At 34.9% G+C, this 72,089-nt stretch overlaps 5 protein-coding genes, 1 long non-coding RNA gene and 1 pseudogene across 9 annotated transcripts in view; 5 read left to right on the top strand and 2 right to left on the bottom strand.

Annotated features, from left to right (window-relative positions):
• The window catches only part of LOC105976377 (sister chromatid cohesion protein PDS5 homolog D), a 10,532-nt gene extending 7,340 nt beyond the window's left edge, over positions 1 to 3,192 (top strand). For 3 of the 4 annotated variants that reach the window (XM_088826957.1, XM_088826961.1, XM_088826963.1), the window contains exons 10-16: positions 608 to 693; positions 766 to 817; positions 1,032 to 1,118; positions 1,208 to 1,248; positions 2,130 to 2,181; positions 2,779 to 2,860; positions 2,927 to 3,192. In XM_088826957.1, coding sequence (XP_088683083.1) covers positions 608 to 693; positions 766 to 817; positions 1,032 to 1,118; positions 1,208 to 1,248; positions 2,130 to 2,181; positions 2,779 to 2,793 — 333 coding nt within the window. In that variant the 3' untranslated portion in view covers positions 2,794 to 2,860; positions 2,927 to 3,192. The remainder of the gene's footprint in view (positions 1 to 607; positions 694 to 765; positions 818 to 1,031; positions 1,119 to 1,207; positions 1,249 to 2,129; positions 2,182 to 2,778; positions 2,861 to 2,926) is intronic. The other variant, XM_088826965.1, reaches the window with a different exon arrangement.
• Positions 3,193 to 5,828: 2,636 nt separating this feature from the next.
• LOC148772280 (uncharacterized) lies at positions 5,829 to 6,983 on the top strand. The gene is made up of 3 exons (XR_016034963.1): positions 5,829 to 5,933; positions 6,032 to 6,405; positions 6,516 to 6,983. It is a non-coding gene; the product is annotated as an uncharacterized LOC148772280 (long non-coding RNA).
• A 5,054-nt stretch (positions 6,984 to 12,037) lies between these two features.
• LOC105976383 (DUF1995 domain protein, putative (DUF1995)) lies at positions 12,038 to 15,865 on the top strand. Its single transcript, XM_013001661.2, has 9 exons — positions 12,038 to 12,382; positions 12,454 to 12,541; positions 12,644 to 12,757; positions 12,882 to 12,964; positions 13,728 to 13,842; positions 14,733 to 14,824; positions 14,969 to 15,034; positions 15,356 to 15,449; positions 15,567 to 15,865. Exons 1-9 carry the CDS (start codon positions 12,126 to 12,128, stop codon positions 15,672 to 15,674), a joined length of 1,017 nt encoding a protein of 338 aa, XP_012857115.2. The 5' UTR covers positions 12,038 to 12,125; the 3' UTR covers positions 15,675 to 15,865.
• A 1,531-nt stretch (positions 15,866 to 17,396) lies between these two features.
• LOC105976386 (Chaperone DnaJ-domain superfamily protein) lies at positions 17,397 to 21,085 on the bottom strand. Its single transcript, XM_013001664.2, has 7 exons — positions 20,585 to 21,085; positions 20,400 to 20,483; positions 20,290 to 20,327; positions 19,025 to 19,104; positions 17,928 to 18,011; positions 17,736 to 17,844; positions 17,397 to 17,654 (listed from the first exon to the last, which is right to left on the bottom strand). Exons 1-7 carry the CDS (start codon positions 20,921 to 20,923, stop codon positions 17,540 to 17,542), a joined length of 849 nt encoding a protein of 282 aa, XP_012857118.2. The 5' UTR covers positions 20,924 to 21,085; the 3' UTR covers positions 17,397 to 17,539.
• Positions 21,086 to 29,063: 7,978 nt separating this feature from the next.
• Positions 29,064 to 34,600, bottom strand: LOC105976346 (mannosylglycoprotein endo-beta-mannosidase). Its single transcript, XM_013001614.2, has 11 exons — positions 33,823 to 34,600; positions 33,048 to 33,186; positions 32,593 to 32,820; positions 32,421 to 32,479; positions 32,232 to 32,280; positions 31,914 to 32,144; positions 31,609 to 31,778; positions 31,317 to 31,521; positions 30,567 to 31,226; positions 30,257 to 30,484; positions 29,064 to 29,858 (listed from the first exon to the last, which is right to left on the bottom strand). The coding sequence occupies exons 1-11, from the start codon at positions 33,972 to 33,974 to the stop codon at positions 29,124 to 29,126; spliced, it is 2,856 nt and encodes a 951-aa protein (XP_012857068.2). The 5' UTR covers positions 33,975 to 34,600; the 3' UTR covers positions 29,064 to 29,123.
• A 7,722-nt stretch (positions 34,601 to 42,322) lies between these two features.
• LOC148772279 (Tudor/PWWP/MBT superfamily protein) lies at positions 42,323 to 48,293 on the top strand. The gene is given in 4 exon segments (XM_088826930.1): positions 42,323 to 42,580; positions 43,754 to 44,786; positions 46,995 to 47,987; positions 47,990 to 48,293. Coding segments are annotated over 3 exon segments (1,182 nt in total). The 5' UTR covers positions 42,323 to 42,580; positions 43,754 to 44,647; the 3' UTR covers positions 48,040 to 48,293.
• Positions 48,294 to 50,100: 1,807 nt separating this feature from the next.
• On the top strand, positions 50,101 to 54,910 carry LOC105976390 (uncharacterized; annotated as a pseudogene).
• Positions 54,911 to 72,089: the final 17,179 nt, after the last annotated feature.

The following is a 72,089-nucleotide window of genomic DNA, read 5'->3' as shown; positions in this document are numbered from 1 at the left end:
GGACTCGCCCCTGAAAATAACTAAGATGTTGCAAATTATTTTGGCATTCCCATAAAATTCACACCCAATCTTTTAGTATTGGCAACCTTTTGTATTGAATTGACTTGTATATAATCACACCTCCGGAAATAAAGTGCGCAAACAGGTTTACGCATATCTATTCTATGCTATGTGCAAGCATACATTGCTAACCTTCTACAATGTCGTGGTAAGTTTAAACTGTTCTCGGTACAAATTTAGGGAAAGAAGTAGTTTCGAAAATGCCAAAAGAGAATACGCAGTCCCACTATAAAGGGAATTATGTTCTTAGTTCTTTGATTACGTTTTTCTTTTCAAATATGGGGTATATTTCGATATTTACACGTGTCAAAAGGAATTATGCTTATGGCATCTATTAAGGGAAGTTCAAATAAATGAAATCCGCCATGCAGAATAATTCTCCGGGGCTGTGATTCTCTTGTTTGTTTTAAGGCGACATTTTAATGTGTCACATTTTGGATAATTCCCACGCACTAATAATGCATGTTTGTGTATATATTTTATGTGTATTCCATATTTCATTTGCGTATCTATTAAATCATATTAAGCTTTAACTCGTATTATTTAGGGTTCCGAGGTAAAGGATGCAAGCAATTGTGTTGGTGAAGAGGTGGTTGGCCGCAGGATAAAGGTTTTGTGGCCACTGGATCAGATGTAAGTATTCCTGATTATAACCATCTGATGCAAGGAACTAACTGATACCACACTGACATCACTCTTTTGTAGATTTTACGAAGGGAAAATTACATCTTTCGACAATTCGAATAAAACACACCAGGTAAAATTTCAAACTTCTATATATATGAAGTTTGTTAGCTATAACAACTTTGTTTGATGGATCATTCTTCGTATTCACAAATGCAGTTGCCCTTTATTAATAGCAATAACTGGATCTTTAATTTGAATATGTATATTTTACATTTTCGGATTGCACGTGCGTTGTGAATCAGTTCTTCAAATTCTTATTGTTACTGTACCATTACATCATTTAGGTTGACTACGATGACCCTGACCATGAAAAATTAGACCTTAGTAAGGAATGCTGGCTACTGATAGGTGACAACGGTTTGTCCACTCAGGTCGGAGTTGCATTATTATCAATATTTTTATAATTTTTAGGATTGGTTGAAATATTTAACGGGTCTATTTGTGTTTCCGTATTTAATAGGATCAGAAGATTGATGCAACTCCAGGTTCCTCAGCAGAGATGTAAGCTTCTCTTTGGGCTTTATTATTTCGTGTACACAATCTTCTTCTGTTTATTATCGTAACGGTCGTAATCACATGTTTAGTTCTTCAGTTTAAACTTGTAATCCAGCTACGATATGCTTTGTTCATTATTTAATTTATATCGAAACGATTTTGGGATGATAGAAAAAAATAATTTTTTATTCTGAGATACGGTCATTGTAACCACATCATTTCTTTAATGTTCTAGTTTTTGTTGTACTTGTTAATCTAATATCCCTAGGGTAAATTACGGTTACCCCCGGGGGTATGTTAAAATTACGAAAAAACTCTTTCTGTTTGAGTAATTACAACCGCCCCTCAACTATGAATCTTCTTACACGTCCACCCTTATGGTGTCGAATTCGACATAATATTCTAGATTCCGCAAAATATTCTCTAGTTTGTACTCGTTTTGTGCAAAAATGCAGTTTCTGATGCACCACTATCCGATATTTACAAGCCAAGAGGCACATCGTATGGCCATCTTGTTTCAAACCGTGGAGCTCAAATGGGATAAAACGGTTACAAACTGGACAATATTCCATATAATTTAGAAGATTCCACTAAATTTGACAATCTAAGGGTGGACGTGTAAGAAGATTCATACTTGAGGGGTAATTGTAATTAGCCAAACATGAGGTTTTTTTTTGTAAATTAACCATACCTCAGGGAGGTGGTCGTAATTTATCCAATATCCCTATGGTAGTATTAAGTTGCCACTTCGGTTGTGCTTTTTGTATCTTAATCCTGCTTTATTCTGACTTGTTGTGTTATTACGTTGCCCCAAAAGTATGTATGTTGCAATCGTGTTTAATTTAGTGATGCTAAAGCTTAAATTATACTATATTATGCACATGCAGATTGACTGATCATGGAACAAAGTCTTCTCGTATATCGAAAGGGAAAGAGAAGGTGAGTTCCTATTGTAAATAGTTTGATTGTAAATTCGATAATTCAAATTGTTTGCTTGGCTTTTTTATATGGAACAAGAACAACTGCGATGATATGGAGTTTTCTTGAAAGACCATATCGTCCTTTTGATTTGTAGCCATGTGGCAGAAGTTTTGTTCCTTTGAGTAGAAAAATCATGAACTTGAAAACGAAAAGATAGATATAAGTATGGGGAAATTACAGTTTTCATCCTTCAAGTTTGTACCGATTTCACATTTAGTCCCTCGTGTTCACAAAAAACACATCTGGTCCCTTATGTTCCAATGATTTAACACTTTTGATCATTTCCGATAATTTACTGTTAGTCCGCTAGTTAAGGCAGTGATGGACATACGCTTGATTCCGTTAGTTTTAATGGAAATGACTAAAAGTGTTGAATTTTTGAAACATAAGGGACCAAATGTGTTTTTTGTGAACATGGGGACCAAATGTGAAATCGGTGCAAACTTGAGGGATGAAATCGGTGCAAGTCTTTGATGAGACAAAGTATTTATAATTCACAATGGGAAACTAAATTGTGCTTACTGCTATTCGAATAATGTTGTACCATTGTATCAGGAAATTTGGATCTGAGATTCTGGACGGATTCTTTGGCTTTCATGCTAACCTAAAGAAGCAACTCTACACGTTTCGAGTAAAGGTGATTTTAACATATTCTTTGGGTTTCATTCTGGTATTCTTCTTAATTGGTATGTTTTTATTGCAGGTTTCTGGTGGACGAAAGAGATAATATTTGATGCTGCTATGTTAAGAGCTTAATCGATTTCTTCGTTTGCTAATCACAATTAAGGACTTGTCCGGATTTTCTTAAATAGGGGTGGAAACGAATCGGGTCGAACCGAACATATGTTTGAATGTTTATCAAGCTTTCACAGTTGTGTTTACGCTTGGCTCCATAGAGAAATTCAGCCGAGCTCGAACGAGCTTTAATCTTACAATAAATTAATCTTTTAATTATTCGTGATACCAAAACCATCCGACTCGATTATATTACCAAATTCATGAGATTTGAGATGGAATAGAAAGTTTTCGTATTCAAAATGAGATAATTTCGTATCAAAAAATAAATTCAATCAATGAATGCCACTCGTAGACTCGTGATTCGTTCATTTCGCATCATCGATATGCCAGCAAGATGCCTAGTCATGAGATAAACTCGTTTTCGAAATGATCCAATCACATCGTGCCACGTATTTAGAGGGATGCCACTTGTCGTCCACCTAGTGCAATCTTTCATTCCTCTATAAAAAAACTCTTCATTTCCCCATTGTAGTATCCATTGTTTTCCTTCAACTTCTTTATTTTACAAAGAAATGTTTGTTTCCAGTTCTTAAGAGAGAAATTCTGAGGGTACATGAGGTAATTAGCCCCTCTTCGGCCTTTCAGTTTGAGTGCTGTATATTTGTAAATTCTTGTTTTAGAGTTCGTGATATAAATATTTACGGGATCATTTAGATTGATTCTCGTGATTTTCGAGACATTTGTGATTATTTTTTACTGTTTAGAGTCTATGCCCAAAATGTAATACACGATACGATGAATGCTATATTAGATAAACTATTGGTTACTGTTAAACCATACGCTGGTTTATCAGTAACTCCGCCTGGTTTAACAGTAACTATTGATTTATCTAATTTAAAAGAAGGAAACAAGTCCGAGAATCTCAAAACTGATGGCAAGTCAAATGAAAATCAAACGACAACATCACAATGTGGCGATGAACGTGCAAAATTTAGGCAGCGCAAGATTTTGCAGGACGTTGAACGTATTGGAGTAGATGCCACGTGTCAGGTGGAAGGTGGTTTAGCAGTAACTCCACCTGACTTAACAGTATTATCTAATGAAAATCAAACGACAACATCGGATGATTTTCCTATTCGGAAAAAAAAGGAGTCGGAAACCGAACTCCTTACTGAAACCAGAGGAGGGCTAGGATCCTTTGTGGATATTGTTGGCTGAATCGCGAAACAATATCTGAAAAAGCAACGATCCTCGATCGGGATATCTCTTGAAGATAAAAGTAGAGACAAGACTCTTGTTTCTGAGAAACTTAGAGAAGATTAATTTAGGGAATCATGACCGTTTAAATTGTTGTTATATGTTGAAATTCTGTAAAAATGGTTCTTTCCTTTAGCTTTTTCTTTTTCTTTTCTTTGGTTTTTTTTTCTTTTTTTTTTTTAATTTTTAATTGTATATTTTATTATATCTCAGATGCTTCTCATAGTCTCATAACTTGAAAAAATAAAGTAAAATAATCTTTTGGTTAGCTAAATTTTTAAATTTTAATGACTGCATAAAAAAATCCTACTCGAAGCAATCAATTTAGAAAAATAAATATATTAATATTCTAGATTATAGAGGAACAAATACAAATTAAGGCTATATAACGAGTGTTTGATAACATCCTAGGTCATTTTCGTTTCGTCATTTGGCTTATGTTCTTCATGTAGCATTCAAACCAAGTGACTTTATGAAATTACATCGATACTTTCACATATTATGTGTAACCTAGGAGACAACTCTATTTTTCCCCAGGGGAATCTTTAGAATATTCGATGTCTTGGAAGATATGATTTATCTTCAAAGACAAGTTCTCGTGATTGCTTTGACCATAAAAGTATATTTTCCATCTGCCCGGAAAATAGACAAACAAAGATGAAAAGATTAACCATTATTAGCCGTTTTCCAATTCAATCTACAAAAACTATGAACAAGAGTTAAATCAGTGTTTAAATTAACAATTACTTCTAGTTGATTCAAGTCGAGTCGAGCCGACCACGTATTTGTACAAGTTTGTTTGAACGTTTTATCAAGCTTTGACAGTTGTGTTTAACAAACCGGGCTCTTAGGTTTCTAGTCAATTCTCTTGAACTCCTTGGTCTATAATGATGCTATAATTTGATCACCTTAAATAAATGAGGTAAGATGAGCTAGGAGAGCAAAGTGGATCACTGGCTCACGAGTTAGATGGTCCTGAGATACCTGCGAACAGAGAACACGTGAACTAGGCCGGGGTTGATCCGGCGGAAACCCCTCCGACGTTCAAGTCAGACGTGCGGATATTGAAGTAGTTGAGAGAATACGAATTGTAGTATTACTCAGATAATAGGGCGTACCTTTATTGAATGAATTAAATCGTTATTTATACCTTGTCGATTGAGCTGAGATTATTTTGTTGGGCCCAAACCTTATTTGAAGGTAATTGGGCTTTCACATTAGTGTTCTTCTAAATCGCGATCGTGGCCCAGGGAGATTGTAAGCTGGCCCGATTAGACATATCAGTCTACATTATTTATTCGAAATATGCGACATGAGAAAAAAAGGCCGAGTTATCTTTTAATTATCCCTGATACCAAAATCATCCAACTCGATTGTGTTACCATATTCATGAGATTCGTGTTAAAAAAAATCATTCAATGATTGCCACGCGTAGACTTGTGATTCGTTCACTTCGCGTCATCCATATGCCAGCAAGACGCCTAGTCATGAGATAAACTCGTTTTCAAAACGATCCAATCACATCGTGCCACGTATTAAGTGGCGGGCACTTGTCGTCCACCTAGCGCAAATCTACGTCACAACTATCTTTCATTCCTCTATAAAAAACTCTTCATTTCTCTATTGTAGTATGCATTGTTTTCCTTCAACTTCTTTCTTTTACAAGGAAATGTTTATTTCAAGTTCTTAAGAGAGAACTTCTAAGGGCAAATGAGGTAATTAGGACCTCTTATACTTTGTATATTACAATCTTCAAATTTCATTACAAGGGTTGTTTTTTATTTAAAATGTTTGAACTCTTCTCTTTGAGCAGGGAAAATAAGCAATCAAGGACTCTTCAGAAGATCGATTCCAAAAATATGTTTGTCCAATCATTACCTTGATCGTTGATATCTTTCATAAGATCCTCGAGAAATAATAGTCTTGCTTCAACATTTTTCATCAAGAAGTCTCTTGACTGAGGATTCTTGTCTTTTAACATACCGTTTCTTGATCCTATTCGCTTTTCCATAAACGGGGGCGACCGATGGTCCCCCTGCATGCCTGGACGACACACGTGAATCCTTCGGGATCTCAGTTTTTAACCAATAACCATTTCTCTTCCTCTAATTTATTTTTTCCTAAATTAGATTATTTCATTGATTCTCAATTAAATTACCCAACATAAATCCATAATTAAAGAAAAAAGTAAGTCTTTCCTTTTTACCCTTTATACTACTAGTACATATTCTGTCTTGAATTAAGAAAGGTTTCTTCTAATGTTTTTGTAATTAACATAGTTTTTTTGTGGCTTTCAGGAAAAGAGAAGCTTTTTACATCTTTGTTGAGGCGGTAAATCTGAAAAATTGATTGAAATTTTAATCGTAACCAATCGAAGACATTAAATTTCCCCGAAACAATGGTGGACAGCTGGAAATCAACGAATTAATCCGAATACGGAAAAGTTAAGAAGAAGAAAAATGGTTGTTTGATTAAAAAAAATGGTCTTGAAGGAATCACGTGTGTCGTGCAGGGTTGCAGGGGGAATCATCCGGCGCCCCCGTTTATGAAGAAGCTATATAGGAACAAGAAAGAGTATGTAAAAAGACAAGGATTCTCAATCAAGACACTTCTTGAAGTAAAATGTAGAGGCAACACATTTTTTTTAGAGAGATCATATCAATGTCGATTTAATAATGCAAAAAACTTTATGTAATAATACTAAGTCAAAATCTTTTTCTATAATGAGAAAAAAAAAAGTAGAGGGTCTTTGAGAGTTATTTGAATTACAATTGGCATTAGAAATCAAATTCTAGTGTTAACTTTGGACTCCAAAAAGCCGATGATTTGAAATTAAGTGGATTAATACTTCACCTTATACGTCTTTTTTCTCTTTTGGCGGGGGCGAACGTAAGCAAAGATCAAGCCAATTGTCACTAATTGAATAGTTAAATCGTAAGATTTGTACATATTTGAACCGATGATCGTATAAATGGAACAGTAAATCATACAATGGGAATGTACATGAGTGTATAATTCGAATCATACGTCTAAATGCCTATCTCTATACCAAATCCAAAAAACAGTTATATATTTATAAACGATGTTAAGTTCTTGAAAATATTTTACATAAGAGATTGGTCGAAATTTCTCACCGATAAATCGAGCTAATAATTAAATAAATCATCCAAATCGAAACTTGAGCAAGAAGTCATCGCTCCTAACAACGCCTCAAGATCATCAGTAGCAAATTGACTTATGGTTTTAATTTGGATGTTTTAAATTGAATTAGGGTAATAAAACAAAATTCAAACCTCCACCTCAGCATTTGGAGACGGAACATTAACGAAGAGGTACAAGTTGTCCTTGTTTGAAATTGAGGGAGCATTTAAGGTCGGACCCTATAGTCCAGAGGGGTTAACTTTACTTACCCCTTAATAATATTATGAAACACAAAATTGAAACATATTTAATTTTGGGACAAAATGCATTTCACCACTATATAACCAAATTTGCACTTTTTCCCCTAAAAACTGAAAAAAAGAGGCGACCCCCGAAAACCATGTTCGATGTAATTTCCACCGACATTTACATTTTTCCATCACTTCTAGGGCATATGCGTCATTTTAGGAATTTATGAATAATTTTCCTGAGCTTAATTAATTATTTAACTGAAATGCTATTCATAGTGCAGCTTTTACCGCCTTGCAGTGCACTTTAGATTCATTTGTAACTTTTCATCAAAAAATTCAAAATCCTCTCAAACGCTCTCCAAGGCCCTTCGAATTCCCGCGGATTAAACGAACAATCCCACAACGATTTAAGGTAAAACTGAAACTCAAAATCGTTAATCCAATGTTTTATAGTAGTATATTAACAAATTTCGTCGAAAATCTGTACGTTTTCAGTACTTCGAAACTCTTCGAAACTTTTCGAAAAAAAAAAAAGCGTTTCGTGCAAAAAATCACGAAATTAAAGGGCTAATTTTGTGATTTTTTACACGAAATTACTAGAATTTTTTGTTTCTTTTACGTTTCGTGCAAACACTTATGAAACGAAAGCTTTAATTTCGTTAGAAAACGTACGAAATGTAAGCTTTTATTTTGTAGGTACTATGCACGAAAACTGTGGGTTTCTGGCATTATGCAATAATTTCGTGGAAAAAAATACGAAATTAATGCTTGTATTTCGTGAAAATAAAAACACGAAATGTAAGAATTAATTTCGTATATTTTTCCACGAAATTATGCAAAATTTCACTTTTTTTTAAGATTTGTTTATTTATTATTATTTAGACTGACGTTAATAGTGTCTTATTTAACAGATGGCAGACAAAGGCAAATCAAAGGCAATTATGCGAGCAGTTCGTGATGAGGCCGAGCATCAAGAGCGCGAGCGCATGACTATGTCTACACGACGTAGGCGAGAGGCCGAGAGAGCTGGTGAAGCCAGATCATCAGTTGCACATCCCGATGTCGAGTCTTCCCATTCTATGGAGGAGGAGGAGGATGCGGTGGACCCCGTTCACGAGACAGAGGTTGTAGCTCGTGGAGGTCGCGGAGGCTGAGCACGGGGCCGTGGAGCTCGTGGTGGTCGAAGTCATACTCGAGTTAATCCGTATGTGCTAGATGGTCCATTTCCCGGTGGCCCGCGGGATCTGTCTTTGATTCCGAGTTTCAAGTCGCACGTAGCGGCATATATTTGGAGGGGAGAAGTAAGTTAATTACTTGTTTTAATTTTAATATTATAATTTTTGTATCTTATAGTAAAATATTTTAATAGTTGATTAACTAATATGTTTTCTAAATAAATGATTGCAGGAACGTCCGGTTGGACGAGTGGAGTCCCATATCAACTCCCTGAACCATTTCAACTACGAGAAGATAGGAGATGCCCTGGCCCAGTTAGACATAGATGTCACTGCAGACAAGCATTTTCTGCGGATGACCGGTTTGTATCCCCTAGCCAGCTATTTTTTACCGGGCATAGATGGTCCGCTGTTGTTTGCATTCGTGGAGCGGTGGCAGCCGGAGACGAACACCTTCCATATGCCGTGGGAGAGATGACTATCACTCTCCAAGATGTCCAGATGATTCTAGGTGTCAATGTGGAGCGACGGGTGGTCGCACATAGGTACGACGAGGCCATCGAGCGGACAAATTGCGTGTATTTACTGTCCGAGATATTAAACCTCGATTTTGAGGAGATTGACGAGTCATGGAAGCATGGGGGCCCCACATGGAGGATGATACAGGGACAACTGTTGATGCCCGACCCGCCCATGAGACGCCGAGTTCAGATATATTTGGTGTTTCTCCTCGGATTGATTTTATTCCCCGACAAGACATGTGATCGGGTGAAGCCGTGGTATATGCACGTGCTCGAGGATTCAGTACTTGATCAGGTCGGCACGTATTCGTGGGGTTCGGTCTGTTTGGCCAATCTATATAGGGAGCTGGGTATATGCATTCGAGCACAGTCGAGGAGCTTGGCGGGTTGCACCACCCTTCTTCAGGTAAATTTTAATATATTTTTTGTACTTATTTTTTTCATAATGTTTTTAAATTTATCTATTCTCTATTGTTAATTTCACTAAATATATTTAAATAAAATATTGCAGTGCTGGATATACGAGTATTTCCCGAGATTCCAGCCGCCAGAGGAGAGCGAGCGGTACCGCGAGTTTCAGCCTCGATGCAAGAGGTGGAACGCGTCGCCAAAAGCGGGCACACTCGAGCATATTCGATGTTTACTCGACAATATGCACGGCGGATGATATAAGTTTTTTATATTTTTTTTGAATATGAATTTTTCGATTTATGTGTTTATATTTTTTTTAAATATGAATTTTTCGATTTATGTGTTTATATTTATTTTTTTAAATATGGAATTTTTCGATTTTATGTAATTGTAGTTTTTTTAAATATGAATTTTTTGATTTATGTATTTATATTTTTTTTCTGTTTAGGTCGAGTGGCTACCTTATGGTCAGGACATACACGAGAATATCCATCGTACGTTGCATCATGGCACGATCCAGTATATGTGGGTCGTAGAGCCGTATATGTCTGATCGTTGCATCCGACAGTTCGGGTGGGTTCAGGATATTCCGCGCGGCTTGATTCCATCGATGGAGCCATGTTTACGCGGTCCCAAAGGAGGTGCATCGTACAAAGTCAACTACCCATTTCCAGGTGGTATGTGGGACATGGTCCAGGCTCATTCCATTCGTGCCAACGTATACAAGACGGCACGACAACGGGGGGAAGTCGACGAGCACTACATGAATTGGTACACCGATCGGACTCATCCGAAGATCACCAACCCCGACGTAGGCCCGACTCAAATGCATCGAGAGAATGTGAGGCGGCTTATTACCAGATAGTACGTGCATTGTACCCGATCACCAGGACCACTGGACAGGACTAGATGCAGCAGTTTGCCGATCTACGTGCCGACCTTGGAGATATCATGGAGCCCGCCGCCCGATATATTGGCATCGATCATGACAACGATCATGAGGTGCAGCCGCCGAGTAGAGCGAGGCGGTAATTTATAGTTTTTTTTGCTAGTTATGTATTTTTATGAACTATTTAATTTTAAAGTTTTTTTTTTTTATTATTATTAGGACTATGCATTTTTATTATTGTTAGGAACTATTTAATTTAATAATTTGTTTTTATTATTATTAGGAACTAATTATTTTACTAATTTTGTTTATTATTATTACGAACTATTTAATTTACTAGTTTGTTTTGTATTTTAATTTACTAGTTTTATGATTTGAATTTAGAAACTACGTACAAATGAAGCAATTAAAGTACACATTTAAACATTCCAAAACAATCTTACAAACACCCTTACAAACAACCTTACAAATTCAATCATTCCAAAAACATAGGTTAAACATAAAAATGCAAAACACAACACTACAAATTTAAATATTCCAAAACATAAATTAAACATTAAAATGCAAAATTAAAAAAAAAATACAAATTTAAACATAAGTTAAACTTTCAAATACACGGCAGATGGTTATGATTACCATTACTCACACTCAATCGCCATAATCCATCCTCCGTTGATTTTTTGCCAATTAACCTGAATGGACAAGAACATTTCCTCAATAGTACGTGTCGTCCAGATTGATATCTTGCACATGTTAAAACTGTTTTACAATGATTACTCATTCGATGATTATGACTAATTGCTGTATCTTTTGCCCACATAATTAACGCTTCTCTACTATCACACACAATACCACGTTCAAAGAAGTGACTATGACTGTGAGATTGTTCTCTTAGTTCCTGCATAAATATTTGAAATTAAAAGACAATATTTAAGGAATTTCGTATGAAACAACACGACATGTAAGCTACAATTTCGTGTAAAAACATACGAAATAAGAGCTTTAATTTCGTAGGTTTTACTACGAAATTATCATAAAACGTAATTAAATGTAACATTTCGTACCAAAACCTACGAAACAAACAGCAAAACGATTTTAAGACATATTTCGTATAGTATTACACAAAATGGAAGAATAGATTTCGTGTGAAATAACACGAAATGTCTAAAAATGTTGGAAATGAACAAAAAACGTGTATTTTCACCTCAAAATCGAAGCCGTTGTCATCCATGTTGATGATACTTGTGCTCAAACTGATATTGGTCGAAAAATTATTGGATTTGAAGAATTTCAAAAATTAAAGATTGAGAGTGTTTGAGATGGTTGGATAATATTTGGAAAAGAAAAAAAAAAGAATTATTTTGCACTGCGGGTGGGTAAAAACCGCACTGATAATAGCAAGCCCAGGTAAAATTGAGGAGAAAAAGTAATAAATTGGAGTAAATAGGTGGACAAGGATGATTGGCGGGTAAGGTGGTGCCTCTAAAGTCTCTAATTCTATCCTTGGTGTTGCAGAAGAATGCGGATGGAGATGGCTGCTTATTCAAGCATGAGTAGTAGTTGTTACATGACCGCTTCAATTCCCAAACTACCCTCCACCCCTTCCCTATTTCTTCATCCCTCCTCCCACACTTGTTGTTCTTCTAGGTTCAATCGAATTTCCAAGTCGAGTAGAATATATGCAAAGTTCGACAAATTCGAAAACCTTGAAGAAAATGAAGATGACAATGATCAACAACTTGATGAACAAGTTGAAGAAATTGAAGAGGGCGACAGGTGCTGCGAATTCAATCCAATATTTATTTACTAGTTGATATAAATAAATAATTAAAAAAATGGTGTTTCAGCTGCTTGCCTTCTGATTTGGAGGGTGCTGTTCGTCAATCAGGCCAAGCAACTGCAGAGTTTGTTTCTTCTGGAGGAATGAGAGCCATAGTATGTATATTATATATTTATTATAAGGAATAATGGTTTTGTAATTGTAATTACACTAACCAGTAATTAGGGATTGTTTAATTTATTTTTATTGGGTTTTAGGTGGAGCTATTAATTCCACAGTTGCAGTTTCTTGACGATGAAGGGGCACAAGCTGAGCTTTGGGAGCTTTCTAAGATCTTTTTGGACACTCTTATTCAACAAACAGGAGGCCAGGTTTGTTTGCTTAAGCAATTTTATATAGTCAAACAGTGCATCTTTTATTACTTCCTTGCTTGCATCAACTTATTTCTTGAGATAATTTCACAAACATTGAAATGTGAAAGTTTTTTCGTTACAGAGAGTTAAAGCCGTATTTCCGGATGCTGGTGCTGCTGCACTATTAAAGTATCAGTGGAAAGATGCTGCATTTGGTTTCTCCAGGTAAATTTTTCATAATGGTTCTTATTATTGGGGGAGATACAGTAGTAGTCTTAGGTTGTTTAACATACCTTCCAAGCAAACTATCAAGTTGGTTCTTGTTCCTTGTTTAACTCAATTGTTAAATCATGAGTAGCAATTACAATTTAACTATGAATATCCATTTAGTTCTTGAATCAATTTTATTTGCAACTACTTACTCATTATTAGCCGTAAAAGAGATTGATAACAGTATTGGTATTGGTACTTTCTGTATTTTTTGTTTAATTGCAGATACACTTTAATACATCTTTATATGCAATTTAGTCATCTGATTCGGTGTTAATTTCAAAATAATATGTTTTTAGTTAACATGGTTAAATGTAAAAAAATGTCAAATTTATGCTGCACTGCTTCTATATTGGAAATATAGGGTGCCATCCTCCTTTATTTATTATTTTTGAAATGGGCTTTGTTATACCTTCGATGGAATTCAACAGATTCTGTAGTATACCATGACTTTCTAGTATTTACATCACATGTAAATGTATTTTTTCTCTGAAGAAGATGTTGCAACAAAAAGTTGTTAATTCTGAATGCATTTTCACCTTATGAAATATTCACGTGTTCAGTCGGGTCATCAGTCTGTTTATATGTAGAAAGAGATGATGGCAGTGGTACATGTCAAATTATACAGTACAATATGTAGAAGTATTTCTCTTCTACTTTTTGAAATACGTTTAGGTTTATTACGATATTGTGATATTAGCCGATCATATTTATCCAGTCTAGGTGATCGAAAGCCTGTGACTAGTGAAGACGAGATTATTGTGATGGTGGTTCCTGATTATCAGATGTTGAAATTTGTTCAAAAAATTGCATCTGAGCTCTTAGACGACCCGGTACTACTCATTCATCCTCATTTTTCATCTCGATTTTTGCATATCATTAACGTACACTTTCGTGAAAGGATGGTTTTTTTTTTCTTCTTTCTTGAGTGGGGGGTTTATCAAGGCGGCAAGTCGAAAAATATAATTGAATATCACAGATAACCTTCACTTACTGTCTGAGCGGTTTTTTTCTAAATAAACTCCTAAGAGATGATAGACATGCTAAGACACGTTGCTCCATCACGACCCCTGGTTTCACTTTTTGATTGTATTCTTTTAACAATAAGAATTGTGACAATGCGTATGTTTTGTATTGAATGAGTGCGAGCAGAGATGCTTTTTCTTTCTAGCCATTGAAAACTCGTACTATCCGAAATTCATTTAACACCCATACATCACTTTTATGTTTCGAGTTATGATCTCATCCAACCTTCGGCAAATATCCTTCTTTCTATTTTGGTAAAAGTTATTAAGACTATTGGATATTAGATTTTATCAAGGAAACTAGTTTTATGCAGTCAAATTTAAAATAAATCATTCAGATAAATACCTGGACTCTTTATGTTGACTTGAGTTTCCATCTCCTCTATTAGTTATTTTCTTCTATCAGCACTCAACTGCTTCGTTCTAATCATCTTCGAATAATTCTACTACATACTACCGATTTTCCTAAAAGTTATAATTGTAAGACTTTTGGATTTTTTAAAAGTTAAACTTACTCAAAGTCAAAGTCCAAATAATTTAGTCCTAGCAATTCTACATGCAATAGTTACTCTAATATTCAAAAGCATTCGAATCTGTCAAAACATTCATTCTATTTAACAACTTTTGTGCATGCTAGCAGAATTATAGTGAGCTAAGACCATTCATTGAAATAAGTTTGTTTTACGTAATTATGTTAGCCTAGACCTCTTATCATGTGGAACCCGCGGCTTATTAGTGCGGATGTTGGAGTTGGTATCAACGTTCGCCAGTTAAGACGTGATTTTTTAAGGTACTTTATTACCTTCTTTCTGATTGTTTCAATACATATATTTGTGTTTATGATATAATGTGATGCTTGTATGTTAGACTCATAATCTTTTTTAACGTAAGATAACTTGTTTAAAGTGTGTTATCATAAATTATTTGTGTGCAGCAAATTTACGGTTGTATACTCGATGAAGCCTCTTCCAACCGGTGCTGTTTTTAGGTGTTACCCAGGGTAAGTACTTATTTAATTATTTGATAATAATTATTTTATGTAAGACTCTACGGCGCCGTTTGGTTGCCAAGATAAGCCATGATTAACTAAATAGTTGGACTTAATTTGATGTTTGGTATCCTCAATAAATTGCCGGGTCGACCCGCCAAAATTATATATTCATGGCTTATCTTGCCTTCTAATGAGTTTTTTTGTTGGACGTTTCAAGTTCCAATAAAATAATTGGGTCTCATTAGATTATTTAATCATATCTTGGCTAATCTTATCTTGCCAACCAAACGGGGGGTAAGTGAATATGATAATATTTGTGGAATGTGACAGATTGTGGAAAGTATTTTACGATGATAAGGAGAGGCTGAATAGGTATTTGCTTGCCAAGGAAATGATACGACGCCCTGATACAGAAGAACTCGAGGTTACTTTAACTCATCTTTCGCCATTTCACAATATATGAAACCTCTAATTCAAATGCTGTGCACGGAATATTGCGGTTGAGATTTGACGTCATTTTAAATTTCTTTTTTCTTGGCAGATGATATTTGGTGGGCAAGATGATCCGGAGAAGGGAACGTCTTTGTTTGATCAAGCGGCAGGCATCTTCTCCTCGTTTAATCGTTTCATGAAAGTCATTTCCAGATAATTCTTTTGTTTTTTTCCGTTTAAAAATCATGCACGAATATCAATCAGACACACCTATCTGTATTGTTTACTACCATGTAAATTCCTTTATTCTTCTGTATCTATCTATTTATCAGCTCATCATAGTCACATAAAATACAGAACAAGTTGGCATTGCATGTCTATGAGATTTACCCTTTGTCCTCGCCAAAATCATACCGTTAATTCGGAAAAAAAAAAAATCCCCAAACCACATTTAGACTTATGGTTCAGTCCCCACTGAAGAATATTATCTACAACTTACCCAAAATCGTACTTCTGAAAATGTCGAACAAATAGTTCGTTAAAGACTGAAGATTGACATTTTCTATGTAATGTGTGGTTAATTAGTCCTAATTTTTACAACTTGTATTAGTTTCTAAAACTCTTTTACAAGTGGATTATACAAATTAATGTCACCATAACAAAAGGGTTCGCTAAGTGATGCTTCTATCATATGTGTTGTGAGCAAAACTCCATGTAGTCAAATATGGAAAGAGGAGAAGCAGATGCCAACCAGAAGACCCTTTTTATTTCCATAGGTCTAAATTACTAAGTACCGATTAAAGTTGCATCTACCATTTAGCATTTTATGTGTTTAATTAATCAATAAAAGCATTTGAGTTCGAAAACGTTGTTGCGCTTTTGTATTACTTTAGTGTTTATTTCTAGCTTTTGATATAAATAAAGAAATATCCGTTGTGAGAATATAGTTGATTTGTGTTAGGTTATTCTTCTTGTTCGTTGAGTCTCTAGTGTGTTTGGAACTTAACTTTCAAATATCTTTCACTGTTAGAGTTTCCCAGGTGGTTGTGTAATTTTAATCTTGTTCTTTAGCAATTGAATTTTGTTCTTTTTCGTTCACTCTCTATATACTAGACAGGTGCACGTTACATGTGTCCAGTGGCGAAGCCAAAATTTCATCATCGAGGGGCCGAATACACATAAAAATATAAATAAAAAAAAATGTCAAGAAATTAATGACAGCAACGACTGTTTTAAGAGTGACGAGTTTAGTATATTGTTATAGATGGGCATAAATTTTTGGGGTTTCGGGGCAGCGCCCTTAAATAAAAAATGGTATTTTTTTTCTTTGTTCATAAGAAAACCAGAAGATAGGAAAAGTAAAACTTATGTCCTTTTTGCATTAATTAATTTGCATTAACTTCACTTACTCCACACGGGCACATTTTACTTAAAACGTAAGCTCAAGCTATTATTGATTTCAGGAGTCAAAATCAACAACAGGGTTGCTACTCAATTATTGATCAAATTGGCTTAACGTTACAGAAGAAAATTCCACATGAAAGGAGTGCAATGATTTCAAGCGTCGCCAACTTTTTGTTCTTGAAAACAAGGACAATTTTAGAAGAGGGCATTTGGTATGTGCAAAACTACATATAATTGCCAGGCAGAAGACCATTATTATTTTCATAGAATCAATTGAAGTCGCATCTACCATTTAGCATTTTTCTATTTCTAGCTTCTAATATAAATAACGAAAGATTTATTGTGAGAAGATAGCTGATTTCTGTTGCGTTCTTCTTCTTCGTTGAGTCTCTGGGTGCGTTTGGAACTTAACTTTCGAAGCTTTTTCAGCGTTTGAGTTTCCCAGGTGGTTCTGTAATCGTAATTCTGTTCTTTATCAATTGAATTTCGTTGTTTCCACGTCTACTTCCTATATTTTTTACCGTTGCAATATGTCTGAGCAAAAAAATTGGATTAAAGAGTGCAAGTTATATACAAGCATGTAATCAGACAAATTGAGGTATCTGCTGTACACACAGATCAGACAGAATCCCCGCGTGATTTTCGGAATTAGAACCAATGAACATGCTTGATTGAGACCTAATTAGAATTACTCTTAGGACGTTGATATCGATTATTCTCATACTTGGCTTTTACAATCAAAGAATATAGCAACTCCGCCTCGGCTGATGTGTCGTATGGCATGCCGATTATGCTGCAAAAGATAGCCCGATAAAAAGGGAACAAGAAGATAATAAAGGAAACATGTGAGGGAGAGAAAGAGAATTATACATACCTTTGAAGAAGCTCCTCAAGAATAATTCGTTGTGAGGGGGTAACATAATGAATACAAGTTCTTGGACACTGACCAACTGCAACCTCAACTTTATAGTCTTCACCATGCCCTATGCAATAAAAATGGATAATGATTTAATTAAATTATAATTATCGGCACTTCATCGCAATTAATAAGGGGGACAAAATCAACCTTGGCAAGTTGCTTCCGCAGTCCCTGTTACTGAAGATAACTTGAAAGCATGTGGTGCCATATTTACACATGAATACGGACAACCTATCCACATATATGAAATGTATGTCAATAAAATAACTAGTCAATCTTCCTAAATTAATTCTGAAAATTGATAAGAAATTGAAAGTGAGGATCATCATTAATTCATTGGCAATTTGCAACTTGGAATTTACCAAGAAAGTCGTGTGCATTCAAAATGAAACATCTATACAATTAATTCTTCTTGCATCTGAAATACTAAGCGCCGAACTATTTTTTCAAATAATAAAGTAATGGTTTAGTTTTTCTCTACTCATTTCATTACGTAACGCAGTTGGAATTTATTGACGTTTCCATTTTATAGAATGAATACAACAGAAATAGCATCCATAGAAATTATTCTACCATTTACTTGTACATGATAACTAAATCAGTAACGAGTATAATAGATTGTATTTCAATGTCATGCCAAAAATAATAGTACATTCATTAATATGTTAGAGTAAAAAGAGATATTGGACGTTGGAGATGCAGCATATGAATACCGAACATCAATTGATCGATCATTTAACCTAAATTGGTTCCTTCAATATTTTTAAGGGTAAATTACACCCACACCCCTGAGGTATGCTTAAATAACTCTAAGGTCTCCGTGGTATCGATAATTACATTCACCCCCTTGAAACGTAGTTATAAACTCTAATGGGATAATGCATTGGATAAGTTATTACGATAGAGTTCTAAGGGACTATTGGTTTCAGGAAGTGGTGGAGACAACAAAGAGTTATGGGTGATTTAATAAATATTGGGGGAGCCATGTCACCCCATAATTCTATGTTATCTCCACCACTAGCTAAAAGTAATAGTCCATTAGAATCCTATCGGAATAATGTATCCAATGCATTATCCCGTTAGAGTTTCTAACTACGTTTCAGGGGGTGAGTGTAATTATCGATACCATAGGGACCGTAAATTTATTTAAGCATACCTCAGGGGTGTGGGTGTAATTTACCCTATTTTTAATTATTCTTTTGCAAGCATTTAAAAGTTCAGTAATTCAATGAAAGAGTTGGTACCTTTGCCAATGCAAAGAACCTGATTGACAAAGACATCAGCTGCCTCACATTCAGGTTCGTCAAATGGATCCATACATTCTCTACACATGTGTAACATTAAGTGGATTAATATAATAACGTACACCATAATAACATTTACCATAAACATTAACAGATAATGAAATCAAATAACGAATAAAATTGCAATGATAGAAAAGCTTTCTTTGGTTAAGAATTTTACTCGACAAAAATCAAACCACTGTATCCGATGGAGGACAAATATTAGAGAAATTGAACTAAAGCAAGCCACTACTAATGATATATATCATGTCAGATGTGTATTAAACAAAATCTAATGTATAAGAGATGCATGCAGGTGAACTTAAACTTCGTTTGCTACTGTTAAGTAATACTAAATCATGTTTAAAAAATTCAATTGATCCGACTAAGTGTTTGATATATTAGTTCACAAGTGGATCCAAACATTCATCCAAACATAACCTTCTTTAACTTTAGGGAAACTGATCCAAACATGAGGAAGGAAAGACACTGAAGAAATCATAGCTGAATTGCTGCTTAGAATTACATATATTATCACAGAACCTTTACCAAAATTTGTGTGAATAATTCGTGAGAAGTAAAAATAAGATTCCCTATATTCGTGTGGAAATCAAATGACTCTGGATAGAAACTACAGATGATATTTATTCCCAAAAATACGTGGGAAGAAAATTCTTAAGTCTTAAAAACTGTTAACAACTTGGTATATAATTTTAGGGACACACACAGATGAAAACACAAGGAATTAATAGAATACACAATTTCTAGTGTGTTCCTTCCTTTTACAGAGTGCCAGCGAACAAACAAGTTTTGACTTACCATTCCCAAACTCGTAATTAGACTATGACCGTGTTAATTTCTTTTACTCATACATTGCATTGTATCATCATAATTCATAATATATAGTCACTGCCACCATGTGTATCAAGCAAACATGATTATTGTTGATGTTTTTTATAGAACAAATATTATATCATCACAAATAAAAGATTATATCATTGAACTTGATTGTAAGGGTTGGCAAGCACAATTGATTGATAACAAACAACCTTAGACTACACTCCAGAGGATCGAAACACTTTGGATTCATTAACAAGCACACATTAAACTAATGCAACTGCTGTGTAAAATAGTCATGTCGAAATGAAGCTGTAAACAAGGAGAATCATTAAAAAAAGAATCTTTAAAGCAGTAAGTAAATTAGAAGTGTAGTGTTGAGGTAGTACCTCTCAATAATTTCTGATTTGGTGTAGTTGGACAAAAGCTGTTTGAGATGATAAAAATTAAATAAAGAAATAAAAGCTGATAATCCCAAACTAGTGTATAACAATTTTACCTGATAGGCTTGAATGACACGACGAATCATGAAATCCGAATTGTTGTAACCACCTCTGGCTACATCTGGGTGTAACTGCTTCACCTGCAATTGCAAACCAAACAAACCCCAACATATATAATATAATATAACTATAAAAAATAATCCAAAAGTAAGTGTGGAAGAAAAGAGAGATCGATTAATACTTTGGTTCGAAAAGCAGATTTGAGTTGTGCATATGAGCATTGTTGAGGGTCAAGTCCCAGCACAGCATACGCCGAAGAAGGGGTGAGGGGTTCATCTGAATCCGAATTCGAATTATAATTAGAATTATCCCCGCCGCCATCATAACTATTGCTGCTGCAATTCACTCTAAATGAACAAGACCAAGAAGAAGATGAGATTGAAGGAGGAGGCCTCAATTTACAAGCATAAATAAATTTAAATTGGGTGGTGCTGGTGCTGGTGCTGGTTGGGAAATTGCCACATCTCTTCTTCTTAACTGCGTTCAATGATAAAAACAACGGTGATGACACTGATTTCATTGTTCATACACTTCATAGTGCTGATTTCATTTCTTGTTTTTCTTTTTTTTTTTTGGATAATAAATGATTTCGCTTGGGTTTTGGTGGACCGGCCAAACCATGGTAAAAGAAAGAGCACATGTTTGCTACTAGTATAAAATTATGGTGTGTTTACAAAGGCGGCCGATATATTCAAGCACACAAATTTCTTTGTATAAGACCACGATCGTAAAAATATTAATTTATCCTTAATGAAATTCAAGACCAAATTAACACAAAAATATAAAACTAAAAAAATAAAAAAAATTCCCTTGTGTAAGTCCAAATAAAATAAACCTACACACACCCATTATTTCACATTTAAAAATCTCATTCTTTTTCTTCTTCTTCTTCACAAATCGAACCCTAAACACCAAAGCAATCAAATAATCACCAAACATTCACAATAGAGTCGGAAAACAAGGAGATGGTGGTTTATGAGGGTGGAAAACGTAATAATATATGTGTTAACCGTTTATTTTAGCTTGTGTGTCGTTTTTCTTTTTTTTTTTAAAAATCGTCGATACCAAAAATCTGTATTCACAGTCCGATGTTTTAAAAAATAATCGGTATACACGTGCCGATTTTACAAACAAAATCGGTATTATAGTGCCGATTTTTCCAAAAAAACAAATCGATCTGAATATGTCGACTTATAAAAAAAAATTGTCGCGTACACGCCATTTTCCCAACTCCTATTTCAATTTCAAAATTTAATCATAAATCGACCAAACCATTGCAACCCAACAAAAAATAAGCATCGATTAATGTTTACCACGCATATTTATCAAGCAATCAATGCTCTTTTTCAAGAAATCAATGCTCGATTAATGTTTTCGAATTTACCAACAAAAAGTTTAGTATAAAAAAGTGGTGTTTTGTGGTGGTAGAGTGGTGGTGGTGTCCAAGTGGGTGGGTTGTATGTCGGCGCCGGTGCGGTGGCGATCTCCCTGGTCGGTGGCGTCGCGGCGGTGGTGCGACGGCGTTCGTGCGGGTGCAGTTGTGCAGCGGCGGCGGGTCGGATATTTTTATTTTGTTTTTTGTTTTTTGTTTTTTTTTCCTTGGTTGAACAACTTGAACAAATTAAAAATAGGAATATAGGGTCTGTTTTTTTATTTTGGTAGTATTTTTGGATGATGGCACATTCGTCCTCTTCGGCCTTGATATAAGAAAATTAGATAAATTTATGGGCTTGAACTAAAGAACTATTTTATGTGTGTTTGAACAAAGAAAAAATGGGCTTGGATACACCTCTTACGAATAAGTTTCTGACCAACCAATATCTCTATTATTCTAGGTTCATGGTTATCTCTTTCGCCAATAAGTTCATCATTCTGTATTATAAATAAAGACAAAGTTAATGTATATGGCAAAATTACCCCTAATCCTTTAAACCCAATTCATAATTGTAACTCCAATTTAACTTCAATGTAATGAATTTTTACCACAAAAATACAATTTTGGCTTTTTCTTTTTTTAAATTTTTTTTTCTGATTTTTTTTTTTTTTGCAACCGGTTTCCGGCGTTGTCTTATTTTTTTTCCCTTTATGCTTTTTCCGCAGCCGGGGTTTTCGGTGTTGACTTTTTAAATAAATAAATAAATAAATAAATAAATATATATATATATATATATATATATATATATATATATATATATATATATATATATATATTCTTTTTGTTTTGTTTGATTTGTTGACGATTAACATAATAATATTACTGGCTACTATGATATTACTATTAACACAATAATATTACAGTCAACCACATCAATATTAATTCTTTTAGCTTTTTATTGTGTTTGCCTTTATTGAACGGTCAACAAATTAACATTACTATATTACACAATAATAGTAATTTTTGTTGTGTTAATATTACTGTGCAAGAGAGTGTATACCATTATTACTGTGTTAAATTGTAGTATATTTAATATTACTGTGTTAAACAGTAATATAGTTAATATGACGGTCAATCACAACAATATTATTGTTTAAAAAAAAAGTCAACGCCGCTGTCTCGTTGACCGCGGCGGTCGGAGGCGGCAGAAAGAAAAAAAAAACATTCGAGAAAGTCGACGCCGGAAACCGGCGGAAAAAGCAGGAGAAAACAAAAGGTCAATGCCGGAGACTAGTGGTCAATGGCGGCAACGGGTGAAATTGTACTCAAAATTGAGTTTTGGGTCAAAATTGAATAATTTGAAAAATCTAGGGTCAAATTGAGGTTAAATTGGATTAAATGATGAAACTAGAGCATATTAAAATGGGGGTGGAGGAGGGGGGGGGGGGGGGGGGGGGGGGGGGGGGGGGGGGTGATTTTTATCGTTTACACATCTTTGAATAATGTCTGGACTTTTTTGTAAAATATTTTTTTGTTTGGACCCTTTATGAATAAGTATCCCATGATGGGCTTATTTGTAATGTGCCCGAAAATTATAGGCATGCCGCACATCCTATCATTTTCCCCCCTTCCATTTAGGCCTTTTTGGTTTGCACCGTAGCATAGATTAGCTAGCACACATGGATTATATAAAAAATTTCGTAAGGATTTTTTTACTGTGGGCTGAAGGTGTACGTGCAAACTTTGTGGACAAAGTAGTGTATACTCTTAATTTCACATATTCAAAGTTAGCTTACACATAAGTATATTGGTACATATATTTGCACATATTTCGCAAAGGCACATAGTTTAGTCATTAAAAAAAAAAAAATCAAGTAAGAGACATAACAATTCAAGCAAAGAGCATAGATAACATAGTTTACATATATAACAAAAGTAGCTCAAAACATTCGGTTATTTATAGTTACTACCTCCAAGTTTCATTAATTAAAGTTTAAGCCCTCTTTCTCAAGAGACTGGAAGTTCTGCTTCAAAGTAGCACCGAATTTCAATTTATTTCATTTTCTTTCTAGATCTTCACATGCAAGATAAGGATTAGAGTTTTTAATACTTGTTCTTGCTCTTTCTACATGCATCATCAAAAAGCTACTCTTATTAGCAATTTAAATATTTCTCAACAATCTTTAATCACATGAAATTCCACTTTTATTAATCTTTTTCTTGGTTTTTTAGCCTCATATATTATCTTATTACTCATAGATCGTAAACCATGGATCGTAAACTTCCCCGACCCGAAGGGAGTACACTTACAGCCACGTAGGTTGATATATACACATATATAGCAGGGAGATTATAAATAACCCATGGACCAAGTACTTTCTCTGACCACGTAGGTTTACGAAAACCATGGATCGAAGTTTCCTTAAGATCACGTAGGTCTAGTATATACATACATAACAATTAAATCATCATTTGATTCTTAGTTTTTCAAGATTAATTCATTTAAAGCTTAGATTATTACATACATGGATGATCTAACTATACTTTCAACAAAAAATTTCATTTTCTTCCTCTTTCAATTTTCGGTCATTACAAGAACATCAACGAGAATTAAAGAGAGTAAAAGTACTATTGGTGTTGAAGCACTTGTAGCAACAATTCAAAAATTCTCACCTTGTTCTTCTTAGAAAATTTGGAAAGGTATTCTTTACTTTCTACAAGGGAAAGAAAAGATATTTTAGAGAGAGAGAGAGAGGAAGAAGAAGCTTAGCTTCTTGAAATATTTGAAAATGAAGAAAAGAAAAAAGAGGAAGAAGACTTACTTCGTTGGCCAATAATTTAAGTCTTGAAAGAGAGATTTTGGGTCTTTCCTACACTATTAATTTCGAAAATGGGAGAAGAAGAGAAAGAGATTTTGATCTTTGATCTTTAGGATGTGTGTAGAGAAGATGAGTAAACACATGAAGGTTTGTGTTCTATTTATGGATTTGTGGGGATCTTACAAGCTTAATGATTAAGAATGGGGGAGTGGCCTTCTTTTAATTTAGGCAAGCATAGAAAGTATCTAAAGGGACTTCTTTGCAATTTCATTTAACTATCCTTAAAATTAAATTCAGAGAGAATAATATAATTTTAAAGGATAATATAAATAGTTTTATTCAACAAAAAAAAAATGATTTTCAATCAAGCAAATATGTGATTTTCAAATTCTCCTAATAAATGAGTTCTAGCAAAATAAATGAATATGATTAGCCTCTAGATATAATAATTGACTAATATGATCAATTAAATTCTTCCAAAATTATTATGGACTAATGGATTATATATGAAGTTTCACATAAATAAAATCTTAATCTAATAAACGCAGATAAAATCATGTTAACTAAATATATGCTAATTAATGAAAAATTAAATTATCGAAGATGTGGGGTTTAAATTTTCCAAGGAATTTCGATAAGCCAGATTTTTTTTATTTCGGAGTTTCTTAACTTTTCGGTCTAGAATTTTGGGCGGTTTCTTCGATAAATGATAGGTTTGGAGATAAGTCTATAGGTTCGAATTCAAGGACGTGGTTGGTGTTAGGAAGGCGTATTTTCGGAGCATGGGTACGTGAAAGACATTGTGTATTTGGGATAGATGTTGTGGTAGGGCAAGACGATAGGCTTGGCTACCGATTCGGTTGAGAATTTTGAAAGGTCCAATATATCGAGGGCTTAGCTTTCCTCGTTTCCCGAATCGCATAATTCCTTTGAGTGGAGCGACTTTTAGAAATACGTGGTCGCCAACATTGAATTCTAAGTCTCGTCTCTTTTTATTTGCTTTTTTTTTTGGCGATCTTGGGCCGACTTCATTTTCTCCCGGATGCTTATTATGTCGACGGTGTGTCGGACTAGTCCGTGGCCCAATAATTTCCATTCGCCGACTTCGTCCCAATGGATTGGAGATCTGAATTTTCTTCCGTACAATGCTTCGTATGGCGCCATTTGGATTGACGATTTGTAGCTATTATTGTACGAGAATTCGATGAGCGGTAGCCGGCTTTCCCAAATGTCACCAAAATCCATTATGCATGCTCGAAGCATATCTTCGAGAGTTTTGATCGTCCTCTTGGATTGACCGTCAGTTTGGGAATGGTATGCCGTAATAAAGGTTGGACGGGTCCCCATTGCTTCGTGCAAGCTTTTCAAAAATTTTGAAGTGAATCGGGGGTATCGATCAGAAATGATTGACGTAGGAATCCCGTGGAGTAGGACAATTTCTTGGATGTAAAGTTCGGCTAGCTTTTCGAGACTAAAGATAGTCTTGACCGGTAGAAAGTTTGCGGATTTGGTTAGGCGATCAACTATCACCCATAAACATTTCACGTTAGTCAAATAAATTTTTGCACATAAGCATATATATATAAATAGATATCTGCCCGAGTGTTTAGTCGATGTCGTAGTTCGAGAATCTCGGAGACTTTTAAGTTCATATGGAAGTTTTCGGGGAACATTACTCTGATACAACGTATGTGTGACACCCCTTTTCTATTTACACTTATTTAATAATTTAGAATATGCTAGCTAGCGGAAGACTTTTAGAAAATAATGAGCGTGGAATGCTCGTTTTAAAAATCACCTTCTACAAATAGATAGTTACGCATAATTTTTCTTTTAAAATCAGAGAGAAAAGTGCCCACATATTACCATCCTCACCTTGAGAAAGGTTGTACTCAAGGAAAATTTTTGGCTTGTGTAGTACCATGGTGGCTGAAAATTGAGGGAGTAATATGGAGAAATTTTTCGATTTTTCTTACGAATAATTTTATTCATAAAAAAAAATTGATTTTCAATTACGCAAATATGTAATTTAAAATTCTCCTAATAAATGAGTTCTAGGAAAATAAAAGAATATAATTAATCTCTAGGTATAATAATTAACTATTATAATTAATTTAAATTCGTCCAAATTTATTTTGGACTAATGCATTCTATATGAAGTTTCGCCGGTTATCACATAAATAAAATCTTTAAACTAATAAACGCACATAAGGGATAAAATCACATTAACTAAATATATGCTAATTAATAGAAAATTAAATTATCGGAGACGCGGGGTGTTACAATCTCCCCCCCCCCCCCCCCCCCCCCCGCGGAAGAAATTTCGTCCCCGAAATTTGTTCCTTTTTATTATGTCCGGGCACCGACTCTCAGTCTCATCCTCAAATTCCGACGTTGCCTCATCCGGAGAATGATTTTTCCAAAGAATTTTGATAAGGCGAAATTTTTTATTTCGGAGTTTCTTAACCTTTCAGTCTAGAATTTGGGCGGGTTCTTCGATAAATGATAGGTTTGGAGATAAGTCTATATGTTCGAATTCAAGGACGAGGTTAGGAAGGTATTTTCGTAGTATGGATACATGAAAAAAATTGTGTATTCACGATAGATGTGGTGGTAGGGAACACGATAGGCTTGGCTACCAATTATGCATATCAATATTTGTTATCATATATGTTAAGTTTATTCTATAACATGTTTTTCATAATCATAATTTCTCGTTGCACGAACGATTGAATTTCATTTAGTTGGTTAGAGATTGTCTATTTCGAGCGAAAAATATATTAAAAACCTTACTTTTGATTTAAATAAAATCTAAAATAGTAAAAATAACAATACAAATTTAAAAATATTAGTTTAAAGGTTAAAGTGGACAAAACAAGGTAGCTTGTTGGTAAGACTAGCAATTAAGTTGGGCCAACCGGAAGCACGATTGGTCGGCAAGATTTCACTTGAGCCAAACCTATCTAACTGTGAATCGTGCCGAGTTCGAGTCATTTTGTCAAACCCAAAAAGACTATGAGCCGGGTTTAAGGTTATTATAGCTCAACTCGAATAATGTCCGATCGAATAAGAAATTTATATAAGGTGATATATTTATTTTATACAATTAACACTAATTGACGGAATCACTTTGGTGATAAATGAAAATTTGAATTTACATTCATTCATTGTAGTTGTTTCAAGGTTATTTTAAGAGTAATTTAACGAATTCAAAAGTTTTTTAAGAAAAATATTACCTCTTTAATTGATTTGAATTATTTAAAATATCTCTCTTATTTGCAAATGATTAGGAAATAAAAATTTAACAAAAGAACTCGTTTTTAAGCAAATTTACGAATATTTGTACTATATAGAATATATACACGAAATTATTACAAAAAAGTAGTGTTATAAGTTCTATTAGAGCTCGATTTAAACCTGAAACCCAAAATATTATATGAATCGAGTTTGAGCGTACAACTACAAAGGCCAATAATATGTGAGTTTGAACTTCTAATCATAAAGCCCGAGGGTATTTGAGGTTGAGTATAGGCTCACATGACCCGATTGCCAACTTTGCTTGCCCCGAGGACTTATTTGGTCATGGGTTCGGGTCATCTGGAGAGCAATTGAGGAACCATCAACGATTCTCCTTTTATTATAGAAAAAAAATAAAAAAATTTAAAAATTGAAAAATAAGATAAGGAAAAAAAAGAATCACAATAAATGTTTTTCCCTAACATGATCGGTTTTAGATTAGTCAATGGGTTGATGGGGTAAATTATTGACTGGAACCAAATCTAGATAGAAATATAAATAATTTTTCAAACCTAGGGAGGTCAAAGTGTAATTTACCTAACCTAGGGAAGGTAGGTGTAACCTACCATCTTAAATTTATAATAACAAATTTAACAAATTAATTTGGATAAATTAATTTGGATGAATCAATTTGAGATTGTGAATTTCAAATTACAAACTTTTATATGTGAAGTAATGTTTTAAATACTTCATTTGACTTAAAAATCTACCCAATATGGAACCATTGTTCATCAATCCTCTAATCAGATTCAAATGCTTCGATTTTATTATATGTAATACTAAGGGTAGCTTTGGTAAGGACTGCTCTATAAAAATGTTTCTACCATAATCATGTACCAATGCCCTAACAGTTTTTTGGTATACAAAATTTAATATACCAAAATATTTTTTTATATTCGTGTATAAAAACTAATTCAAAATATTAAATATCAAACCAATATACATAAATAATGTTAATCTGCTATTGCATAGAATTTCTAATTCAAAACTGTAGTATAAATTCACTTTGAGATCATAAAAGTATAAGTAGGAACTTAAGTTTATGTCACCTACTCTCTATTATTATTAAAAAAATATTATTTATTTTATTTAGAAGTAATATTTTATTAGGGCATGACATGTGATGATATTGAGTACAATTGCCCTACCGAAATATGTCACTAATCTGGATTATACATTTGCATGCAATGAATCAAGACAAATAACAGAGTATCAAGTTATAGATAAAGCTACAGAAGCATATGCCCATCTTGATAGTTCCAACCTCGAAGCATAACACGAGGAGTAATACCTTTCGGAACCTCAAACGTGAGACTCACTGTCATTACTTCACCCGGTACTAATGAGAAATAGTTGTCCGAATAATGAACAGGCAAAATGCGACTGTCTTCACCTTCTCTCTCATCTTCCTTACAAGCATGGACAGAGAAATGAAGGAAGAAAGCAACTCCAGCACTAGATCCATTTATTTCAGTCACTCCCTTGTCAATGGATTTTTTCCCAGAAATATTCTCCAGTATCTTGTAAAACATACTCGGCTTTTTTCCGAGCAAATTGCTATTTTGCAGTGTACTTGTTGATTCTGGCTTCTTCGAAGTGTTCTCTATCTGCATACGGATCTCATAGATGGACCCTCTTATCGAAGTTAGGGAACTTATTTTGAGAGAAATCTTATTCCTTTTGTATTGTTCAAGGAGCTTGTAATCACCTCCAGGCAGATGCAGCCAATAAAAGTTTCTTGATAATATCTTGCTATCCGACATTTTATAGAGTTTGAGAAGAAGAAAATATACGGGTTTAGGGTTTTCGGACTTGGGATACTTCATCTCGGAAATAGCTAGTGTTTGTTTGGATGGTATATTCAGCCTATCAAAGACTTGTTTGTATGGACATGCTCCTTCCAGATCCCAAACCGATACTTCTATGCCTACGTCGGATAATTCTTCCGATGTTGTGTTGACAACCTACGCAGTAAAAAGAAATCATTTCAGATAAATTAACTTATCAATGAGAAAATAAAGACACCTCGTAAAATTTTCCATTGCATAATAAAGCAGATTGTATAAGTAGGAATATGTTCAATTATAGAAATGTACGGATTAGATGAAGATTAACTTGTGTAACCTATAACGTTAAAAAATCCTACGTTATTCAGAGTAAAAAAAGTTTTTAACTATGTCAACAGAAGCAAATGAACTATGCTTTAACGGTTATGGGCTTTGGTAGTCGTAAAATATTGAATGCGGAACCTTAAATGAACGAAGAGACACAATAGAACCTAACTCAGCTATTCTGAATTTGGCAGTAATGTAGCAGATGGGATAACATTTCAGAATAAAGAAAAGAATACTGTTTTCTTTACCTCAACAAAATAGGTTGCCAAATTTAACTGCACGTGAATTGGTTCAGCAGCACAACGACAGCCATAGAAACCTGCAGTTTGCTCATGAAGATGATCATATAGCTGGCCCCTAAAACCCATCCACGGGTTTTGTGTTTTCCAAATTAAAACACCTGTATACTTTCTCCACATGTGTGAACTCCAACCTTCCAATAGTGCTCTGTATTGGGTATAATTAACCAATTGTGCCTGAAAAATAATATATATATATATAGTTAGTCGACAAAACAAAATTTGAAAGCAGACAATAATGAAGAATCGCAGAATATACCTTAAGACAGAAGTCATCAAGATCCTTTGGTGTTCCATACAACAGAATCTGACTATGAACCGATCCGGGTTTAGAATGCGGAATGTACTTGTGATAGTTCCATATTGGATTCGGCACTTCATGTACATAACCGTTGGATAATTCTTTGAACAGAGGAATATTCCATCCCTGTTTTGGGATTGTGGCTCTAACAGTATCCGCCACAGGCATTCCTACAGAACCAACCTCGGGATTGAAACCATACTTGTAAAAATCATCCTTGAAAAAATCCTCCGGATTTTGAATTTCATACGGACCTTTAGCTAAATCTCCCTTCCCATTACCAAATCCATCCCATGTAGATGCTTGGACATAAATACGTGTGCCGTCAAGATATTCACTAATTGGATCTTTTAAATCTTTGGAATATTTATACTCATTATTACAACTTTCGAAATAGGGATGCAGTTTTAATTCGTTTTTGATAGCTGTATTGATATCATTGGGTGGTGGTTGGTTGTTACCTCCAACCCAGAGAGCAAGACTGGGATGATTTCTTAGCAACTTCACTGTGTCCCTCACACATACCATAAATAGGTCATGGTCCAATGGACCAACTTGGTTTGGTAGTGGGATTCCTTTTTCATCGTAGTCTCCACTTATCCAAAATTCTTGCCAAACCTACAAAATTAATTTATTAATTCTTTCTGTCACACACACACACACAAACAAACACACATGGAGCTAGGCATAAATAGATAGGGAGCTAACCAGTAGACCGTAAATGTCACAGTAGTGATAAAACTCGGGCCTTTCAGCAAGTCCACCACCCCAACAACGGATCATGTTCAAATTCATGTCGGCATGAAACTTGATATCTGTTTTATAGCGTTTCTTCGAAAGTCTTAGTAAACCATCGGATGATATCCAATTACCCCCACGAATAAATATAGGCTGGCCATTGACCTTAAATAGCCTGCAAAGATCTTAAAAGTCAAAATTTTGTTTTAACATAACATGCATTAGATGGTACTTTGAATTGACGAGGAAATGTTAGTAGTACCTTCCACCAGTGACACTATCTATATGACTCTCAATCTTACGGAACCCAAAATGCTGATGCCATGAATCAGACTCTCCGTAACCTTTCACATCAACTGTTATTTCTACGTTGTAAAGGGATTGCTTTCCCATGCCATTTGGCCACCATAAATTCGGTTTATAGAAGAACAGCTGTACAAAAATAATTAAACCATTCACAAAAATCTGAGCTATTTATTGTTATTTCAGAATCATGACCACAAAGGAAGTATCGTATATGATATATTGCTTAGAAAGGGTCGGAAAGAAAATAAGAAAATTACATACCTCAGGTAAAGTGTATTGAATTCGGGAAGCAGCGGGAATGGAAAGATTCTGAGTATGGACGTGCTCTACATGGAATATATTTCCTTCGAGTTCAGTTCCAACTTGGAAATGTAGAGAACATTCAACAACCATGTTGCTTCTGTTAACCAACTCCATAGTGGTATGGAGGTAAACTCTATTGTAATTGTCAAAGAATGTCGACACTAAGTGAGGATCTACTATCTTCACTGGCTGCATCAAATATTAAATGTGATACAAACCATATAATTGTTTTTTTGTTTTTAATATGTTGAAAGATTAAATGGACTAGTTAATTACCCCAGTAACATAAAGAGAAACCTCGTCCCAGATACCAGTGTTCCTATCCCTGAGAACATTGAAAAACGAATATTAATTCTAATGTGCGATAGTCATTAGATGAATATATAATAACCTCTTAACTCTGAAGTTGGTTGAAAATAGGGTGTAAATTAGATTATTGCATAAAGAACAAAAATTAAAGATTACCTTATAGGAGTCATCCAATCCCAACCGTCAACATATTGTGCTGCAACATCCTTCCTTATCTAGAGCATTGACATACCAAAATAATATATTTTTGAATCTTGATGGATTTCTGAAGATACAATATTTCATATATTTCGAACAAGCATATTTTAAATTGCATGTTTAGGCATACCTCATGACGCACCCCTTGACCATCTTGTGTAGGAATTCTTCCAGGGTGATCGGGAGGATGGACCAGAATAGCAAGCATATTTTTCCCATTCGGATTTAAGATCTTAGTTATATCAATTGAATGTCTTCGAAACATCCCCTTTGGTAGAACCTCTTTATTCCCATTTAGATAAACTTCAGCCCAATAATTTATACCGCGGAAATTTAGATCCACATGCTGATTGGCTGACTGAAATCAGCATAATCATCAGAAAACAGACAAGCAGGGTCGGATTTAATAAATTTATGTGTGCTTTCAAGTATCAAAATAACTGGAGAATAAAATAATAAAGTTTAACCAAACATTATATTGCAGTTGACCAGAACTTGCAATACACATAAATTGTATGTATTTCTACAACCATTGAACAATGTAAGCATGTAAAACAAAACATTATTAATTAATGGACCACTTACCAGCTTGCATTCAAATTCAATGAAAAACCAGAAAGTGTAGTATTGCCTCCCAGAATCAGCAATATCTATAATCGACTCGTTTTCTAACCCATAAAAGGGATCTGATATAAGCTTGTTCTTCAAAAGGGTTGCCAACACACTGACATTAAGAATCATCCAACAATTTTGGGGGTCAAGTTCCGAATTAATTCAGTCTAAACACAAAAGAAATTATTCACAAGTACAAAATGTCAGATTACTTCGTGGACTAACGAAGCAAGTACACTAGTGGCATTTAATTATACAAAGCAGAAATCTTGTAAGCTCATTCCAATCAAACTAACAAGATTCAGACTACGTAGTACACATTAATTTCATCTAATTCAGGACAAGTCCTAATTGGACAAATCCAAATTCAATGTGAATGAACACATCTGCGGACACTTAGAATATCAATATTAAACAACTTGTTAGCAAATTACAATAGAACAATAGACTTTAAATAACAAACCACAATCTATAATCGACGAAGACTGAAAGTAGATAGATATATAGATACATACATGGAATCTAAATTCCAAACACAAGATTTCACACACACACACACACACACACACACACACATATATATATATATATATATATATATATATATATATATATATATATATATATATATAATATATATATATATATTATTTATTTATTTCAACGTAGATTGATAGAGGGAAACAAATCCTGCAAGTAAACCTAGTTTGATGAGAATGAGAATCAAAGAGAAGAGGAAATTACGTACGTTCCAGGTACGACAGCTTCGATCCATGGGGAGTGATCACGAGAAGGAGCGTGAGTCGTGGTGAGATCAACACCACTACGATTGACTTCAGTTGACCTTGCCGCTAACCACCCTTTCTCTAGAACTTGCTTACCTATAACAACCACTGCCATCACCAAACAACTGTCAATGTGAATGTGAATGTGAATGTGAATGTGAGTGATTATTAATTTTTTTTTTGTTTTTTTTTATTTCTTTGTGATGGGAGTATAAAAGGGGAATAAAGCAAGAAAGTCTGTCAAGGATTTACAAATTGAAACAATCTTCAATAAGAATTCATCCACGCATGGAATCACATTGAGATAAACTAAATTAGCAAATTCAGAAATTCTAATGAACTTTGTACATCTGAAATTAGATTATACATCTCTGCACAAGTTACAGTAATCGAATTACGATATAATTGGAAAGAAAACAATATTATATTTCAGGTATTGCATCAATACTGACCAAGAATAAATTCAGTACAAGGATACAAGATCAGTGAAACATAATTCGGGAAATCAATTCCTAAAACTGCAGTCAAATCAGAATTGCAGTAATCAAATTATAAACATAATTAGAAATAGAATTAAACCAAAAATAATCTTGAACCACAATGTACTCAAAAGCATTCCCATTTTACAATAGGTGGGAATGCATGACAACCACACCAGGAAAATAATATTGCTATTTTTACAATGTTTCTCTCTTCTTTTTCACTTTACTAGTTAATAGCAATCCTGTCATTTTATCTAGGCCAAATTACTATCACCCCTCATTAAGGTCAAATTACAAAAGACCCATCATGTTTGCATAATTACAAGCACAACATTAACTATGTATTATCATACGAAAAAATCCCTCCAGTTGATAAATTTAGGGCGTACATTCGGTAAAATTGTACAGAAATTGTGTTATGCCAAAATTTTATACCATTTAGCGTTTGGTTCGATAAATAACGGAATTACCAAAATTTTATTTATAATATTTAAAATATTTAAAAAAATTATTTTAAATTATTTTAGTTTAAATACTCATATTATATATATATATATATATATATATATATATATATATATATATATATATATATATATATATATATATATATATATATATATATATATATATATATATATATATATATATATATCCAGGTCGATAAAAGTAAAACTAATAACTACTAAATTTCAGTTAAAATAAATAAATAAAAATAAACGCAACATAATATCCAATAAAAATTTTAATAACAATTCATTATGTCAAAATCCTAAAACAAAACTTAGAGGTGCATTTTTCTGAAAATAAGTATTATGTAATATATATTATTTATAGGTGTATTTTTCGGAAAAAAATCGGAACGTTTTGGAATTAAATCGGATCTGAAATCAAAAATTCCAAATTTATTTTAAATAATTCCAATTCCAATCCAACAAAATTGGAAAAAATCGGAAATCTGAATTTCGGAAGTCGGAATGAAAAAAGTTGTTCCAAAATTGGAACTTTTCGGATCAGAACCGGCGAAAATTGGAAATCCCGTTCGAACCTGCACCCCTATATATATATATATATATATATATATATATATATATATATATATATATATATATATATATATATATATATATATATATATATATATATATATATATATATATATAAAATAAAATTGAATACCACACCGAATTAACGGTTCGGTGATATCGGTAATATCGGCATGTACGAATTTTCGTTCGGTTCGATTCGATCGTTTTACCGACCGGATGAACACCTCTAGGTAAATTTGACATTGTAAAGGGTGGACGTGTAAAACAGACAATACATGAGGGTGGTTATAATTATGCAAACAAGCGGGTTTTTTTTCGTAATTATACTTTAACTCAGATGTGGCCGTAATTTACCCTTTATCTAAGATTAATTGGCTAGAGTAAATATTGTGAGTCAATTAAAACTAAATAACATTAAATTAATATGAAAAATTAAATAACATCAATTAATATGAAAAATTACTTCGTATTGTAATTAACTAATTATTGATCAATTCAGTTGACCGTGTAAAAAATATATTGAAAATTTCATAGGTCTCAATAAAAGTTTAAATGTAAACTATAAAAATCCTTATACAACTACATGTTCACATTACCAATACTCTTATTTGATCTTGATATTTCGAAGATGTAATAATGGCAACCGTTAAAGATATGCAAAACAATCAAAGAAAACAACTGTTGCATAGTACAACGGGCTGCAAAATGAACAACAAACAGACCCTGAAACTCTGTATCCTAGAGGGTAGGGTGTTTGGCTAAACTTATACGATGTTAAAAGGAGCTTATAAGATGTTTTAGAGTTTATAAGCTCTTCCAAAGTGTTTGGTATTTTTTTTTTAAAAAAATCTTAATTTTTTTAAATAAGTTGTTGGAGAGCAAATAATTTTTTTTTTTTAAAATACATCTACTCCACCTTTTTATTTAAGATCTTATAATGAGTAAAAATATGAAATAAGTTCATTATCCAAACACTCTACAAATTAATCCTAAAAATAAGATATTACAACTTATCAACTCTTAAAATATCTTATCAAACTTAAGAGTTATCAATTGTTTAAAATAACCTTAGCCAAGCACATGTGACATCAAACTAAATGAATAAGTTAAGGATATAAATAAAGAACACTTAGAGCCTGTTTGGCTAAGCTTATAAGCTCATAAAAACATCTTATAAGATGTTTAATAGCTTATAAACTGTTAAAAATATGTTTGGTAAAAAAATTAGAAAAGATATTATTTTTTCCAAAAATAAGCTGTTACGGAGCCTATAAGTTGTTTAAAAAAAAAATACCTCCACCCCACCTTTTCTCTGTAAGATCTTATTTGTTTCATTACTAAAACATTCAAAATACAAAATTACCCTCAAATACTTTATTATAGTACATGAATACTAATAGCATTTATATTTTATCAAAACAACGTATTCTTGTAATCAATATTAATAATCAGTTAAAATATAATTATCATAATAATTGTAAAAAAAATATTCTCTAGCTATTTATATTTTATATATATATAAAAATACCCGAATATTCTTATTATCTCAATAATAAATTATATTTCTTTTATCTAAATTATATTTCTTTTCGAACCTATATTTTGTATCAATATATTAATGGGACGAAAAATTAGAACTTTCTCAAACTTGTTTCATTAAAATATTTTATTACACGTCATTTTATTTTAAAAAATAGCCAAATATCATATCAACATACATAAAAAAAAAATCATTTAGTTTCTTTAATATATAATTTTAAATTTTTATTTTTATTTGAAAAGTTAATTTGTAAATATATAATAATATTTTAGAAACAAAAGAATTTGAGTCAAATAAGTTTAATAGTTATAATGACATCATTTACTTTTTTGTCATGATAGCGATAAACAGACCTTTTATTTCCAAACACTTGAACAACTTATAAAAACTAAAAGTAACTTATAAGCTACGTATCCAAACACCTAAAAAAATAATTTTTAAAATAAGATCTAACAGCTTATCAGCTCCTAAAACATCTTATCAGATATATGAGCTTATAAGATGTTTTAAATAAGCTTAGCCAAACGGGCTCTTAGATTAAAGTGTTTCGGCCGAAGGAATTAGGCCTACGTCCACTGGGAAGGATCAATCTTTATTATTCATAAGAAATATTTATTATCAATATTTGTATTTTATTGGCGCTTTTTTTTTTTTTTTTTTTTTTCACTCTAAATCCCGTATCTCAACTTAACAATTAGGTAGACTATTATACGAGAGCATATGTTTACTCACTGTACCTATATGATTAACTACGGGTTCCTTCATTAAGGGAAAAAAAAACAATTAAGTATATATTTACTCATACACATTACAAAGTTTGTAAAGAAATCAAGCAAAAAACAGTAAAACCACTACGTAGAAACTCGATATAACTTCTATACATGAACCAAGTTGGTTAAACGTTAAATACCAACCCTAATTAGGAGAGTTGGTACCTAGCATTAACCAATAGGGTAAAGGTTTGGGGTTCGAGTCCCCCCTCGCCTACTTCTCTTGTAATGGACTTGAATTTACTCAAAAAAAAAAAAAAACAAAGTTGGTTAAAAAAGTCAAAACAATCTTTGACTAAAACCGTCCAATAATTAACATTCATGATCCAATTGGAGCGTTATTAATTCATAGTTATAGGATGTGCTTATATATGAAACTGAGTTTTGCCATTTAATTCAAAGAAAAATGGGCTATTTGACAAACACCAGTCATTGAATTTTGACTTTATGATAAATCCATTTTATTAATTGATATTTTACATAAGTTCATTTGACTCAAATTATCCGAAATGCCCTGGTCATACTCTCTCTCCAAAATAACTTCTATTAAATCTCACGTTATTTCAGTTTTTTTTATTCTTTGTTTTTCCTAGAAAAAATATGGTTTTTATTTATTTATTTCAGCTTTAAAACAAATTTGTAATTTTTTTACTTAGTTTTTTATTTGTTCCACCAAATTTAAAAAATACGGTTTTTAACGTCCAATTTTTTAATTTTATTTTATTTTCAATTTTTTTTCCACCAGGGTTACGAAAATTAACATCCGCTGTATACTCATCGGAAACTAGTATAAATTTATCGAACACCACTGTAAAATTATCGTACAACTCACTGTAAAATTAACGTAATCCACTTTAGTATTAACATAATCCACAACAAACTTATCGAAATCCACAAAAAAACATATGTAATCCACTACTAACACAACTCAAAAACTAACAAAAAAAACGTAAATTCAATATTCGAAAATCCACTATTTGAAACGTAAACCACTACTATGTTCAGGAAAAAAATGAAAGACGAGTACACCACAACTAACAAGGGTGACGAGGGTCACTAAATCAATCTGAACAAGAAAAAAAATAATTTGCAAATGAAAACCAATTTCCAAGAGAAAACCTTAGTGTCACACCATCGTTGGTGGAAAAAAAATCCGGGAAGCTTTCATAAATAAATTCTTTCCAGCCTACTAATATTGCATAAATCTGTTGAAACGAAAAATAAATGAGGGAACAACAATGAAAATCACTGTATAAACAGCTATATAAACATGAAAAGCACTCTGTGTAAACAACTATATAAACATGAAAACCACTATGTATACTTATCAAAATTCAATATAAATTAATCGAAATCCACTATAAATTTATCGAAATCCACTATGAAATTAATGAAGTCCACTATACAATACAACAGAAGAACAATAACAAACATATAAGATTTATGTTTTACTTTTTCAAAATTAATCCCAAGTCCAACGAAAAGTTATCGATGTATATTCATAGTACACAAGCAGCCTGGGCCTTCTGTACGAATTAAAGAAAAATAATTATATTCAGAATTGAAGAACATAATTCTAAGTTTCATATGAACATTCTCAATTATCGAAGAAAACAAATTATTCAATTAAAAGTTGAAATGCTCCAAAAAAACAATTAAAAAAAATGAACAAGAAAGAATCAAAGTTCTCCATTTTTTCATATTACCCATACATCTTGTCGATCCACCACAAAACATCGCCACCTCTTCCTCCGCTGACTGGAAAGATGGAGATCACTGCCCTAGAGAATGAAGGAGCCGTGTGGCTGACGTGGTGGATGACGAGGAGGCATACGGAGGCGGTCCATCAGAGCGGTGAAGATGGGGGAGGCGTTGGAGTGGGAGGTTTCATCCTCGGCAAAGGAATATAAATTTGGGGGAAGAGATCGATAATGTAGAGGAAGAGTGGACATGGCGGCTCCCTGTTGAAAGATGAGAGAGTGGGGAAATCTGGAGAAAAAGAAAAGATTGAGAACGTGGTTCGTATAGGGTTAGGTGAAAGGTAAAACAGTGAAAGGTATTTCTTGTGACAACATCAATTAAATGTAACCAATTTGATTTTTTATTTATTGGAATTGATCGAGCATGACATGGTCACGTATAACCTAACATGAATGTTGGTTGAAATACATTTATGCAAGTGCACTTATGGACATGTAATAATGTACGAGTATCAATCTCACGAGAAATATTTAACTATCTAATTCTATGTGCTAGATTCTCACAATTATGTTCAAACCCACCCTACACATTCAAATTTAAGATTGATTAAGCTACATTAAACTAATTTATGAAACACAAATAAAAAGCAAGCAAAAACAAGGAAGCAAATAGCACGAAGATTTATCAAATTAAAAATCCCTAGGATTTGATCTCCCCCCCTATGTGTTTATTGATCCCCAATTCTATCAATTATGCAAGCAAATAACTTGGATTACTAACCTAAGATGCTAAATTAATCATAGTCCGCTTCCGCGTGCATTACGATTATATTATTCAGGACTAAATTACTGTATTCCTACGCATTCAATCAAGAACAAAGCATTAAGCACAAATCTCCATAATGGCAACCTAAGAGGTTAACTATATTCCTATGATAACACACCAAACGCTCTTCTACCAAAGTTCTAATTGTTGAACCAATCTTCCGATTCTTGCATTCAACAATAACAATAAAGCACAAAAGGTGATCAAGTTCATGCATTTAATAAATCAAGTAGAAGAAATAATCAAAATTAATACTTGCATAAAATCATAGAATTGAGTTCACAAATCCCACATAGGGTTCGAATAAAACCCTAGACATAAAGAACAAGCTACTCGTAATTCTTATGATAAACAAAATAAAGTTAATAAAATAAATAAGAAAAACTATTCTTGAGCCTTCGATCTTCGTTCTTCGCATTTTGTGGTGTCAAATTTCCGTCCTTGTGGTCTAGAGACTTGTTGCTTTTATAGGCTTTTTCTTGATAAGGAAGTAGTGGAAACCTAATAGGATTCAATTTCCATCACTTTCCCCCACCAACATCTGTTCTTCGATTTTAACCATGTTGGATCCCGAATGTTGGAAAGTTCTGTTGGAAAAATCTGCTAGAAATGAATTTTGCCGAGGCGAGTTATCTCTGTCCTTAAGACGAAATTTCCCCGCAACGGTGCTAACGGTTTGAACAGAAATCGTCTCCCAAGATACAACGTCAAAGACTTGGAATAGGAGCACTCCAAATCCCAAGCACGGCAAACTGTACTTTGTGTAGAACTTTTCAAGAGAATCTGTAATGGGTAGGCTAAGTATGCAGTAGGCTTTTTGGATTGAAGTGAGGAATTATGGGAAAAATGGGGTCTATTTATAAGGTTTGAAAAGTAGTGTCCTTTGGAGCAAAAGATACATAAACACACCGGTTGGGCCCAAACATGTGTTGTTTCGGGCTAAGGAGTCGTTTGAGCCGAATCGGTTGCACCACTTCGAGTTTGAGCCGGTTGGTTTGCATTGGTTCGGCCGCACCAATTCAAACCAGTCAGACCATTCGAGATGGGCTTCGGCTAAGGAGAATCCAATGGGTTGATGGCCCATGTCCTAATTTTTTTGGCCTTGAAAATTATATAGTGGTTTGGGCCGAAGCCCAAGCCCAAATCCAAATCCGATCCGAACGAGCGGCTGAGCCGGTCGGTCGGACGGCGGCGCGCACGGGCACGATTCGAAACTCATAACATATAGGCTTTTCTCCCAAACAACGTGGTATGCCCAAAGGGCATGACCTTTAGTTCCTACATTGAGATATATAAATACCTCAATACTTCACTACTTTTCCGATGTGAGATAACTCAAAATCCCACTTTCCTTATATTTTGGACTAGTAATTTTCATTCACCACAAATTGATTTGTTTATACTAATATAATACAAATGTTGATTTATATAATCAATTAGACCATACAATAACATTGAAAAAAAAATGTTCATGACTCAATTTTTTAACCAATTTTCCCAACAGTTTCGTGAAATAAGAATTGTAGCCCTCGAAACTAGCTTTCCAATGCCACTATAATAAGTTGATTTGGAGTTCGTATGAGAGAGATATGCTCAAACTTGTGGACACTGCCAAAGCTGTTGCGAGATTCCTTCTTTCAATTTGATTTATTTCCTTATTTGCAACTTTTTCCTTTCTTTTTGATATTTTTCCTTCATGGACACGTAATCTCGTTTTTCACCTAGCTATATGACACAAAATCTATAAATTAAAGTACAAATATAATTAAATCTAAACAAAAGATTCACGTAAAGTAAACATATTGAGTGTAAAGTCTACACTCAACAATGAACTAAAGAAATTGTGTTTCGAGTGCAACACCATTTCCTATCAAAGGTAGAAGGTGGTTGAATTGCTATTTATCTCAAATGTCCTAAACAATAGTAATAAACATGGCATGTATATATTCCACATTCTGTCTAAATAGACACGCGCACACATTTATATGCAATATAAATATGTTCACGCTTGCGCACACTCACGCGCACGCACACGCGCACGCACACACACGAACAAATAAGGCCCATAAATAAGGTTAAACCAAAATTCGGCCCGTGACATTCTTCCGGTATAAGAATGTATATTTGCGTTCATATTCCACCAACCCTTGTGAGCCGTTACGCCTCATAATCGCAAACCCTCTCACCATCTACAATCACTGCTAAAATCTTTTGTTTCAAAATCTACCATTTCTTACTTCAGTTGAATCCTTGTCATTACTCATTTCAGTTTCTTCGTTTCAATAAACAATTTTGTGAAGAAGATTCAAAATTTCCATTTCCATGGACTTGCAACCAACGATGAAGTGAAGAAGGTATGTAAAATACTCCTATATAAATGAAAAGATTTTCAACTATTAAATTTAGATCTCATGATTAAAGTTTGATTTCTATAAATCTTGTATAATTCTTTTTTTTTTATGAATCATCTTGTCTCACTGAAAATTAATTACAAGAGATCTTGTTTCGTTGAGAATTTAATTTAGTAATTTACTTATATGTCGTAATAAATTAATTGACGATAAACAACATAGGTTGAATCAAAATTTTCTTGTGTTGTGATTGTTCAATTTGATATTTGCTTCATTTTGAACTCGATTAAAAAAAATTGATTGCATATAGATTAGTCTTGTAAGAAAAATTATCAATTAAGTTAATCTGGACTTGGTCTCTTCAGATAAAGTCAAATCAGTCCAAATCACATCATCAATAGTTAGTGTTAGTTTCAATGAATGCAGATCTAGTCGCGTTGGCGAGTTTATATGAGTAAAAATCATATAATTCACTAAAATGAAAATGAATTATAGTTTAGTACGTTTATGGGATTGCGATTTGAAAATGTAAATTTTAATTTCGCCACAAAAGAGTTTTTGAAATCTTAATAATTTATTTTGCAATCTTGATAATTTCTATATGACAAATGGTATTGTCTATGTGCGCTTGATCTAGCCCACTCTGTGAATATCTCTCTGACCATTACTGAAATAATGTTATATACAATTGATTAGAAGAAGGATAATTACATATGCATATTATGCAGCTATATCGTTTCAAATAAAAAAATATTATTTTCTATGGGAATAATTTTTATGGTTTTCTATTTCCATTTGCGCCATACGATACTTGTATATCTAAATATATGTATATTTGGAGATACTTACTATCAGATAACAGAATGTAAAGAGAGTTGAGCCTTTAATTTTTAAATGCCAACAAACAATACAAGAAGAATAAATTGATCAAGATGTGTAACAAAGTGTGTTTTATACTTTTTTTTTTTTTACTTTTTAATCTCTAGTCAAAATTTTGATCAAATTTTCAATTGAATCCCCTATTCAAACCTTCAGATACTTTCTTCACCAGTGGACATGATATGTGTCTCTACTTCTTCCCTATAGGGTTTATGTTTGTGCCAAATTATAATCATCTTACTTATTATGTGGATTGAGAAATGTATTAAGTTATTTCTCATTTGAATTCTCATTCAGGTTTTGGATTGGAAACGGCTGTTGGTGGTCACGATGATATCGATGAACGCCACCAAAGAGGGCAACAACGCTTTTGGAGAACATCCCACCGTTGCTTCAACCAACTCCTCCATTGGTTCTGCTGGCTTTTGGGGTTCAATCTAGTGGGGCCGACAAAAGAATCTTCTTGTGTTTTAGTTTCAAATAGTGATGGATCAAATGAATCAAGGGTTTCTCATAATGTGAATAACCATGGGACTCTGAAGCTGGAGCTTGAGTGAACTAAAATGTTTGATGCTATTGGCGGGGAAAATCAACTTTCTCTTTCAAGAATGCATGAGAATAGAAAACAAACCAAGGAGAAGCTGGATCATAAGAAAAATAGGAGTAGGGATGGGAATTTTGATTATGTTTTATCTCGAAAGGGTAAACGTGTTGGACATGGATATGAAATCGGAGATATGGTGTGGGGGAAAGTGAAATCGCACCCTTGGTGGCCTGGACACATATTTAATGAGGTATTTGCCTCTCCATCTGTTTGGAGGAGCAAGCAAGATGGGCAAGTATTGGTATCTTTTTTTGGCGATAACAACTACGGATGGTTTGATCCAACAGAGGTAATCCCTTTTTAGGAGAACTTTGCGGATAAGTCCAAGCAATCTATGGCCCATACCTTCTTAACTTCGGTTGATGAAGCTTTAGACGAATTATCACAAAGAAAGAGCTTAGGTTTGTCCTGCCGATGTAGAAATGAATTTAATTTTTGGCCAACAAATGTTGATGGATATTTTGTTGTGGATGTGGGGGATTCTGAGCCAGGGATTTATGGTTCGAGTCAGATAAGTAGAGCATGAGACAGTTTTCAGCCAAGGGAAATGTTGTCTTTTCTAAAGCAATTGGCCATGGAGCCTATCAATGACCAACAATGTACTATTAATTTTATCAAGAAGAAGGCAACAATTTTGGCAAGCAGAAATGCACTATTTGAGGAGTTTGACGAGACCAATACGCCCTCCTCGACCTACTGTGCCAGTGACGGTGGATCCATCTAAAGGTAATGCATTTCCTCAAAAAATTCATCGTATATATTTGATTTGATTCATGTGGATTTAGGTGATTTTATTCGTTGTTAACCCCTCCCTGTTATTACATTTTTTTCCTTCTTGGATATTCCTTTAATGTTGCATTCATAACATCGTGAGATGCTGACATATGAATGAGTTATGTCTATGATACGTGCTAAAAGAAACAAATGTTTGGTTTTAGCAATGGTGTAACTTGCTGAAAGACAAAATAGAACATTACCAATTCAAAAAACAGAGTAACATGAGAAAAGCACAGAAAGAAGCTAGTAGTTGGCTTCATATTCTTGAAGTCAATTTCTTGTCTAACTGAGGTGGATAGCTGTAAAAGATTTCTTAGTACAATGTTGTGGGAAGGGAACTTAGCAACATTTTCTTCATGGCGTGTATGTTAATTAAAGTATATATATGGAAATGGGATTTGAACAATTGTATCTTCATTGACTTGATGATGCCAAGGATTATGTTTGATGTGCCACATTAATGTTTTAGTCTCTCCACCGCGTTCTGGCAATGTGCATAAGACAGTTTCCGTCGTCATTTTATATGTTGAATCCTTACTGCAGTCTCTAGGTTACTCGATACATGTTTGGAATTGGCATGAGTCGTCACGTTCTTTACCAAATCGTCTAATATCATTGTATTATCCTCAAATTTGCAATTCCCTCACTTTGTTCATATATAACAGGTCATCTATTTATTTCATTCTATTTAATATGTTATCATGCAGACAAATCTTTCTTCATTTTTTCAGCCGATACATGTCATTTTTTTACCGATTATATATGTGTATAGAGATGTATAACTAAGAAATGGAAATGTACCACTTCAAATGACTTTATACGTTGAGTGACGCATTCTGCCAATTATTACAACTGCCTTTTCTTTTTCAACTCTTGGATATGCTTCTTTGCTAGAAAGTTCTCTATCATATTTTATAGAAATGAATAAATTCAAATTGATATATTTTCCATTTATTTACGATTCCTCTCTATGCTGGCAAAGTTTTGTGGTTATTGCAATTTACATGTTGCAAGTTGTGAGTATCACCTTCCAGCTGGGTTGACAATTTAGGTCAACTCAATTATTTATTTGCTCAAGTAATGAGGTAATCCATTGATTCTTATATGGTTTTGAAGTAAATGAGAATAATATTCACAAAATTAAACCGATACATATTCTTGTTTGTGGCGAAATAATTTGCAGGATAAACTTTCTTTTGCGAAAGAGGAGAAAATATTTTCCTCCTAAAAAGCAGTATTTTTTAAATGTATTGAACGTATTTGTTGGAGACTTATGATCTTGATTTTTCTATTGGTTCTTAAGCTACCATACATAGTGTAAATTAGCTATAATTTTATCCTTTGGATGTTTTATATTGATAATGTAAAAGATGACAAGAAGCTGTTGATATGGCCAGTTTTTTTTTTGTTTTTGCTTGGCATTTTTTAATTTTCTTGTTTCCTTAAGAGCTAGGGGAAAAATATAAAAATTACAGTAATCAAATAATGTTATAAATTCTTGATGAATATTTAATGTTATGTCAATTATGTAAGTATTGTATTTAAGAAAATAGATTTGTCGAGAACTCAACTAATTCATTATGATCAAAATACAAATGGTAGTGGTGAATTCGGTTATGGAAGTATTAACTTTGTCCTCTAGTTGGTTACTCACTATGTGATGTGAAGAGACTAATGTTTGCGCTTTTGAGAATGCTTTATATCATCAACAAATGATTAGGTTCACATGTTTTATCATGTTTTTTAAAATTGCATTAAGATTCTGCATCTATCACAATATGTGGTATTACCTCGAGCAAAGCATTACTATGATTCTACGTAATTCTTCCGAGAGAACTTAGTTTTTATGTTCGGTACAATTTAATCTTCTCAGATTTACCTCTAATTGCATCTGCTGCATGTTTTCTCCCGCAATGTTTTTACTATTTTTATTTCTTTTCAGCAATATTCTGAGATCTAATCTGATGTAAAGTTGAGGATGATTTTGGTAGGCACGTATGGAATGATCTTTAATATTTTTGCAGATTTAATATGCTTACCTTATGGCATTAAGTGAAATAGCTTTACCAATATTTATGTTTTCCAAAACAATTAATTTTGTTTTCCATTTTATGAAGTCCCTTCTCACTTTTATTGTTGGCGTGTTTAAAATTGCAGCTCTTTTGAGTGGACGACCGGTGATTGCTGAAACTCTTTGTAAGAGAAATCTTGTTGATGATGTGATGGAACAAGTTAGGAAAAACAAGCTAGATGAATCATCATTGAAAAAGAAGAAAATTTATGACCCGAAACAGATTCTCCACAACAAGTCTACTACTACTAGCAAATCTCAGCGAGTGGACTTTAAAGAAATTTCGGCAAATCGAAATGTGCCTCCAATGCCACCACCAAAAACAGTAAAGAAAGTAGAATCAAGCAAGAGGAGGATGGAAAGAGAGGCAAATCCAACAATGCGAGTTATGAAGTTTCCAGCAGAGGCAGCACTTCCATCAAGTGCAGAGCTGAGAGAAAAATTTGCTCGTTTTGGGCCTATGGATCATTCTTCTACAAGGGTTTTCTGGAAATCATGCACATGCCGCCTTGTCTACCTTCACAAAGCTGATGCTGAAGTTGCTATCGAGTTTGCTCATGATACGAGTAACTTGTTTGGAAACTCAAATGTAAAATGCCATCTCAGGGAACTCCAGGTTGAGGCAGCAACACAATCAAAATCAATCAAGCAAGATGTGTTTGTTTTGGCTCCGAAAATTGTTGCTTTGCCTCCATTGTTGCCAGGGCAACAACTAAAGTCCTGCATGAAAAAGCCTTTAGTGGAAGAAGGTGGGAATAATGTTGGTGGAAGAGGGTCGAGGGTGGAGTTCGTTTTGTTTAACGAGAATAAGAACACCATCATTGCCAAAGTCCCAGAGGGCCGCAATTCTTCTATACATTCACTGGGTTTTAATACTAGTAAGATTTTGCCAAAACATAATCCTGAGCCCAACAATACTCGTGCACCACCACCACCATCATCATCTGCTCACTTGCAAAAGTTCACAGTTAACAACATACCAACTTCAGAGCAAGGATCTAAACCGTTTAATAGCCTACCTACTCCATTTAACGACATCTCACAACATATGCTTAATCTTCTAATGCGGTGCAATGAGATGGTAGTAATTTGACAAGTTCATTGGGCTACTTGCCTTACCATCCGCTATAATGTTGGAGGTAATAAATTAACAACCTATCACCAAAATCATACTACACATAAATTTCTTCATCGATAGTCTATCAAACTCAAAGATGGGGTAAAAGAATGGAATTATTTAGGCCTGTTGTGACCTAAACTTTGGGTGGAAAGACCAAAAAGTAATGGTGTTTGTTCTTTTATTTTCAGCATCTCTCTCTTTAATGTTACTAAACGATAATGATGCAACATTTGATCTTTCCTTATTTTTTCTTTCTCAACCTTGATATTATCCGTAGCGTCATCCTTGATTTTGATTTTGCGACACCCAATGGTTTATATGAAAACTCGATTTTATTACCCTTTTGGTCGAGGCCTGGAGCATGAAATAACAATTTAATGTAATAATAAAGGTAAGGCTAAAATGATATAAAATAAATTATATTAGCTAATATAATTAAAATATATGTAGGACAAATAACGTTATGTGGGTGTTCAAAGAAAAGATAAGACAAGTACAACAATATCATATTTGACACATGACAAATAAATTTGCAAAAAATGCGTATTAAATCAAATTTCTTTTTCAAAAACCTTGTGATACGATCCAGCCAATTACGCGAGGTAGTGCGGAGCTGGATGAAGGAGTTGATGACTTGGACGAGCTGCATGTGCCAAGAGGACCGATTACGCGAGCTCGGGCCAAGCACATTGAAGCAGCCATGCTTAGCTTAGTAGAACACGAGCTCTGAAAGGAAGAATTGACGAAGTCTAGTTGGATCCCAGCTGAGCTCAATTGGAGCGAATTATCAGGCCAGATTGTGAAGCAAGCCGAGCTCAAGGACTTGAGCCCGTCTAGTCATCCAACCGACAAGATGTGAATTGGAAAAGATGATTATTATTAATTTTCGTATTTTATTATTGGAAAATTTATTTTTTGCTATTTAGAGTCCGATTTGGACTAGATTTAGTTTATTTCGTTACCCTTACAATAGATAAGTTATGATTTATTTTCCTTGTTAGATTATGTCTCTTTGACACTTATAAATAGGTTGTTTTAGGTTCATTATTATTTGGACGTTTTTTAAGTATTATTTTGAGAGATTAAAATTCTCCTTCGTTGTTTTTCAACAACTCTTCGGGATATTTTGCAAGTGGATTCTTGTGAATTATTCTTAGCAAAATAGTATTGGTTTGTGATTCATTATAATCACGGGGTCAATACTTCCACCTTGATAATATTGGTTTCTAGCTCTCTATAGCTACGGGGGTCAATATTCCAAGTTCCGCCAATCGAATCCTTTATTTTTTGGACGTTCCGTTCTTGCTTCTGCATAAGATTATTGGGTCCCGTAACAAGTTCTACGAGGTTCGTATCAGTTGGTAACCATAGCCAATTTCCAAGAAAAGGTTTCACCTATCCTTTTTTTTTTCGTGTCTTTATTTTGTTTTCGTTCTTCGATTTTTCGTGTCTTCTCTATCTCATCTTTTCTTGAATTGTGTTGTCTAGATTCTTCGTCAAAAAAAAAAATAAAAAATCGAATTTCGCTTTTCTTTAAAGTTACTTCCAGCCCACGTAAGGGTTTGTTAGTAAAAAAAAAAAAAAAAAAAAGAAGCAAAATTCGAAATCCAGCAAAGGAAAATTCCTTATAAGGAGTTTTAATAAATTTGGGCAACACAAATCAAGTTTTAATAGACTTGGGCAACTCCTTGAATATCTTATTTCCTTGTCTACCTTTCTCCTAATTGAATTCCTCGTTGTTTTCTTTGTTTCCTATTCCTTTAGTTTCCTTTTACCATTAAATTCGATATTCCTTTTATTTACCTCCACATAATTTCTGAATTGATAAAATACTATTTAGCTTTGAAAAAAAAAACAAAAATCCACTTAATATTTTCTCGATTAGTTTCTTTAGAACTTTGAAGGGAGTTTACGAGTGGAAAAAGGCAAGAGAGTGTGAGATCAAAACAGGGTAAAAGTCAAATTGTGTGAAACACGAGTGAATTGAGTGAACATCATCTTGAGTGATACACGTGAGGGAGTGGTGAGGAAAATCTTTTTTTTCTTTAACAATATTTTGCAGTTCGAACACCATGTCAAAGAATGGTAGTGGTGATGAAAGGGATAGAGCCACGGAGCAGCACTTCCAACGTCTGCATATAACCCTTCAAAGGATGCAAAATCAAATCGATGAGTTGAGTAGAGTAAGACCTGCATCGGCGCCACAACTGCGGCAACCTATTTGTCAACCTGTTGTACGCCAACGTGACGAATTGGAGTTCGATGAACAAGTCTTCGACGAAGAATCTGAGCAGACTCTAATACTTCTAGACGATGGCGTAGAGGACGAGGGAACATAGGTGACAAATTTGACAGACCGAGGCGAGGTAATGTGGGACGAGAAAGAGATGAAGTTGATCTAAACCTCAGCTCGATCAAATTAAGTATACCATCTTTCCAAGGGAAGAGTGATCCCGAGGCATACATAGAATGGGAAAAAAAGGTTGAGCTTGTTTTCGACTACCACAATTAATCAGAGGAAAATAAGGTGAAGCTTGCAGCTGTAGCGTTCACCGATTATGCTATCGTTTGGTGGGATCAATTGGTAGTGACTAGACGCAGAACTGGCGAACCACCATTTGTTGATTGGGAGTCTATGAAGGCACTTATGAGAAGGAGGTTCGTGCCCTCACATTATTATAGAGACTTACATCTGAAATTGCAAAGCTTGAAGCAAGGTACTAAATCAGCCGAGGAGTACCATAAGGAGATGGATATTGCAATGATCCGAGCCAATATTGAGGAGGATCGCGAGGCCACGATGGCAAGATTTATTTGCGGGCTGAACCGGGAGATCGCTAATGTAGTCGAGTTGCAGCACTACGTTGAGATTGAGGAGGTCGTTCACATGGCCATGAAAGTTGAGAGGCAGCTTAAGCGAGGAGGGAGAACTACAACTCGGGCCGATGCATCAAGCTGGAAACTGTGATGGAATCCTACATTGAAACCCGAGGAGCAATCGACAACGAAACCTTCCAATGAAAATCCAATCAACCGAGCACCAACTAAGAAAGGTAATAATTCTTCACAACCACAACGAACAAGTGATATAAATGCCATAGATGTCATGGAGCAGGTCATATCGCCATGGAGTGCCCTAACCGGCGAGCTATGATTTTATTCGATAATGGCGTGCTGGAGTTCGAGGAGGAGGAAGAGTCAACTTCGAAAACAACACCTAAAGAATGTGACGTGGTACAGTCTGTTGATGGACTCGCACTTGTTGTACTTCAAACTCTCCACGTGCAAGCTGAAGAAGATGGTGACGTAATACAACGAGAGAACATCTTCTATACACGCTGCCACGTTCAAACCCGAGTATGTGGATTGATAATTGATGGAGGAAGTTGTGTGAATGTAGCGAGCAAGGTAATGGTAGACAAGCTAGGGCTGCAAGTCACCTAACATCCGAGACCTTACAAACTTCAGTGGCTGAATAAAAGTAGCGAGTTGAGAGTGACGAAACAAGTACTGATTTCCTTTAGTATTGGACAATACAAAGATGAGGTGATGTGCGATGTTGTGCCCATGCAAGCAAGTCATATCTTACTTGGGCGACCTTGGCAATTTGATCGACGAACAATCCATGATGGTTACAAAAATCGCTACACTTTTACTAATGATGGCAAGCGAATCACACTTGCACCTTTACCACCTGGTCAGGTGTTTGAGGAGCAAAATCAGATTAAGAAGTCCATTGCTGCTAGTTCAAAACAAAAAGAGAATGAACGTGTTAGTAGTAGTGGAGAGGTAATACAGGAGAGTTTAGCTGAAGTGAGAAAAGAAAAACAAGAGAGTGCAAACTTAATAAAGAGAGATGAGAGAAAAGTGAGCTTTTATGCAAAAGAAAGAGAGATTAAGAATGCATGTAAGGGCGAGAGAACAATGATGTTGTTAGTGTTTAGGGAGTCCTATTTTTCTAATGCTAACCTTAATTCTTCTTTGCCTAGTATTGTTATTTCTCTTTTGCAGAAGTTCGATGATGTCTTTCCTGACAAGATGCCAACAGGGTTGCCACCAATTCAAGGGATCGAGCACCAAATTGATTTTATTCCAGGGTCCCAAATTCCAAATAGACCAGCTTACCAAAGTATTCCCTAGGAGACGAAGGAGTTACAACGGCAAGTGGCCGGCCTGTTAGCTAAAGGACATGTTCGAGAAAACATGAGTCCTTGTGCAGTGACTGTTTTACTAATACCGAAGAAGGATGGGAGTTGGAGAATGTGTGTTGATTGTTGAGCCATCAACAAAATTACGGTAAAGTATCGACACCCCATTCTTCGATTAGATGACATGTTAGATGAACTAAATGGTTCCATTATCTTCTCTAAAATTGATTTGAAAAGTGGTTATCACCAATTCGCATGAAAGAGGGAGATGAGTGAAAAACTACATTTAAAACTAAGCATGGATTGTATGAATGGTCAATGATGCCTTTTGGTTTAACTAATGCACCAAGTACATTTATGCGACTTATGAATCATGTTCTGCGATCTTACATAGGAAAATTTGTTGTTGTTTACTTTGATGATATCTTAGTATATATCAATAATTTGCATGATCATGCTGAGCATTTGAGGTGTGTCTTGGAGTCCTTACGGCAAGAATAATAATGCTAATTTAAAGAAATGTGATTTCTGCCTAGATAGGATAGTTTTCCTTGGTCTTGTTATGAGTTCTAGGGGCATTGAAGTGGACGAGGAAAAGGTTGAAGCTATTCGTGAATGGCCAACACCCAAGAACGCATCCGAGGTGCGAAGCTTCCATGGCCTAGCGGGATTCTATAGGATATTTGTACCGAACTTCAGCACAATCGCAGCACCTTTGACCGAGGTGATCAAGAAGGAGGTTGGCTTCAAGTGGGGCGAGGCGCAAGAGAATGCTTTTCGCACTTTGAAAGATAAGCTAAGTTCCGCTCCTTTATTACTTTTACTAGACTTTTATAAAACTTTTGAAATCGAATGTGATGCTTCTAGAATTGGTATTGGTGCAGTGCTTATGCAAGACAAGCGACCTATCGCTTATTTCAACAAGAAGCTCAACGGCGCAACCTTGAAATACTCGACCTATGACAAAGAGCTCTATGCGTTGGTGCGAGTTTTGGAGACTTGGGAACATTACTTGTGGTCTAAGGAATTTGTAATACACACAAATCACAAGTCGCTAAAGCACCTTAAGGGCCAAGGCAAGTTGAACCGAAGACATGCTCGTTGGGTGGAGTTTATCGAGATGTTTCCTTTTGTGATACAGTACAAACAAGGTAAAGATAATGTGGTAGCTGATGCACTATCTCGCATGTATGTTCTCGTGTAGATCCTTAGTGCTAAATTCTTAGGTTTTAAGCATGTTAAGGAGCTTCGTGAACGATCATGATTTTGCTACTATATTTGCTGCATGTCAAAAAGAAACTTTAGAAAAATTCTACAAGCATCATGATTATTTATTTAGGGAGAACAAACTTTGCATGCCTAATTGTTCGCTTCGTGAATTACTTGTGCGAGATTCACATGGAGCTGGTTTAATGGGACATTTTGGTGTTTCTAAAACATTAGATATTTAAAAAAAACATTTCTTTTGGCCGCGTATGAAGCGAGATGTTGAGAGGATTTGTTCGAAGTGTATAACATGTAGGCGAGCTAAATCTAGGGTTAAACCACATGGATTATATATTCCATTACCTGTTCCTACTCACCCTTGGACCGATGTATCAATGGATTTTGTTTTAGGGTTGCCGAGGTCTAGTAAAGGTCGAGATGCTATTTTTGTTGTGGTAGATCGTTTTTTTCTAAAATGGCACATTTCATTCCATGTCATAAAACAGATGATGCTACGCATGTAGCAAATTTATTCTTTAGCGAAGTAGTGCGATTGCTAGGGGTACCTAGTACTATTGTTAGTGATAGGGATGTTAAATTCCTTAGTCATTTTTGGCGTGTTTTGTGGGGTAAGTTAGGTTCGACTTTACTCTTTTCTACTACTTGTCATCCACAAACCGATGGTCAAACCGACGTAGTTAATCGAACTTTAGGTATGTTATTGCGAGTTGTTCTTAAAAGAAACCTATAGTCATGGGAGGAATGTATTCCTTTTATTGAGTTCGCGTATAATAGATCGGTGCATTCTTCTACAAAGTTTTCACCTTTTGAGATTGTTTGTGGTTTTAATCCGCTAACTCCTTTTGGATTTGTTGCCTTTACATGTTAATGAGATTTCTAGTCTAGATGGGAAGCGTAAGACTGAGTTAGTGAAGAAAATCCGTGAAGAAGCATGCGAGCACATTGTGAAAATGGATAAGCAAGTTGCGAACCGAGCTAATTAGGGGCCAAAGCACCTTACCTTTCAGCAAGGAGATTGGGTTTGGGTTCATTTTCGAAAGGAAAGGTTTCCCAATCAGCGGAGTTCAAAACTTAAGCCACGGGGAGATGGACCTTTCCAAGTGCTGGAAAAGATTAACGATAATGCCTATAAGATCGACCTTCCTAGTGAGTAACAAGTTAGTTCGACATTTAATGTTTCTGACCTATCTCTATTTGATGTTGGTTCAGATTCGAGGAGGAATCCTTTTCAAGAGGGGGAGGGATGATACGATCCAGCCAATTACGTGAGGTAGTTGATGACTTGGACGAGTTGCATGTGCTAAGAGGACCGATTACGCGAGCTCGGGGCAAGTGCATTGAAGCAGCCATGCTTAGCTTAGTAGAACACGAGCTCCGAAAGGAAGAATTGACGAAGTCTAGTTCGATCCCAGCTGAGCTTAATTGGAGCGAATTATCGGGCCACATTGTGAAGCAAGCCGAGCTCAAGGACTTGAGCCCGTCTAGTCATCCAGCCGAGAAGACGTGACTTGGAAAAGATGATTATTATTAATTTTTGTATTTTATTATTGGATAATTATTTCTTGCTATTTAGAGTCCGATTTTGACTAGATTTAGTTTATTTCGTATTTATTTTGTGAAGGCAAAGAGCTCTCGGACTCTATTTAGAGTCCAATTTTAGTATTTATTTCGTGCAAGGCAAAGAGCTCTCGGACTCTATAAGTAGGAGAAGAATCAAGTTCATTTCTCACATATTCTGCAGAGAGTTGAGAGCACAGAGTTTCGGGTATTGGTACCATTTTCGACAACACCTTGTTTTCTTTATGGATTTCTCACTATAGAATTGAGTATGTTTTGCATTGAATATCATGAATACTAGTTTGTATTCCTAGAGTGCTTCTAAGCAATATTGTTCTAGATACTAGGGATTGGTTTACGAAGAAATCAACTTGTGATTTCTTCTTAGAACAGAAGATCGTGGCTTCTTATTTGTATTCTTTTGAATACTGTCCTTTTCCAATAAAGGCACCATCCACATTTTATATACTTCTGGATAATGATTTAAAACTTGTGCTATTTATATTCCACTGCACAATCTTTCTCAATAAAAGTTTGTGTTTATCTTGTTTAAATATCTCTAATTTTATACAAGTTGAATTTAAATTACATGAATTCGGAGGCATTGGATTCTTTCAGTGATTATAAGTGGTCGAAGACTTTGAGTTGTTTTTACAATACGTACAAAAATTCATGATTTGTGTTCTTAACTTTAAATTAATATGTTAACCATCTCTTACTTGATTCTTGTGTTAGGTGACTACAATTACGTGTCTTTAATTTAATTAGAGCCTTGCATGTTGATGATGCTAGAGTTAGATCACCTTAGAGAGTTGAGTTGACGTAGGATGAACTGAAAGAGCAAAGTGGATCATTAGCTCACGAGTTTGATGACCTTGAGATACTTGCGATCATAGAACACGTAAACTAAGCCAGGGGTTGATCCGATGGAAACCCCTCCGGCGCTCAAATCAGACGTGTGGATAGTAGAACTAGTCCAAATAATACAGGTTGTAGTATTGCTCTAATAATATGACGTACCTTAAGGAATGAGTTAAAACCTTTATTTATACATCATTGATTGGGTTGAAGTTTCATTAGTTGAGATTGTCGGGCCCAAACCTTATTTGAAGGTGATTGGGCCTCGGTGGTAGTGTCTTCAATGTTTAGCTTGTGACCTAGTAGGTAAAAAAATTGTAGGCCCATTGAATTGACCCAATATGTATCTATAAATATGGCTTATGAAGTCTGATAAGTATGTGTGACTAGAATACTTATGTGTGAAGTAATTCTCTAATTGAAGTACTTACTTGCCTCACTTTGCATATCACGAGCATATGTTTACAGTTATTTTTTTTATTAAACCTTAGATCGAATAAGTACGGGGTATGAGGGGCCGATACCCAAAATAAATGAAACGTGTGGTTTGATTACACATAAGATACATGCTCTAAATAATAGAAAGTTTATTGTCAAAAGTTTTCCTTGATTTTTCAAAAGGGTCCGAATAAAAAAGTTTAAACACGCATTAGCATATAGCTTGTGATACATTATTATCTTTATTTAGTTTTTTTACTATCATATTGATTTTTATTTCTTTATTTAGTTTTTTTACTATCATATTGATTTTTATTTCTTTTGTAGGTATTGTTTATAATTAAGGTTATTTTTTATTCTCAATATATTATTTACCTACACTTTTAAAAATTATTTCCAAATAGCATATTTTCTATGATTTTTTAATGTTACTTTTGCGGGTCATGTCTGTTCACTAACTAATTTAAGTTGATATTTGGACATACAAAGGAGCGTTAGATCAAAGAAAAAATAATTTGGATAAACTTTTTCAGATAAATTAACTATTTAAGTTAATGAATATGTTAGACATAAATTTACACTACAAGAAAAATTATATTTGACAACGAAAATTTTCGTTGCTAAAACACCAAAAATTTGTTGCCAGTACTAAGCGCAACGAAAATCGTTCGATGCTAGCTTCGTAGTTAATTCCACGTTACAGAAAGTTCGGGGCAACGAAACTCATATATTCTTGCCAGTACACTAAATATGAACAATTAATACATTTTGTCGTCATAAATATATTGTAGCCAATACATTCATTACGAACAACGAATTTATTTCGTTGCCAAAGCTTTGTTGTTGCCAATAGGTTGACTATACATAACGACATTTTTTTGTTGCTAAATTGGTACTATACATAACGACATTTTTTTGTTGCTAACTTTACCAATTTAACAACAAAATTATTTTGTTGTCATATATATCTTTTAGCAACAAAATAATTTTGTGCCGCAAACAAGAGTTTATGCAACATTATTACTTTTTTGCCAATATATGTGTTTGGCAACAAATTCAATTTGTGACGAAAATAAGATTTTATGCAACAAAATCATTTTGGTACTAATTATATAGACTACACATATTATTGTCGCAAAACTATCTCTATTTCGTGGATAAAAATATATTTTCGTGTCAATGGTAAGGGAATTCCAACTATATAATCGTTGCCTAATGTACACTACACTTTGGCAACAAAATAATTTCATGCTGAACGAACTATTTGCACAAAGAAATACTTTGTGCCGATGATCTTCTTTTTGTTTTGTTTTTTTTTTTTGTGTGTAACGAACATATTATTAAATTATTTTAAATAAATTAACAATAATCTCATCAATTTTTCTTTTGAATAATTATTTATTAATCCAAAATTTACTGTACGTTCATTTTTAATTTTTCAAGTACACCTCTGTAGAGTTGTAAGCATAACAATTGCCAAGAAACTCATATAGAAAATATCATTCAAGTACCATAATTTAATACCCAAAATGTTGAATATTGAAATTAAATTTTAAAATAGAAATCAAAATAATAATTCTGAAACACTTGCAAAGATATCCTAGCTAACATTAAAGTCTCTTATAATCTTAAAAGTGAAAACGCCAAAACCTAAGTAGTTGGGTCAGGTCAAACATACTTAGATTGCAAAATTAAAACTGCATCTCCAAAAAAAATTGCAAAATAAGTAACAATGAAAACTACCACATTGCCTAATACATGTGAAATCCCATTTTGCACTTTGCACATTGTTGTAGTCCAATAACTGAGGAATTTACGAATGAGAATTCGAAAAGTAGAAACTGGAAAATGCAAACTGCAATTCTAATCTATATCAAATTTCAAAACAACTAGCAGTACTTGTTAAACAATACGAACTATAATAATTTGCAGACCAAATTAACACCAACGTGATGTTTTAACATAGGAAGACCCATTGATGCTTTAGAAATGAAGGAAAAAATTTCCTGACATCGATTCCGCTGAGAAAAAGAGACAGATAAAAATCGACGATTAAATCATGACCAAAATTTCTAAAAGCATATGGAATTGTACTATCATTAACAGTAATTGTACTATCATTAACAGTAATTGTATTATCAATATTACTCTGTTAAACTATAATATAGTTCAATATTACTGTTAAACAGTGATACGGTTAATATGACTGTCAACCACAGTAATATTATTGTTTAAACACGCCAAAAAATGTTGAAGAAAAAAAAAAGTTTTAAAAAAAACGAAAAAAAAAGTCAACGCCAAAGACTGGCGGAACAAACCGAAAAAAAAGGAAAGAATAAAAAAGTCAACGCCGGAGGTCGGCGGTCAATGACGGCGACGGGCGAAATTATACTCAAAATTGGATTTTGGATCAAAATTGAATGATTGGTGAAATTTGGGGTCAAATTGAGGTTAAATTGAATTAATGGATGAAATTTGAGCATATTAAAATGTGATGGGGTATTTTAATCTTTTACACAACTCTGGACAATGTCTGAACAATTTTGTAAAAGAGTTTTTTGTGTGGACCTCTTTATGAATGAATAATTAGCCCATGATGCAATGGGCCCTTTTTAATTAGGTGGCGTGGCCCAAGTCCACGTTCTTTTGTGATGAAAGCGTCACATTATATTCCTCACAACTCGATGTGTACACGGGTATTCCCAAAAGCTACAAAATAATGCCACCGGCCTACCACTATATTTCCATTTATTTGTTTATTATTATCCCTCTAATTTGTTAGTCAAAAGCTATGCTACTTTATTTCTTCAATTGATTACGCTACATTGTTAACATATATTGCTATTTTTATTATTCTCTCTACTTAGAAATAAGAATCCAATGCCTCATGCTTTTAAATTTTTTGTTATTTTTATTATTCTCTCTACCTAGAAATTAGAATCCAATGCCTAATGCTTTTAAACCATCTGTTTTCGTTCGTAATCCCACACATTCAAAAGATATGTGAGTAAGCGAGATGTTGCCTAAGCTTTAATTAGAGGCTATATACTTTCCCCTCCTTTACTTCTCTACAAGTACTACACATGTCGATGCACGTGCTATTCACCGTAAAACAAATATTTAAATAAAGAGGTTCTCGAAATAGTAAGATCAATTATTGATATTAATACAAAAAAGTAGAAAATATTAAAAAGAAAACTAATTTGTATTGTGTAAGTGATGAAATAAGCCGAAATAAGTGAAAAAACTAGACATCAAAGGTTTTAATTTCCGCATACAAAGAGCGAATATATTGTTAGTCCCGAAGTTTAACAACCATAGTGAAATATCTCCGTTCAAAACTTGAATTTGATCCAAACAATCAGTGTTATTGTGTTTGATACCAACCGCCTTAAACCCATGTAACGAATCAAATACAGTGCAATTGATCTGCATATTTTGTACAATGATCATACGAAATAGGTAAAATGTTACCAAAACAATACCAATATAAATGTTTAATGACATAAAATCATTCTAAAAAATTACCTTCATGAAAAATATTGAGCGATGTCCATAGCAAGTTCGTAGAACAGTGCAAATGAATCTACAAATGAGGAATAACAAAATATATAAGTAATAGAAATAAAATGTCGTAAAGTAATATTGTATAAAATTTTATATAGTATTACATTCATATACGCTGAAAAAATTCCTTGTTTACAAAATTATTTGTAAAGATGGTCGTCTCACCAGATTCCGAGTTGATCAGAATCTTTATGCCACTTCGACTCTTAATCTCGAGAGTGCGACATAGAGTTGCCCGTGTGAGTGAAAACAGGTATGGACAAGTATAGTCCTACATGAGAAAGAGTATGTCTTTGACTTTTATTGATTGTCATTATGAATGAGACCATCAACGTAAGCTGACGTTGATGTATAGGTAGTGCAGAGTTGGACGGTACCAAAGTCATTCGACGAATGAACACCATATCGGCAACATGTTAACCAAAGATGATCCTGCAGTTGAGAATGTGTTTTTCAATATTAATAACCTGAACTTAGATCCATTGCACAATCCTCTAGCCTGATCAATATTTTTTATGAGCATAACGAGAACACCTTTTTTCAATGTCAACTTATGCGGTGGAATTTCGGAGCATGATATGGATTTGAGAAACTCGGTGAAATATATTTCTGACGTGATTCATGAGCTATGGTCATAAGTCGAAAATTAAAACTCAAAAAACATAAATACGTCGAGAAAAACGAACATTTTGCAGAAAAAAGCGAAAATTAGTTAAATCATAATTCTATTAGATCTCGAAATTTTAGAAACAAGCCACTTAACGAAACCATCATATAATGTTTCTATGAATTGATATGAATTTTCTAAATTTTTCCTTAAATAACATGAAATTGATTTTTATGAATCAAAATGACATTGGATCACCAAAATCTGACACGGTTCATTAGCTATGGTCAACAGTTTTGTTCGTCATGCCATTATGATTGGGATAGGGTTGTTAACGTGCTTTTAAGACTCAAAAAACCTTAATAAGTGGTGAAAAAAAGATCTATTTGCAGAAAAATGCGAAAATGAGTTAAACCAAAATTCTATTTGATATCGCAATATTAGAAACAACCCACTTAACGGAATCATCATCTGAAGTTTCTATGAATAGATATGAGTTCTCTAAAATTTTCCTCAAATATCATAAAATTGATTTTTATGAGTCAAAACGACGTCGGATAACCAAAATCTGACGCAATTCATGAGAAGCTCATGGTTTTATTCGCCTGGCCGTTTTGCTTGGGTTAGTATTGTTAACGTGCTATTAATACTCAAACAACCCTAATAAACCGGGAAAACGACCATTTTACAGAAAAAATGCGAAAATGAGTTAAAACCTAATTCTAATAGATCTCGCAATTTTAGAAGTTACACAACTTACGAAATCCTCATATGATGTTTCTATGAATTGATATGAATTTTCTAAGAATTTCCTAAAACTGTCAAAGTTTATTTTTATGAGTTGAAACGACGGATCACCAAAATCTAATGCGATTCATGAGATATGGTCATAAGTTTTGTTTATCGGTCCGTTTTGCTTAGGATATGGTTGTTAACGTGCTATTAAAACTCAAAAAACCTAAATTAGTCAGGAAAAACGCCATTTTGCAGAAAAAAAAAAGAAAATGAATTAATACCTAATTCTAATAGATCTCACAATTTTAGAAACAACCCAATTGACGGAACCTTCATATGATGTTTCTATGAATTGATATGAATTTTCTAAAACTTTCCTTAAATAGCATAAATTTGACTTGATGAGTCGAAACGACAACGGATTGCCAAAATTTGACGCGTTTCATATGGTCATGAGATTTCATTTTGCAGAAAAATGCGAAAATAAGTTAAACCAAAATTCTATTAGTTATCGCAATATTAGAACAACCCAACTAACAGAGTAATCATCTGATGTTTATTGGAATTGATATGAATTATCTAAAACTTTTCTAAAATAGCAAAATTTAATTTCTATGAATCGAAACGAAGTCAGATCACTGAAACCTGACGTAATTCATGTGCAAAGCTCGTGAGTTTTCATCATCGGGCCATTTTCCATGGGTTAGGGTTGTTCACGTGCTATTAATACTCAAAAAACTTTAATAAACCGGGATAATGGCCATTTTATAGAAAAATGCAAAAATGAGTTAAAACATAATTCTAATAGATCTCACAATTTTAGAAATAATACTACTTACGGAATCCTCATCTGATGTTTCTATGAAGTGATATGAATTTTCTAAGAATTTCCTAAAATAGTAAAATTTGATTTTTATGAGTCGAAACGACGTCGGATAACTGAAATCTAACGCGATTCATGAGCTATGGTCATGAGTTTAGTTTGTCGGTCCATTTTTCTTGGGTTAGTGTTGTTTACGTGCTATTATTAATCAAAAAACCCAAATATACCGGGATAACGACCATTTTGCAGAAAAATGCGAAAATGAGTTAAAAACTATTTCTAATAGATCTCGTAAGTTTAGAAGTTACACAACTTACGGAATCCTCAATTGATGTTTCTATGAATTTTCGAAGAATTTCCTAAAATAGAAAAAAAATGATTTTTATAAGTCACATTGTAGTACATCAGAAACTTTATTTTTTGCATTTTCCAGTGAATTCCTATGAAAAACAAATATAGAGTCTCTTCTGGAAGAATTAGTATCGGAAATTCTTTAACATCTCCAAGCTTAAGATGTTTTCGAGGCCGCAATGGTTGTTTGCCGCAAGTGGTACCGTATGATACATACACGTAATTTCATATATGCCCACCTTGACCAGTCAACTCCTGGTATCATATAGATATGAACCATCCAATTCTGTTGGCAATGGTGAATGGAAAAATCGAGATATCCGTGATCGATTACGATTTCGAATGCCCGTGCTGGAGTAGTTGTAATGGTTTGACGGTCGAGTAACTTCTATCCAGTAAGTAAGCAACTCTCCCAACTCCCTCGATTTGGTAACTTCTATCCAGCATCGCATGATTATTCCGGTATAGCATATGCTGCAGCTTCGATGAAGTATGAAGTAGTTTGCGTATCCGGTCCTAATGCAAAGGGTATTACTCCAGTTGCGATGTTGGGTTGTGCTGTATTGACTGTCGGAGTCGACAAATCTTGGAGGCGTGTCGACATACAACACTTATCTCTCAAAGCTAAGGAACTTTTCAAGAGTACTCTCTTGACTACCGAAGGGTTTTTACATTGGGACTAAGAAATAGGGATGACTCATATCTTGACTTTGAATGTGGAGACTGAGATTATCACAGAGACTCGTGTTCCTCGAGGACAAGGATCGATGCATTATTTGTCCAATGGGAGGTCTATGAGTGTGGTCTTTGCATGCAGTGACTTCTCGTGGGATGTTTGGGAGTTGAAGAAGCCGGAAAACGGGGAATTGGTTAAGATGATCCGTATCGACTTGGAAGGGCAAAAGTGGAATTTTGAACATTTAAGGTATAGTTACCCGCCTCTAATCCTGGAACCGGTTGCTTGGTTGAAGGTTAGTCATGCGAGTTTTTTGTCCTTCTCTTGTTGCATCTAAGGATTGCTTCGTGTACATGTTGGTAATCAAGAAATCGAGTTTCTTGATTTGAATCTGTATTGTTGTTGCTTCTGCGCTCATGTTCATAGAAACAGCCTTGTATGGTTAGATGGTTGCTCGTCGTAGACTAGTTGTCATCTCTAATTATTAGTTTCCGATATGTATGTACTTTCAGATTTTTCGACTAAATTAATAAATTATATCTAACCTTCTTTTTGTATTACTAAAGATGGAGGGTGGAATTTGATGTTGCGTTATGAGATATTAAAGACAAGGGGTTGCTTTCCGCAATTAAAATTTGATGTTATAAAACCCGATTCATCAGTTTCCACCACCAATCCGCCAGCCACCGCCGTCGCAGAGATGGCTCGCTGACGATCGGCAGCCTGATGGAACCTTATTTAAACACAATTCCGACATTGATGGCTAAAGGAGAAGAGGTACTCTGTCTTTGTTTAGAATTTTTGGCAATAATTACTTGTAAAAGTTGCGTAACATCCGATCCAAAAGGATTTCGGACCTTTTCTGTTTTCCTTCACCAACTCGTAGAGATTTTTGTTTTTGGATTCGTCAAAATTCGAACTTGCCCCCATTTAGAAAATAACTATATTTCAGTTATGGAAATACCAGATCTCTATTCCCTATTCGATCGAATTAGGGTTCTTAAAAAATAGTGTAGTTTACGACATTGTTTTCCTTCCCGTTGCTTAATTCGGAATTCAGAATACCATTTTTCGTTTGCCTCTATGAGAGAGGAAACACGCAACATGCGCAAACGCCCGGCGCCGCCGACGGAAGAAGAGGAGTTTTACGACCGCCGTGTCATATTGGACTGGCGTGCCAATTGGAAGCGTCCAGACCTTTCCGGTTCATGCCTTTCCCAGTCTCAAAATATCGGTAACATTTCTCAATTTTTTTCTAAATTTTGATTGTGTTGCAATAATTTACAATATTTTTTTTACAAAGTTGAAATTGTAAGTTTTAGTGAAAAGGTCACTGCAATTTATTGTATAATATGCATGCTGAAGTAACGGGATTTGATTCTGTAAATTCCCCTCTTAATTCTGCTTTCATCCTTATTCTGTTATGAAGTATTTCAGTAGTTGGAAATTGATTATGTTGTTGGGGATGGACGCAATGAGTTTCTGCAAAGTTTTTCCGGCCTGGCTGCAATTATAAGGATTTTTGGGGTAACTAAAGAAGGTCAGCTCTATATATCTACATTCCTTTTCCCATTATCTGATTCTGCTCTTGATTTTCCTATTTTTGCAAGGGGCCTACGGTCACTAGCAGCCGAATTTACTGGTCAAGTCTGTAAAATTTCGTGGAATGGGACTGAATTATTATTATTTTTAAATCTAATTTTGGGTTTCAACCATCTAAAGCTGCAACATGGATACACTTGGCTGAACTTTCTATCTAGTATTTATTGCACAACTGAGGAAACTGTCCTTATATTACCAAACTTGTAGTTTGGATCTTATAACATATTTTTTATCGCAATGTCATTTTTTCAAAAGTGCATCGGTAACTATTTTAGGATCTGATAATAGACATCAAAGTTATTATGATGAAGGTGCAGTGCAACTCAACCATTTTTTTATTGTGCTTACAACTGTTAGCTTTTGTTCTACTAGAGACTTCAGTACTTGCAGAAAATCGTTACATGGATTAAGGCCGATACCATATGTTTTTAATTCTAAAATTATTCTTGGCCAGGGCATAGTGTTTGCTGTTTAGTGCATGGATTTGAGCCATATTTCTATGCCAACTGCCCTTTAGGAATGGGTCCTGATGATATTACCCGTGTCCATCAAATTCTTGAGGTAGTTATTACCATGTTATGTAACAGTGTGTACCTCTTCAAGAAACTTAATATCTTCAACATAATTATATTGTGTTGGTTTTTCTTCACCCAGGGTTGGTACAGGGCAAGATGAAAGAAACAAACAATAATTACAAAGCTCCTAAATGTATTCGTCGTATTGAGCTGGTTCAGAAAAGAAGCATCATGCATTATCAACAAGAGACCTCTCATCCCTTCCTTAAAATCGTAGTTGCACTGCCAACAATGGTCGCCAGCTGTCGTGGTATTGATTCATGTTATTCATGTACAATTTGCCTGTCATTTATTATCGTTTTTTGTGGTGATATTCTCATTGTCTTGTAATTCATAATTGATAATCAAATATTCAATAAGCAGATGATATTTAAATTGGTGATAGTATATTTCCGATTCTTTACTATGTAATAAATTATGTTAGTTTACATTTATCTAAATGCAATACTGACAGGTATACTTGACAGAGGAATACAAATTGATGGACTGGGCATGAAGAGTTTCATGACGTACGAGAGTAATATTAATTTCTCTCTCTGTTTCATGATTGATTGCAACATAGTTGGGGGTAACTGGATAAAAGTTCCCCGTGGAAAATATAACAAGATATCGAGAAGTCTCTCCAACTGTCAGTTGGAGTTTTATTGCCTGTATCCTCATGAATGGAAAGTAAACAGTTCACCTAGCATAGGAGTTGGTATTTCTTCCTAGATTTGATCTTGTTAAAATAGTTTTACCTTTATATACGCTCTTAGTTTTTCGGACTTGATCAGTCATGCTCCTGAAGGGGAATTCTCAACGATGGCTCCATTTCGCATACTAAGTTTTGACATTGAGTATGCTGGGAGGAAAGTGTAGGGGATCGTGCATGTATACGCAGCGGAATTTAAAAATTTTAGATCGAACTAGTTTCGATTACATTCATAAACTAATCACATAGTCAACGTACCTTAACGCTTCCGCCATACATATGGTAATTATCGATTTAATTGAAAACATGTAAAACCGAAAATTACGAAACATGCTTGTTCATCATTCAATAAAATCGAAACACGTAATCACATATTACTCATGCTCGTAAATTAGAATTCATACAAACATGCTCGAATAAATTTACGAAAGTTTCGATTTATTTACCTCTTGTAGCGTGAGATTTCGACGAGTCGAAACCTAGAACCAATCACGTACAAGCTGCAAATTACCAATCCTCGGGGCTGCAACTCACGGCTGGAGCAAACTGATCCAGCAGGCGGCGGACGGCGGCGCGTGGAAGCAGCGGCGGCGGCGCGTGAACGGTGCAGCGGCGCGTGCGGCGGTGCAGCGGGGGTGCGTGGATTCCGTCGGGGCAGCAGCTCCTCTACAATTAGGTTTCACCTCGTATTTTTGACCCACTCAAACTACACCACTAGATGTAAACGAGTTAGATAAACAACAAGAATAAACGAAGGAATAGAGAGGAGAAAACCGGCGGTTTCCGGCAGAGATCGGCGGCGGCGCGGCGGAGAAGCAACGGCCGAGAGGGCTGAGCGGCTAGGGCTTGGACGGCTAGGGTTTTGGTGCAAAAATCTGATCTCAAACTCTTGTTTGAGGTCTATTTATACTTAGGGTTTTCAACCCTAGTGGTTTTAAGTCATTGGGCTTGACCCACTGATGCATTAAGCCCATTCCCTCATCGGCCTCGTTTCTAATAAACGATCATTCACAAAATTATAACAAAATTATATTTGTGACGAGCTCAAAGTCCTCGTCGATACGAGTGCCTCTTCGAAATTTCCAATTTCCAAAATTGGAAACTTCCACTTCAGTGGACTTGCTAAATCGGGAAACTTCCCGATTTAGAACGTTCACTAAATTCCGCATTTCTCTCTTTCTCCACGTTTATTCCGATTCGCAATTCACAATTACGAATCTTGGATTCAATCATATCGACATCCAATCGTTCAAAGATTAACACATTAATCTATGCTTGTTGTTATCAAGGATCTATAGAGTTTATTGCATTTACTACCCTTGTGAAAATCGCAATTGCGCGATTCCCCCTTGTCATAAAAAAATTAGCAAATACCCCCCTAAGAAAAAATGTCAAAGCCATTTAGGTCCCTCAGAGCATATCGTGTCCCACACGCGCATCTTCTGCGATTTTTATGAGAGTTTTGTTTATGAAATGACAAAAATAGCCTCACACAAATAAATATAAACTCAGCTGGGTTTAATTTTGAATAATCTAATTTCTTAAGGATCAATTTGTAATTTATAAAGTTCTTTTAAAAACCCTAATTTGCACCCTCACTCTTCACCCAAGCCCCAAATCAGCTGCCTACTCCTACAAATCATCACCATCGCCGCCCGCCGGCGCCATTGTCATCACGGGAATACACTTATTCACCGACGCTTTGTCTCTGCTATCCTCTCCGCCATTTAGATCCAAAACTCAGGTTTGCAAGTTCTGAAGGTGCAAGAAACAAGAAAATGGTGTTGTGAATTGCGGCCGCGATGAGGGAAAAGACCAACAGCAGCAGCGCTCCGGCAGTCGAGAAAGGGGCGGCAGCGGCGGTGGTGGAAGGAGGGTGAGCAACTGGTATAAGATATGAATCTATAATTATTTCCAACTCCAATTTATCTTCTGCTATTACTAATTACATACCTGGAAGATGGTTTTGGTCCATAATAGTACTAAAGTCGATGGTGAAAAGTCGATGGTGAGGGGTAGCGGCGGTGGCGGCGGCGGTTGGGAAGAAGATGAAGATTTTTTTTTGGGTGGAGTCGGGGGTGGTTTGACGGGGTAGAACCGTAGAAGATGATGTCTTCTTCTTTATTTTTTTACTTTTTCTTTTTTATCTTTTTTAATTTATTTGTTCATATTTAATAAAATGGAAATGTTCTCAAAAGAAAAAATGGAAATGAATAAAATTTCAAAACAAATATAAAAAACTCTAGTTTACAATATATATTTAACCAAAACAATTAAACTATAGAAATTTTACGGAAATAAAATAAATAAGAAATCAAATTGTGTTTTCAAATAAAACTATTACAATAAAAAAAAATTATATATTTTTTAATTGCAGAAACACCCCTGGGGTATTTTGGTCTTTACACAGCTGGTCAATGAGCTAAAATGTAAATGGGTCGAGTGTGCATCCTAAAAATAAGCACAGGGGGGTATTTGCTAATTTTTTTATGATAGGGGTGAATCGCGCAGTTACGATTTTCACAGGGGTAGTAAATGCAATAAACTCAGGATCTATATTACACGAGAAGTGTGACCCTCAATGGTTCAGGTGTATGCTAGCCGTGGGCTCACAACTCTTTGTGATTCGAACAACACATTGTTCTTATACGAACTCCTCCCAAGAGTCCCGATTAGAGTAAAACTCATTTTACCTAATCCCCGATCAAATCGGTGCCCAACGAATCAAGATTGGCGTCTAGCAACTACGCATCATGATTCCCTAGATACAAGTGAAGTGCCTGCAAGAACCTTATGATATAGTTAGCGTACAGTACGATCCCTTCGCAGCACATGTCCTGATTGAACTAGAGGCATTGGTTCACCGAGACCTCTTATAAAGTTCAATAACCGTGCGAACGGTCTAAGTATTATAAATCTGTTCGTGTGTGACTTAGGGAAACACATTTCCCTAATCACCCCACTATCGACTCTAGCCAGAGATTCCTTGGATTATAAACCGTCAGAACACACAGGACATCCATGACTACTCAAGCGCTCGAATCCCCTACTACAATGCACAGACTTCACACTAGATTTCGGATTGCACGAACGTTGGCCCTTGGAGTGGTCCGCTGTGGGACTCAGGGACAGGTCACGATACAATCGGTCCTCTAGTGAAGTCACGGTGATGTCTGGGTCTTAAGGACTAATGGTGTACAACTATATCTTAGAAACCTATTACTCGATGAATGAGAACCACTTATAGATTTCTAGGGCGAGGGAGTTCAGTGAACACATCCAGTATGAGCACCCACTCAAGTATGCCGATGTCACAACATCGAGGACTGATGAGACGCAGTACACATACACTAAGTGCTAGTCTCAAAAGGGAAAGGCCGGTATCCTCATTATTGGCGTAACCCATTGACTAGGAACAAGGTTTAACAGTTACATTACATTGCTGAGTTATCTCACGATTCTACTAGATCAACTCACAGTAATAGAGTAACTCGTTAGGACTATATCTATGCTGCTTGCATGGGATAAGAGATATAGAATGCCAAATGAAATATTTTATTATTACGAACGAAAAACGATTGTTTTATTACAAGGACAAAGAGAAAGACCACAGCCACAAGTTGGCTTGTTGGTCACCTACTCTAACAATCTCCCACTTGACCTAAAGCCAACTACTCATAAATCTAAGTACCATCGACTCTCGATGTTTCTCGTGGACTGATCCTGACAATGGCTTGGTGAAGGGATCTGCAATATTGTCCTCCGAGGTGACTCTGTCTAACTTGACTTCACCTCTCTCTATGATCACTCGGATCACATGGTATTTTCTCAACACGTGCTTCGACTTCTGATGAGCTCTTGGTTCCTTAGCTTGCGCTACGGCTCCGTTGTTATCGCAGTACAGCTGTACTTGATCGCTAGCGTTCGGAAATACACCCAACTCTTGGATGAATTTCCTAATCCATGACCCTTCCTTTGAAGCATGTGATGCTGCAATATATTCAGCCTCGGTGGTGGAATCAGCCGTCGTGCCTTGTTTGGAACTCTTCCAACACACGGCACCCCCGTTGACTTTGAATATATACCCCGAGTTTGACTTCGAGTCATCCACGTCCGATTGAAAACTAGAATCCGTGAAGCCTTCTAATTTCAACTCGGTATCCCCATAGACCAAAAACAAATCTCGAGTTCTTCGCAAGTACTTGAGCATGTCCTTCACAGCCTTCCAATGGGCTGGGCCGGGGTCGGACTGATATCTGCTTGTGACGCTCATAGCATACGCAATATCAGGTCGTGTACACAGCATGCCATACATTATGCTTCCTATAGCAGATGCATAAGGTGTCCTTTTCATCTCCTTGATTTCCATTTGCGTTTGAGGACGCATGGATTTCGAGAGACAAACCGCATGGGACATTGGCAATAATCCCTTCTTAGATTCTTCCATGCTAAACCGTTTAAGAACGGTGTCTATGTACATGGATTGGGACAAGCCAAGTAATCTCCTCGATCTATCTCTATAGATCCGTATTCCCAATACGTAGGATGGTTCTCCCAAATCCTTCATCGAGAAACGTGTGGATAACCATACTTTAGTTAGCTGTAACATCCCTACATCATTCCCAATGAGTAGTATGTCATCAACATAAAGTACAAGGAAAGTCACTGCACTCCCACTAACCTTCTTGTAGACACAAGGTTCCTCCGGGTTTTTCACAAATTCAAACTCTTTGATAGTTGTGTCGAACCTTTTGTTCCAACTACGGGATGCTTGTTTCAATCCATAAATGGATCGCTGGAGTTTGCAAACCTTTTGCTCATCTCCAGAAGATATGAAGCCTTCCGGCTGCGCCATGTAAATTTCTTCCTCAATGTCCCCATTAATGAAAGCGGTCTTCACATCCATTTGCCATATCTCGTAGTCATACCACGCAGAGATGGCCAGCAAAATCCTAATGGAAGGTTTCCTCATAGTCAACTCCTTGCTTTTGAGTATAACCCTTCGCTACCAATCTAGCCTTGTAGGGCGATACCTTTCCATCTACTCCAATTTTCTTCTTATAGATCCACTTACAGCCGATGGGAACGATTCCCTCGGGTGGATCTACCAAGGTCCATACCTTGTTGGAGTACATAGAGTCCATTTCGGATTTCATGGCATTAAGCCAATGTCCCTTGTTTGTATCCGATACAGCTTCGTTGAAAGTTCTTGGATCACATCCTTGGTCAACTTCATCAACGAGGAATAACCTATCGGGCGCTCTCCGAACTCTTTCGGATCTACGCACCGACGGTTCAGGAGGTATATTAGTGGTTTGTTGAATTGGTTCATTATCTGATTGTTGTGCTTGAACTTCAGATTGTGGTTCTCGAACTTCTTCGAGATCAACTACACTGCCCTTTCTATCCGATAGAAATTCCTTTTCAAGGAACACGGCATTTCTCGAGACGAACACCTTTGCCTCGGAAACATAGTAGAATTCGTATCCCATGGAATTCTCGGGATACCCCACAAAATAGTATAAGTCGGATTTTCTATCCAACTTATCTCCCACTAGCCGCTTCACGTAAGCGGGACAACCCCATATCCTAATATGTTTAAACGTGGGTTTCCTGGAGTGCCAAAGTTCATAAGGTGTGGATTTAACTGCTTTGGTATTAACCCTATTCAACAAATACACGGCAGTTAGGAGTGCATGACCCCACAGGTATGCCGGTAGCTCGGCGAACCCCATCATAGATCGAACATGTCTAACAGTGTTCGATTCCGACGTTCGGAAACTCCATTAAGTTGAGGAGTTCCAGGAGGAGTCCATTGAGACAGAATCCCATTCTCTTTAAGATAGTCTATAAACTCAGTATTTAAGTATTCGCCACCACGATCGGATCGTAGTTTCTTAATATGTCTACCGAGTTGGTTTTCTACTTGGTGTTTAAAATCTTTGAACTTTTCCAAAGTTTCAGACTTATACTTCATTAAGTACACGAAACCATACCTCGAATAATCGTCGGTAAAGGTAACGAAGTAGTTAAAACCACCCCTAGCACTAACGCTTAGTGGACCACACACGTCTGAATGGATCAAATCCAAAAGACCCTCGGCTCATTCCATCTTCCCTTTGAAGGGAGTTTTGGTCATTTTTCCTTTAAGGCAGGATATACAAGTTTGAAGTGATTTCACGTCCTCCAAGGAGAACAATCCTTCA

Source organism: Erythranthe guttata, chromosome 2 (genome assembly GCF_056151865.1).
Source record: "Erythranthe guttata isolate IM_541 chromosome 2, IM_541, whole genome shotgun sequence".
NCBI classification, from domain to species: Eukaryota; Viridiplantae; Streptophyta; class Magnoliopsida; order Lamiales; family Phrymaceae; genus Erythranthe; species Erythranthe guttata.
Note: the sequence above shows the minus strand (reverse complement) of the source record. Positions and strands in the feature narration are given on the sequence as shown.

What these genes read in the sequence shown, in the direction of transcription:
- LOC105976383 (XM_013001661.2), top strand. Translation starts at nt 12,126, where the DNA reads ATGCGGATGGAGATGGCTGCTTATTCAAGCATGAGTAGTAGTTGTTAC. An exon ending in CTGAGCTCTTAGACGACCCG is followed by an intron (nt 13,843 to 14,732) that starts GTACTACTCATT and finishes TAATTATGTTAG; the next exon opens with CCTAGACCTCTTATCATGTG. An exon ending in CTGATACAGAAGAACTCGAG is followed by an intron (nt 15,450 to 15,566) that starts GTTACTTTAACT and finishes TTTTCTTGGCAG; the next exon opens with ATGATATTTGGTGGGCAAGA.
- LOC105976386 (XM_013001664.2), bottom strand. Translation starts at nt 20,923, where the DNA reads ATGAAATCAGTGTCATCACCGTTGTTTTTATCATTGAACGCAGTTAAG. An exon ending in AAATCAGAAATTATTGAGAG is followed by an intron (nt 19,105 to 20,289) that starts GTACTACCTCAA and finishes ACACATGTGTAG; the next exon opens with AGAATGTATGGATCCATTTG. An exon ending in GGTTCTTTGCATTGGCAAAG is followed by an intron (nt 18,012 to 19,024) that starts GTACCAACTCTT and finishes ATATGTGGATAG; the next exon opens with GTTGTCCGTATTCATGTGTA.
- LOC105976346 (XM_013001614.2), bottom strand. Translation starts at nt 33,974, where the DNA reads ATGGCAGTGGTTGTTATAGGTAAGCAAGTTCTAGAGAAAGGGTGGTTA. An exon ending in TTGAATTTGAATGCAAGCTG is followed by an intron (nt 32,821 to 33,047) that starts GTAAGTGGTCCA and finishes TGCTGATTTCAG; the next exon opens with TCAGCCAATCAGCATGTGGA. An exon ending in TTCAATACACTTTACCTGAG is followed by an intron (nt 31,779 to 31,913) that starts GTATGTAATTTT and finishes ATTTTTGTACAG; the next exon opens with CTGTTCTTCTATAAACCGAA.